General features: G+C 34.8%; 1 pseudogene; it reads right to left on the bottom strand.

The window, feature by feature from the left end:
* Positions 1–37,495: 37,495 nt before the first annotated feature.
* Positions 37,496–38,773, bottom strand: LOC101101314 (annotated as a pseudogene).
* Between the last annotated feature and the right edge of the window lie 33,316 nt (positions 38,774–72,089).

A 72,089-nucleotide genomic window follows, 5' to 3' on the forward strand; every position in this document is an offset into this window, starting at 1 on the left:
AAGAATTATTTATACTTTATAATACAATTAACTTAGGCATATAGTCAACAAAACATACATAATGCTTCTTCACTCATGAGGAGGCATGAGTGTAGCTGAATTGCTTTAGTATATGGATTAAAAACAGAAGCTTGATAAATATAAAAGGGATAGAGATTTTCCCTGTCTCTACTAATAATTGTCAATGAGATGCTTGGGTGTGTTACTTACTATCTCAAACGTTCCGTTTCCTAATTTATAAGGTATAGATAAAAGCAACCTCTTCATAGAAATGCAATGGGCAATCGATCAGATATGGTAAGCATAGAAATTAGTAGAGGGTCTGGAATAATTATTGTTCAATGCATTCCATTGATCCTTGGAATTTCATCTCTGCAGACACAATGTGAATTTGTCTTCTTCCAGGTTTTTGCTGGTTTTCTTCTGATTCCCACAGTGATCTATTAGTTGTATGCAAATATCTATTCCCCCAACTCTTATTAATTTTACTGGATTTCCAATCTCTATCTGAAACTGCTGAAAGCCCAAACTTTCAAGCAATCACCAACTGATGTCTAAGAGGTTTTTTTCCTCTCTAAAATACCCTGATAAAATTTTCTGTCTCCAGTTTTCCCTATAAAGTTAGTTTGGAGTCTTTAATGTGAGGCCCCTAAGGTCCTATCAGTCAGTCTCCATCAGAAAACTTGGGTCAGTGCCTTGCCCTTAACAGTTTCTTCTATGAGGTGGGGAGAAGAATAAAGAATCCTGTTTTTAATTGCTTATTTTTATTTTGTTCCATGTTAATATGGATTAAAAAATACTTCTATAGATGCATGGATTCCATATTTCTTATGAAACCTTACTAAGTCTTTTTTTCTGGCTATAATCAATGATATGACTTTGCCATTTTACAAAACCAGAAATGTCTTCAACAGGGACAATAATAGAACTACAGTTTTTTATACTTATGAATACCAAGTTTTTCCAATACAGTACCTATTAAAATGTACTCATTTTATTCTGTGTTCTTTTTCCCAAAATAGTCTAATGTACTCCATTAACTGTGACAAAACCTCATTCTGTGTTTTTAATGACATTTTAGTTACCATTCTAAAATCAGGTTGAAAATGACCTCTATTAAATTCAATTCAAAAATTTTATTGACAAATAATAATATGCCATTAAATAATAAATGAGGAAAATAGATTTCATTAATCATAGTTTGAAGCTAAAATTCTGACTGAAACCCTTGAGGACAGAAAGAAGAATACTTAAATCATTTAACTAAAAAATTGTAAGTATAATTATTTTGTAACATATTTGGTAAATATTATTTAATCTAAAAATAAAATGTGAAAATAAAGTTTTAGAGAGTATCAAGTAGTTACTTAAATTTCAGAATAAATTTTACATGGAAATTTGATTCTAATCATGTAAATAAAATTTATGCATTATGAATTTCTAATAATTATGACAATAACTGACATATGTATAATTTAAGCAAATGTCCATTATTTATTCAATAGACTCTTTTTAGAGAATATACATTAAAATATCCTGTGACTTAAATGTTGGTAAATATTTATTAGCCTTGGGATTTCTAAGAGGATAATAAGAGAAACCTGAAGGGATTGAATCTTTATGCATTGTTAATGTAAAACCTTTTCTTGACAGAAAAATATAATCCAAAAATATTATATCAGCTAGTATACCTTAGTAAATACAACACACTTTGGTCAGTGGGCTTCATAGTAAACATGAATTTTTGTCCTGAGGTGCTGGTTACTGTAACGTTGAACTTATGGCTCACTAAATACTAGCTCCAGGATATAGGCAGAGTTTGCTTTACTGAGAAAGTCTCTGATATCAAGTATTTGTTTCCATTTACCTCTTTCTTATTGAACTAAAATGAAGAATGTTCAGCTCCATGACCTCCTGGGCTCTGTGACACTTCTGTCTTTTTCAAAAATTAATTAGTGAATCAAAGGCTGAATCAGCCTTCTTCCAAGCAATTTTCTTGCTCTTCAGAAAGTTAACTTCTCTACTCTCATTATCAATGTCCTTTGCCTTGTCAGCAGCATTTAAAACATTATCCATTATTTCTGCATCACTAGCACAATGTCAATGGGAGGGGGCGAGACCCTTTTTGCGGAGCTCAGCCCAGTGGCAGGGTTAATCAGAGTGGCAGGATCAGGGGTGTCAAACAATCCAACAAGGAGAAAATCAGGGATCTTGTTTCAGTTATTGGGTGCTGTTGGTAACAAAGAGATGGAGAGCTGTCAGTAGAGCTGCAGCAAGCAGTGAACAACATCCGGGATATAGGATATGGGACCCACACTTCAAAAACTGTCTCTAAGATAAAGGAATGCATACCTAGTAAATTTATTAATAAAACAAATGGAAACCTATTTAAAGATCAAGATAGGGTCAGGACCTCAGTTCAGGTTCACAGAATAGAACAAAGTAGGATCATAGGGATGGCTTATCTGCTGGCAAAAGGGAGTCTGGTCTTTTCATTCAACCTAGGGACTCTCCTACATCAGGGGAGATGTCCTACATCTCCTACATGCTAGGGACTCTCCTACATCAGGATTCTCCTGACAGAATCATCTACCTTGCCCAGTCTCTTGTCCTTCTAAATGATACAGACCTGTTTTGTGCCACATCACACTGACTTTACCTCCAATACGGTATTTGTCACCAATTTATGTTCTTCACATTTTAGCTATTTTATTTCAAGATGTTTTAAAAGATGAAAATTTTTCCCTAACATTATTTTTCCCAGATAATTCCAGAAACTTTATAGTGACAAGTCTTAACTATTAAAAGAATCAATACAAAAAGACTTTAGATGTAAAAATATAAAAAATAATATGTTATATTTAATGAATACATAGAAAGTATAAATTTCTCTGAATATAAACAGTAACAAAATCTGGGTTGTGATTGCCTCATGGAAGAGAGAGGCATGAGACTAGGGAGCAAAACAGTGGTCTTTAACTCCATACAATATTTTTAAGAAGAAAAAATGTGAGACAAATACAAGAAAACATTACTATTTTAATTTTTGTTGGCAGACACATGGGTTTTTGTTTTGTCTTTCTTAGTAAGTTTCCTGAACTTTAAATTAGAGTATGTATAAGAAAAAATGAGAAATAGAAAAACAGGAAAAAAAAAATGATAACTCCTCCCTTCTTTAATTTTTTTCTTAAATTAATCAAATGCTATATTCTGTCTCTGAGAATTTGGTTTCAGTTTTCCATCTGTCCTGACTCTTGCCATCTGCCCACTACTGATTTTGGCTGCATTCTGCTATATTCTTTGAATCTCATCTCAACCTATTCCTGTGAATTATAGACAGGAAAGTGACCAAGAATCAGAAAACACACAACCATATGCCCAAGTATGGAAACCTTTAAAGAAGGGGCAGAGGCAGGATTAGGCCAAATGACAGTGATTTTGGTCTACTCGACCAGACTTTCTGAGAGATAGAGTGTAAGGCCATGATAAGGAGCCCACTGATCACCTAGTGTAATGATATCCTCAAAGTGAGATAAGAGTGAGGTTTATCTGGGGCAAATGCAGACAGGAGATTTGGAAAGGAATTAGAGGAGATGTTTCACATGATAACTACTTTGGGACAGGATGATAGGAAAAGGCATGAATGCAGATAATGATAGGAAGAAAAATAGAAAGATATACATATGCATTTTTGTACGTACTGATATTAAATGAGTGAATAAATGACAATAAATATATATGAAATCATTCTTAACTAGGTAAATCAAGTGAAAATTGAGCAGAGCAAGGCAAATCATATTTTTAAGTGAGTGAATGTTATTAAATAAGGCAAATTTAAATCATTCTTTAATACCCTCCCTCCAACACACACACACACACACACACACACACACACACACACACACACACACCCCTTTATGGGAGGGTATATAAAAATCTGGACAGGAAAGAAAATATGGAGTTTAAATATACTCTTCAGGTGGTTCTGGAGTGTGCCTTTTATCTTCACCACTGAGAATGGCTACTCTTAAACTCACTTGCATTTGCAAAACTCAAGATTTTATCTGATGGAATACTGCATGTAAGAGTAGTCAAACCAAACTTACTCCCTTAAAAATTAGTAAGACAACTCCTAAAAAAATGCTAAGTTAGAATATGGTAAGTATCCTAAATAGACCTATCTCACTGGCATTGTAAAACTATTCAGGGTCTAGATTGCATTCAGAAATGAGTTTTCTGAAAAGAGCACAAAATTATATTTCAGCTTCATGGTTTATTCATTCTTTTTGATGGACTATAGTAGCTTTCTAATATTGTATCTGTATTTAAAGTGACAAAATTGTAGTTGGGAAAAATCATGGTTTATTCAATTGCATTTGCTCATAAAAATATTTGAAAATTCCAATTAAGATTGGGACAGAGATGTTACAATTTCTAATCTCCTTCCTAAAACCAGTTTTAGAAAAGGGTTCTGAATGAGTCATAAACAGAGTATGACCTTCATTGGCAATTTTCAGTGCTTAAGAATTTTCAAAAAGATGAGATTTTTACATTCTAAGTTCTGTACTTATGGAAAAATCAGCATGATAATCCCTAAAAATCTTACTTTCACAAACTTCAAACCATGTGTGATTATCTCCAATTGCACTCCAAAACTTATTCCCTTTTTTGTCCTAACTTCTCTTTACTCATGATTGGCAGATATTTTTTTAAATACATGTGTGATAGATGCTGCTGTTTGTTTTCCAAGTGCTAGTCTCTTTTTCTATGGTAGTACACCTCCTCATTGTTAGCAGGGGGTATGGCCATCTTGAGAAAAATACTATGATGTCCAATCTGCATGACAGGCAGGGGAGGTGGAAGTAAGTTTTCGCCAATGGGTTGTGGAAACAAATGGCATATGCGACTTCTAGGAAACCTCTCTGAAAGGGATGGATGTATCTGATTCCTTCCCTTTTACTCCTTACTAATTGCAATTGCAGGCACGTTGACTGGAACTAAAAAGTCAAGTTTGAGTATGGTAAAGAAAAAGTTGGATAATAAGATGCACCTAATAACGATGCAGATCATACTAGTTCTGAAAATGCCGATCCGGACCTCGTGTAAGATGGAAATAAACCTTCATCTTGATTAAACCAGAGTTTGTTTCACTCATGGTTACACCAAATCCTAAACACATATTTCAGAACACATTATATTCCATTGCTAGCTCTATCTACTATTTCTGCTTAGGAGGTAGACCATAAAATAAAGATAGTGGATAAACATTTGATATTTATTGTTTGGCTGTATTACAGGAATGGCTGAACATTTAAAGACCTTACAGACTTCTTGGATATTTCATTTGGTCAATTTTGATACCTCCGAAGTCCCATTTTACTCCCTTTAATTCACATCACACGTCAATGGTTTTCTTCCTTGTCTCTTTACTTTTATTCTATTTTTTAAATATTGATTTATTTTTGAGAGAGAGAGAGAGAGAGAGAGAGAGAGAGAGAGAGAGAATAAGCGAGGGAGGGGCAGAGAGATAGGGAGACACAGAATCCAAAGCAGGCTCCAGGTCTAAGCCGTCAGTGCAGGGCCACATGTGGGGCTCAAACCCACAAACTGTGAGATCATGACCTGAGACAAAGTTGGACGCTTAACCAACTGAGCCACCCAGATGCCCCTCTTCTATTTTTTTATTGCTACTTTTCTTGGGCTTCCACCATATTTCTTGTTTGCTTGTTTGTCTTTGACATCATTCTTTCATAGTTAGAGTGGGTTTTTTGTTGTTTGTTTTTTGTTTTGTTTTGTTTTGTCTTTTTACAAAAGAACCAATAACATCTCTACATCTTCCCCAAGTTTTCCTGGTCTTGCCAGGTCTTGTCACAGTGACTGTGAAACTCTGACACTCTCTCTCTCTCTCTCTCTTTGTCATCTGCATTTATGTTATGCCCCCAAATTGAATGTGTTGAACATCTGAAAGAAAAATAATTTGTATGTCCAAGATATTTTAAGAGACTCTAAAAGTCATCAGGGATACTCAAGATTTTTAAAATATTTGAAGCTGGTTTAAAAAAAACCACCAGAATTATAAAACACACAGTTCTTTGGATATGTTCCTGAGGGACATTTTAAAAAGATAAGTTAAATCAAATTTTAATGTACTCTAAGAAGAAATTAATATTTAGGAAAGATAAGAACCAGTAGTAAAATGACCAATTCTTTGAAATTCAACTTGTTCCATAGCCTATATGTGGAACAGGTCTGAAATATAATACAGTATCCTGAAAATGCCAGTGATCAACCCAAAATCAAAATAGAGGTAGTACTGCTGCCAGCTATGGTCTTAACACATGATGCCATTTTCTTATTTCATGTATTTTTCCTGACAATTCTTCTAAGTTATTTCTCACGAGAAAAATTGAGTTAAGTCATCCTCAGACAAGTGAGTCATAGTAACTAAACACACAGGAGTATCATTCCATGGATGAATAAAAGAGAGCAGTTCTATTTCAAACATGCCAGATGCTATACATTTTCTGGAAAGATCAGGATATCAGGTCTTTAGTGAGACTTCCCGCTAAGCTGAACATCTGTTCATAATATATTGTGCACTTGCTAGTAAGCCTAAGAATGCTAAGGCGATTAGAACATCTTGATTGTGTTTTCTAATAGTATACAGACAAAAGGAGATGTGGAATTGGAGCATTGAGCAGGGAGAAAAACAACACTCAGCCACCATCCAAATATGTACCACCTTGTTTCTTCACTTGTTTCTCCATTAATCAGTTGATAGAAATTTTCACAAAAGTATTATTGACCTATTCGAGAAAATTATGTGACTTTCTCCTTGAAATGAATAAACAGCTAAAGAGAGGATAAATAGATGAAAAAAATCACATATGAAAAAGCACATCTACCCCTGTGTTTTAATTTCTTTGACCATTTTGTCTGAATTGTTTCTCTGTACCACTGAAATTGCAAACAATTAGCATAACCTTATAAGACATATAGAATAGATTGCTTCGTAAAATTGATCTTTCACTTAAATATTCCTCTTCATCTATTCCTTTATATCTGGTCATTTACTAAATTTTTCCTGACTTTTTCCTAGCAATGACCTTATATCTGTAAATACTGCTTTAAAAATTCATATATTCTCTTGAGAATCTCTAAGCAAGCACTAGAATGATCATGAAAAGCCATCAAATCACTGTACATTATTTGCAAATTAAAAATAAAAGTAAGATTTTAACTACTGAAACATAGCCCTTTATTAAACCCTCTAATAATAGGTGATATAGATTCAGAACAGTTATGCAAGAATGCAATTATTTCCTTAGGCAGTACCTGATTAAGTAAATTTGATTCAATTAATTGAATCTATATGTGAGGAAAATCTATAAAATCTATTATAAATCTATAAATCTGAATATCCTGAAAAATTATAACATTGTTTCACTTTATAAGGAAAAGATGGTTAAAATTATAGGTACAGGAAAGATAACAAGAGCATTTTTTCCAAGGACCATAATCATACTTAGGTCATTACTGTTTGATTTGCCATATTATTTTTGAAAATGTGTTTTATGTAATCATTTTGAGTTTAATTCAGACAAAGAACATGACACTTTGCTAAAACTAAGTGGTATAAATTAGTTTTCCCCCAATTGTTTTTTAAATAATAATGATCACCTACTTAGGGATCAAGAGCAATGCAATGCACACTGGGAAATAAGTTTGCCAAAAACATGGTGTGTGTTTAGCTTCTCAGAATCAGAAAATAAAATAGAGAGGTCTTTCAATAGTTCTGACCGTTTTAGATGTGTGAAACATTTGTCATAGGTTTTATATAATTGTAATATCTGATTTCTCAAGGGAAGAAGTAATTTTGTTGGCAAAACCTGCCCTCCATCTCAACATTCAGCATAATTTGGTAGATTATTCCAGCCCATGGATGATATGAAAACGAACAGAAATATGTAGTTAAAAAAAAAAACACAAAAACTCATGTTATGGGACATCTTATTCAAATTAATGATTCTCATAAAGTAAATTTAAGAAAACATAGCAGCTACACCGAATCACATGAGTTGGTAAAATGCATGTGTTTTGCATACATTTTCTCAAATGGTCCAATTTAGAGAATAATATCTCAGTAATTAGCAGTAACCAAAAGGGAAAAATCCAAAGTGGATTACCGAGCTTAATGTAATGTCTTCACTAGGGTGTTTTGTAACTAGACTGTATGTTCTATAACCCAAAGCGCTGTTGAGATACCTAATATATGGTCTGGGATAGATAGGTAGATAGATAGATAGATAGATAGATAGATAGATAAAGCATTTTATATACATATCTATATATGAAATATAAATACAATTTTGTTATCTTTCAAAGCTGATCTAGTCTTTTCTTATCAGTCTTACATGTTCCTAATAAATTGATTATTGATACCTGTACTTGAAAACTATAGATCCCAAATCCTGAAAGTTAGAAGTAGATAGCAATAAGTATGACTCTGCATTTTCTAAGTTCAGTTTTACTTTTTATTTCTTTAAGATTTCTTTATTATACTTCCTTCAATGATTATTTAGTTTTATATATTTTTTTAAAAAGATAGGTTGATTCAGTTATTTGGTATGTATTTTTAGCATATAGATTTAACTTTGAAAATAAGTAACGTTAAGGTAATTGTCAGCACTGAGGTGATTGCAAGAGAATTTAGCTCCAATGAATGAACTCATGCCTCTTTGCCAGTGATTCATATAGGAGAGTACACAGAAAATTACAGATAATTTGTTGACCTATGCCTATGTTCAGTATACATAAAGAATGGGAAAGAAGTCAGAATGTTGGAAACAGAAATGTCCCAATTGAAAAAAAAAAATGTTTCGCAAGAAATCACTGGTATGAGATAACATTTGCCTTCTTAGGGTTATTAGATTGTGAGAGGCCACTCACAGGCATTTCTGGACTTTTTTGCAAAACGTTTTTCCAAGCTTCTCGTAATAAACTTGCAGAAAAAAATGGAGAATGTGAGTTGGAAGAAAATACTCTTAAATAGATTAATAATTGATTAAAATCTAGGTTTATGCATACATCACACAAATCATAACACTATCTCTTCAAAGTTTTTATCAAGGACTTCACTGAGTCAGTAGTGGTATCCTTACATGTGTTCAGGTTGGCACAAAGCTGGAGTGGAGAACTGATATTGAGATAGCATTATAGTATGCAAACACACACACACACACACACACACACACACACACACATTTTTACAAGTTGGATTGGTGGTCACATCAAACAAGAAGAACTTTAGTAAAGATAATTGTCAGCCCCTACTTAGATGTAAAATTTCACTAAAAACCTAGAGGAAAGTGGAAATACAGTTCAAATTTTGTAAGGCCATCAGAGATGAGATAGAAAACTCTGGATGGGAGAATAAAGTAAATTGTTTCTCAGGTTTCTTCCACCTGTGAAGTTAAATAGTTATAATGTATATTTATTATATGATATAAATTTGAGAATTGCTTTGAAAGTATTTATGAGTAAAGCTCTTTATGTCTGTCTGGGCATCTGCATGAATACCAACTCATTGTTCATGAGAAGAGTATTTTGGTCTCTCTTTCAGAATGATCATGATATAACTAAGCTTAAAAGAAGGTTTCAAATTCTCCTGAACCTAGAACACTTTATCTATTGCAAGTAATCAATTCATTTTAATGTTGGAGAAAGAAATTGTCTGCTTTTACTTTTGTAGGAACTAGTCCTATTGAGATATTATTATAGAAGGTGTATTATGCTCCCTTTACTCAAATAGACAGAATAATTGGAATAATAACTTTAAATGCATATCAAATACAAGGGAATAGTCATAATTTTGGTACAAGACACCTTTTTCAGGTGTTTAAAAATCTAATTTTTAATAAAGCAAGTTTCATGTTGGCAATAAAATCAGTTGGAAATGGATTTATTACAAATGATATTTTTCAAATAAAATTAGTGCTTACCACTGGTGTGAAAAATCAAAAGAATTTTGACATGGCAATCATATTGATCTTACAAGAAAATTCCTCCCACTGATGTACTAAGTTTAAAGTTCTTAAATAACCCAATTAGGGACCTTTAAGAGAGAAAGAGGAAAAAAATCCTGGCCGAATGATGACTAATTAGAATGACAGGCGTTCTTCTGACTCATGGGGGAGTCACAGTACCTAAGCAGTAAAAATAGTGTCTCATTAGTCTTTTAAACATTATTCCCAGGTTTCTGTGAAATTGATATTTAATCACTTTCCCAGTGTACAGCAGGCACTTATTACACTGGGAAGACATGGGGAGTGAAAAGTTTATAAAATTTCTGTCAATCTCTTCTCAATTTGAAGAATGATTCATTATAATGGGCCACCAGTGGCAGAAGGACCCTGAATGGAAGCCTGTAATTAACTTCACTTCCTGCTTTATTGATGGCATTTGCTGGGTTCTGAGATTAGATGGTGTATCTGGTGGGATGTACCCTATGGATCATGCTGTACAGTATTCCAAACTACATCTAAATCATATCTGTGGTTATATTATTTAAAATTCTATATGTTGGTTGTCTGAAATTTGGGGCTATTTTAAAGTATTTGGAAACTAAGTTTGCTACTGAGAGTGTGTAGATAGAATTAGTGTCTAAAGGAAGAAAATACATATCTAAATTTGAGGGCAACTCTATAAAGAACAAAAATTGACATTAAGATTACATAGCTCAATAATTTCCTTTTAAAATTGTCAATATATTTGATATCCGATTTGTTTTTATGAAATATGGCTATTCTTTTAGAAGTATTCAATACTATTTTACTCTTATTAAATGCTTAAAAGATATGGTTATAAGAGCTATTTCATTTTTGTCACTAAGTCTACAATTAACTTTCACATGTTTATATGGAACTTTAGGAAAAATCAATCCAGTAACCACCCCTAACTCCAAAAAAGAATATTTTTTGAAACATAACCAAAGAAAATAGAAAAGGGTGAACATGAAGGTTTTTTTTTTTAATTCCATTACCTTTTTAACAAACAGCCTTTATTTCATGGACATAGCATGACAAAACTTGTGGTAGTTTTCTCACTCCGTAAGATGGTAGAATAGTCATTCTGTGTTTTATATTCTATCCTAATTTAAAAACTTCTCTATATTTTTTGTTTGAAAGAGAAATGTAATCAAGACATTTACCATACTTTATATTATTGAGTTCATCTATTTTTGATTTCCCATTTCCAGTCCACCCTGGGAAAACAGAAGGCAGTTCCTGTGAAACTAGTCCAGGGTTTTGTCCTCACAGAACTCATTTCCTAATGGGGGTATAGACATAAAAACTATTATAAAGCAGGGCACTGAGTACTTTTCTAGCACATACTACAACTTCATGAGCAAATGTTAGGAAGAGCATTCAGACCAACTCTTCATCTGAGTGAGGTTCAGAAATGAGCAGTGCCAATAAAATATTTTAAAGTAACTCAAGAATCTTTAAACTGTTATGCTAGTATGGTTCAGCAGAATGCATTATTCTGGAAAACAGGAAACAAGGTGTACTATAGTTACACTAAGAAAAATTGGGTAAATAATGACACAAATTTAATGTATGAAGTGGGAAATAGAAATAGATTTTTGCCCTGATTGAAAATTAAGAATTTATTAAAAAGTCTCTTTTAAACTCCCATTATTATTTAAAATCCCTCCCCATCACCAAATACTTTGCAATTAGTGTTCTTAGGCATTAAAAATTTAAGACAGGGGCGCTTGGGTGGCTTGGTTGAGCATCTGATTTTTGATTTTGGCTCAGGTCATGATCCCAGGGTCCTGGGACTGAGCTTTGTGCTGAATGTAGAGCCCACTTAAGATTCTCTTTCTCTCCCCCTCTCTCCCTTTCCCTTGTTTGTGCACTCTCTCTCTTTCTCTCTCTCTAAAAAATAACAAAAACAAAGACAAAACCAAAATTTAAGATAAGATATATAACATTCAGTATAACCATTTCAACATCTATGGCAAAACCATAGCATTATCAAAACCTTCTTTATACTGTCCTGTAGTCTTTACAAATCATGTGCTGAAAGCAAGACCTAAATTTCACAATGTGCATTCCAATTTTCTATTAAGTGAGAACCCTCTAAAGACCACAAAGGGGCCAAATTATCTAAAATATTAAAGGCTTATTATATTTCTACTAAATTATCAATTTTGTAAAACAATTAAACAGGGAAAGCCAATTAGTGTGAAAGTGGTCTTTAGAGTATAATCATTAGTTAGAAGCTCGTTTGATAAGGTTAGGTCCAAATCTAATAAGTTAAACCCCCAGCAGAACTGTAATAGAGCCTTAGTGGCGGTTTTTAAGAGTATCACTCTCTAAATAGAAATCTCAAGAAATTAAGGAAATTGAAAAAGAAGTTATTTTTGCTACAATCAACAAACCTCTGTAGAGCTATGTCAAGCAAGAATCAGGGTAGTTTCTTAATTATGATCACTAGAAATTTATTTGTACTATGAATCAAAATTATTATTCATTCCAGTTTCTTCCAATAGAGTAAAGGACCACAGGTAAAATAATTTTGAACAGAAGGGGCAAATAAATAAAATAAAGTAAATGCTTTCTAACCCTAGGGAGAATGAAAGAACATTTATACAGTGAAAGCACACAAATCTAATATATATGATCATCACTACACTACAGTATTGTCAGCTTCCGTTAACTTTGCCTCATTTATGTTTGGAAAATATCCCTTAAATAAATTTTTTTAAAAAGTTAAAGAAGTGATATGGTATATATGAATATATCTGTTTACATAAGCATGAACTCATCTAAATGTCAAAACAAAACTTCTAAGATACTACACTAGTTGTTTTACACACAGAATGGGACCATTTTCAGAAAAAGAAGATGCACCCTTGTAATTGATAATGTATTTGCTTCATTGAATAAAGAAAAAGCTACCCAATTGAGAATACAAGTTTTTTTAATATATAAAACTTGAAATAAGATTGTTTTAATTCATTTTGTTTCAGTTATATACATTGCCACTTAACTATTATATAAATAGACATGAATGAAAAATGAAATATTGTAGATCAGAAAAATCATGTTCTCTTTATCATTTCCTTCCATCTTTTCAAACTCTGTTTTTTTTTTTTAATTCTAAAGAAAGTAGATAATTGATGTGATCTGATTAACTACACAACAGTACATTCACATTCAAAAAAGGACAGATTGGTCATGAGGGAACATTGGCTAATTACAATGTTTTCTACATCACCCTACACAAATATGCTTTTCAAGTGTGTATATAAGCATTATCAACAGTTATTTGCCTTTTCTTATTCCTTTCATTTCTGTATTATTGAATGTGCATATATGTTATGGTTTCCTTTTAAATAATGCTAAAATTTAATAATTTATTTTGATATATTTATTTTGAAGTACCAATCTTTTTTTACACTGAAGTATTTTCAGTGGATATTTTGTTCTTTTCAGTAACAATGTTTAAAGCTACATCTTATTAAAATAGTTGCCAGATCCATTATGTAATTAAAAAATAAAATAAAAGGAGCATCTGTTTGTACAAATTCATAATGTGAGTGATAAAATACAGGTTAAAGGTTAACATAGAAAAAATTGGACATGCTGTATGAATACAAAATGAATTATTACATGGCTATGTAATTTTATTGCTACCACTTAGTTAATTATGCTGTATATCAAACTAATAGTTAAACAGGCAAGCTCCTACTTCAGTGTCCTAGTCATACAACTATAAATTACTCCATACATCTAGAAATGTTATTAGCCATAAATCTCACAGCAAGGTGTAATAACAAAAAAACAATTTGCCACACTACTTGAAAACTTCACAAATGTACTTTTAAAATGTATCTCAAAAGAAATCACATTAACTCTGGCAGTCATAGCTTAATTTAAATACCTCAATATAGACAGGAAAAAATGTTTTCCTTATCTATGGCTGCATAACAAATTTCCTCAAAACTTAGGGCTAAAACTACCTTTATTTGCTTGCAGTTCTGCAGTTTGGGCAGTGACAGCTCATCTGTGTTCTTCATGGTATCAACAGGCTGGCTTTCCTGGGACTGGACAATCTACTTCTTATTTTATTTTATTTAGTTTATTATTATTACTTTGTTAGAGACAGAGAGAGTGCCAGCAGGGGAGAGGGGTAGAGGGAAAGAAAGAGAATCTTAAGCAGGCTTCATGCTCAGGGCGGAGCCCAATGCATGGCTTGATCCCACAACCTTGGAATCATGACCCTGGGATCATGATCTGAACCAAAATCAAGAGTCAGAAGCTCAACCGACTGAATCACCTAGGCACCCTGGGACAATCCACTTCTTAAATGGCCTCTTTCACACTTCTGCAGAGTTAGTACAGTCTGCCAACTAAAAACTCAGCTGAGGCTGCTGTCTAGAGTCTTCAGTCATTCTTTATGTGGTCTCTGCAATTGGGTAAATTGGATTCCTCACACTATGGAGGAGGGAGCTTCAGGATAGTAAAACTTTTTATGGGTTGGCTGGTAGCAGGCATACCTTTGATTCTTCTGCATTCTGCTAGTTAAAGCAGGTCATGAGCCAACTCAGATTTAATGGGAGGGGACTTTACAGGTGTATGAACACTGAGACCCTAAAATAATATTCTACTGGAACAAATAATTTCTTATACAATTTCTAAAAGTGAAAAGCAGTAAGTATGCTTCTTGTTAATATCAATTTCATTTCAACTTAAATATAAATACACATACGTGCCAGAATTTTCCAAGAATTTATCAAGGTAGCTAACCTTAAATATCCTTTCCTAGGGCAAGAATCTATATATTTTATCTATATTCCCCATCTAATTAAATTTTTTTAGCTCTACTCATCACTGTGTAGAATTAGCCCAGTTGGCAGGAGAGGGAAGCTGATACTGCCCCCGGGGTCCTGTTACTTGAGGAGATGTAGTTATGTCTATGTCCTCTTTTTTATTAGTGGGGGGAGGGGCAGAGAGAGAGAAAGAATGCAGAATGGAGCCCAACATGGGGCTCAATCTCATGAGCCTGAGATCATGACCCGACCTGAAATCAAGAGTTGGATGCTTAATTGACTGAGCCATCCAGGCGCCCCTATATCCTCTTTATCAGATTATACATGCACTCATGTGGGTAATGTATCTCACATGTATCGTATAATATGCAATAGTTTTATGCCCATGAAAAGGAGTAATAATCTTGAGATAAATCCTTTCTTTAAAAGGTAATTCCTTATGATTTTATGCAGTAAAAAGGTAAATTTATGTATAAATACTCATATATTGTAATGTACTTGATGAAGTTAAAAATGTCCACCAGGTTTCAAGACTCAGAAACTTGAACAATAATAATAGCTGTCAGTTGCTACTCCAAAAAACACAGGTCACATTGAGGCAAAGTCATTGGCAAAACTGAACATTGCTTGAGTAGAAAGTGTTGCAAAACAGAGGGAACATGTCAGAAGATGTTGGGAGAGGTGAATGAGAGGTGAAGTGAGAGTTAATACCAAGAGAAAAGCTATAAAGAAATTTATAACATCTAACATTTATTTTTAATTTAATTTATTTTTAATTAATTTATTTCTTTTTTTTTAAAGTCTATTAATTTATTTTGAGAGAGAGAGAGAGAGAGAGAGAGGAGAAGGAGCAGAGAGAGGTAGAGAGAGACAATCCCAAGCAGGTTCTGTGCTATCGATGTCACATCTAACATTTATTAAGCACATATTAGTATCAAACACATTATTTATATCATTTGCCAACTTAAAATAACCAACCACCAGTTACAATACTTACACAGAGGAATGAAGAGAAAGAGATGAGTAGAGGCAATAACTGGCCAATTGGAAGAACAGTCTGAGTTAATCCCCATGAGTGAAGTCATTGCTTGAGGCTTAAGCCTCAGTGTTCCCTGAGTCATTACTAGCACATGGAACTAGAATGGATAAGAAAGTATAATTGGCAAAAACAGAGAAACTCAGGGAATATGGGAGCTAATTTGTGGGAGTAGGTAAAGGATTTGGATTAAGACACAATGAGTTTGGGTGACATAGTAGCTAGTGCTAATATAGATATATTAAATTGGTATAGAAATTGGGATTGAATAAATGACAAGAGATACTGATTAGAGAAAGATAAGCATACGGTTTCAAAAACAAAATAATTTCATAAAGGGAAGAAAGTAGAAGTAAAAGAACAAAATTGCAAAGGGTCCTCATTGAGGAAAACATAAATTACATGGAGAGAACGAGGAGGTGTGAGTGAAAAGAGGGATTCTAAAAATAGGAAAAGAACAAATAACACCAAGGACATACAGAAATGTGACCATTAGGTACAATTAGGACTGAGGCAGGATGACAAACATTGCCTGTTTAATTTTCATTTTACAGTAATAGCTTCTGAGTGATTCATTTGGATGTGTTTTTCTAATATGTCTTTATGCCAACATCTCAGTTAGATAATTTACTAATCCACTATATTTCTCAGGGAGTGGTTTCCATGATGTATTTCTCTAATGGCAGTACCATCCAATATACTGCAAATATCTTAGCAAATTTAATTTAATTACACAATTAAAACACTTCCTGACAATAACATATTGACTACACATAAAATAATCTGTATATTCTTATACTATATAAACAATAACCTGAATAACAGTATTACACAGTTAAAAACAAAGGCATAATGAAAAAATGGTCCATCATTTTTCCCTAAAAATTAACAGCTTCATGATCTTGATCTTTGATATCTATTAGGAAAAATTAGCCCCATAGAGTATTTGGCATAAGATAGCTTTCATTGAAAGTCTATTTGCATTTAAAAGCATAATTATTATTTAGGTATTATTCTATACTATTTAAAAATATTTGAAAATATATTTCTCAAAGAAATATTAAGCATGTACTGTAAATACCAGTCATAGTTCTAAGCTCTCTACATATATTATTTTAATCCTAGCAAAACTCCTATGAGGTAAATACCATTGTTATCCTCGTCTAATAAGGAAAGATTCTAAAGCTCAGGAATGTGAAGATTTGCTCAAGCATTCAGAACAATAAAGTGGTAGAATCAGTATTCAAATTCAGACTGCACGCAGCCAGAGATGATAATATCTCAAATGACAAAGTGAACTGGCCTTTTAATTGTCATGCCCGAAAGTTTAGGGGCAAGTATAGCCCTCAGTTAAGTCATGTGGTATGTCCAAAATACCTTCAAGAGCCTCTGGAGTATTTGCCTGACATACATTAGAGAGGTTCTTCAATACTCAGAGAAACTAGTAAGAAATTGTCTTAAAGATCTAGACACCAAAGACCTTATCAGGGAAGCTGCCATCCAGGGACACTGACCATAGAAATGGAGATCCTCTGCCCTTCCATACACTCTTGCCTGGTAGAACAGAATCCTGCAACCCTGTGAATGACCCACGCCTTCAGTCTGTTTGAACATTGACTTTAAGTACTTCTGAGAAGGCTGAAGAATTCACATAGGACTAAAGAATAAATCAATAAAATAAGTTCTCAGAAAATATTTATGGAAAACAATAAGCCTCATGCTTGCCCTTTATGACCATAACTAATCTCTACAAATCTCCAGTGCACAATGACCTCACCTAACCCCTAGTCCTCTATTTCATCCTTATCAGTGTCTTACTTCTTGATCCTGTGACCTACCCTGGTCTGGCCTCGAACAGGCAAGGAAGATCTGTAATAAAAATATGAATAAATTAAATAGATAATGCATAATATCTAACAACATTAAATGGCTTATGTATCTATGCCTTTTAGAATGGAAACTCATTTCTTTTATCTTCCAAGAGAAGTTATGTTTATTCATTGAAAATAAATTTACAAAGTTAAAAATCTTTGTAGGACTACTCTATGATTTGTCTCTTTAACTCCTAAAACAAATTAATTTTAGCACATATTTTTGGACTTATAAAAATACACACATAGGCACACACATGCATTTGAGTGCTTATTTAACTCAATGCATACGCATATCTTAAATGGTTGCATAGTTTACTATGGTCTTCATTTGCTCTATTTTTAAAGCAATTGAATATACACTGAAGGCATACATTATTTGAGCAATGGTAAGAGATTTTATAAGTATTTTTTAACTGTTAAGTAATTATATGTAAATTAGAAATGTATGTTTCTAATATCCTCTTATTTAATATTTTACACATATTGTTAACCTGTTCTTTTAATTTCGCATAATTCACCTTTCCATTAGCATTGTTTTCAAAGGAGCCTATACTCACACCTGTGCAGACAATGGACATTAATCATCTTTTTCAATGCTTCAATATTCTTTTGTTCATTTCAGTGGGATTTTGAAAGTGATAAGAAGTAAAGAAATGGAACAACTGACATCCCAAATGAGAAGTCAGGAGAATTTTTTACACTTATTTGATATACGTCTACAATTCTAATTCATCTTTTCTTTAAAAATATCAAATTAAGAAATTTTGTTTTTCAAATAGAAAGTGTATTTTATCTGAGAGTTCTGTTAAAGGACTCAAATCTTCTAAATACTTTCTCACTGTAAAAAGGACACAGGATTTTCCTATATTTATACCTTTTTTAAAGTTTATCAGGCTTTTATAAATACTTATAGTATGTGGACAATCAAAGCATCCACATCCTTGACATAAAGATATTCTAAATGTATATCTTTATTTACAGGAAAACCTCAGCATCCTGGATCTGTACAAATGAAATCAGGATGATAAAGTTTTTGCCCTGCAACAAGGAAGTGCTGGTACAGGAATGTCTAGGGTAGAAGCCTGTTAACTAAAGGCAGACACAAGCATGCTCCAACTTCAGTAGCAGATATTATAGCAACTTCTCCCCTGAGTGTAGCTATTATTGTTCCAAAGCAAATACTAATGAAAACTTCCAAGAACAGAATTGCTGAGTGGAAAAAGAAAAGAGCCAAAAAACAAAGCAAAAGACATGGTGGTCCTGTGCGATGTCTTGGATAGCCTTCAATCATTTGTTCCTTTTGACTACTACTAGGAAGGAGCCCAAAACAGTCACTGCCTTGAACAAATCTGCAAGACTTTATGGCATTAACAACTGCTTCTGAAGCACCTATCCACTTTCCTGTAAAAAGCCCACTGCTATTACTGAATAATATATTATATATATATATATACATATATATATATGTTATGTGTATATATATATATATATATACCTTATCTGTACTCACGTTAATTTTCATATACACGAAATATAAGTACACATGAGCACAGATAACATATACATAAACACTTGTAAATATATAATATAAATACATATATACACAAAAGTATATATCTATAAATATATGTATTTATGTAACAGTATATATTTTCTAATTTTCTTGAGGAATAGTTGACAGATATAATTTATGTATTTAAAGTATACAATGCAATTATTTGATATACATATACATTATTGTAGAATAATTATCAAGTTCAAGATAATTAACACATCCATCACCTCACATAATTCTTTTTTTTGTAGTGAGAATGTTTAAAGTCTACCCTAAGCAAATTTCAAGTATGTAATACTATATTATTAACTATAATCACAATACTGAATATTAGATCTTCAGAACTTATTCATCTCATAACTAAAAAAGTGTACCCTTTGACCTACATCCCCATATACCCTTTACCCCAAGCCCCTCGCAACTGCCATACTATTATTTCTATAAAATTGTTTGGCTGGTTGGTTTCTAGACTTTACATGTAAGTGTTACCATATGGTATTTGTCTTTCTCTGTCTGGTTTATTTCACTTAGTACAATGCCCTCTAGTATCATTTATGTTGTCGCAAATAACAGGATTTCCTTCCTTTTATTTTTACTTCCTTCTATTTTGGCTGAATAATATTCCATTGTGGTGCAGTTTCTTTAGCCATCTATCAAATGACACTTAAGTAGTTTTCATGTTTTGGTTATTGTGAATAATGTGGCAAATAAATATCTCTTCGAGATATTGGTCTCAATTCCTTCAGATATGTACTCAAGAGTAGGATTGTTGGATCATATGGTAGTTTGAGTTTTAATTTGGTGAGGAACTGCCCTACTGTTTTCCCTAATGGCTGTACCAATTTACATCCCCACCAACAGTGAAAAAAGAGTTCTCTTTATTCTACATCCTCACCAACATTTTTAAACACTTGTCTTTTTTATAATAGTCATCATAACAAATGTGAGGTTATGTTTCATTATGGTTTTGATTACATTTCTCTAGATCAGTTACATGGAGCATTTGTTCATGTACCTATTGGCCATATGTATGTCTTTGGGAAAATGTCTATTCAGGACCTTTGCCTGAATAGTTTTGCTTTTTAATTAGTTTTAGATTAAATTAGTTTTGCTTTTTTTGTTATTGATGTGCAGATGGCATTATTTTATATACAGAAAACCCCAAAGATTCAACCAAGAAAACTGTTAGGACAATAAATGAATTCAATAAAGCTACAGGATAAAAGGCAACACGTAAAATTAGTTGTATTTCCATACACTAATTAAAAACTATTTGAAAGAGAAAATAAGAAAGCAATCCCATTTGCAGTAGCATCATAAATAAAACACTTTAGTATAAATTTAACAGTAGAGATGTACCCTGAAAACTATAAGACATTGGTGAAAGAAATTAAAGACAAATCTATAGAGAGATAGCCCATGCTTTTGGATCAGAATAATTAATATTGTTAAAATGATTGTATTATCCAAAGTAACCTATAGATTCAATGCAATCCCCATCAAAATTCCCTATCTTGGGGCACCTGGGTGGCTCAGTTGGTTAAGCATCCGACTTTGGCTCAGGTCATGATGTCACGGTCGGTAAGTTTGAGCCCCGTGTCAGGTTCTGTGCTGACAGCTCAGAGCCTGGGGCCTGTTTCAGATTCTGTGTATCCCTCTCTCTCTGACCCTCCCCCGTTCATGCTCTGTCTCTCTCTGTCTCAAAAATAAATAAACGCTAAAAAAAATTCCCTATCTTTGACAGAAATAGAAAAAAAAATCCTATAATTTGTTGTGAAGCCATAAATGATCCTGAATAGCCAAAACAATCTTAAAAATAAGAACAGGGGCGCCTGGGTGGCGCAGTCGGTTAAGCGTCCGACTTCAGCCAGGTCACGATCTCGCGGTCTGTGAGTTCGAGCCCCGCGTCAGGCTCTGGGCTGATGGCTCGGAACCTGGAGCCTGTTTCCGATTCTGTGTCTCCCTCTCTCTCTGCCCCTCCCCCGTTCATGCTCTGTCTCTCTCTGTCCCAAAAATAAATAAACGTTGAAAAAAAAAATTTTAAAAATAAGAACAAAGCTGGAGGCTTCACACCTCTTGATTTCAAACTATATTATAAAGCTATAGTAATCAAAACAGTATGGTACTGGGATTAAAAGAGGCAGACAGATCAGTAGAACAGAAAGAGAACCCAAAAGAACTCATACACATACTGCCAATTAATTTTTGATAAAGGTGACAAGAATATATAATGGGGAAAAATTAGTCTCTCTAATAAATGGTGTTGGGAAAACCTTATTTCACATGCAAAAGAATAAAATTGGACTTTTACACCACTCACAAAACTTAACTCAAAATGGATTTTTCTAAATAGTTTATCTATTCATTTTGAGAGGGGGTAGAGGGGCATACAGAAAGAGGGGGGAGAGAGAGCGAGAATCCCAAGTGGGCTTCACGCTGTCAGCATGGAGCCTGATATGGGGCTTGAACTCATGAAAGATCACAACCTGAGCTGAAATCAAGAGTCATTGGCTTAACTGACTGTTCCACCCAGTCTCCCCAACCCAAAATGGGTTAAAGAATTAAATGTAACACCTGACACTCCTAGGAGAAGACATAGGGGAGAAGGCCCTTGAGATTGGCCTTGGCAATGGTTTTTTTTCGACAAGACACCAAAAGCATAGGCAATAAAAGTTAAAATAAACACATGGGACTATATCAAACTAAAAGGTTTCTGCATAGCACAAGAAACAATCAATAAATTGAAAAGGCAGCCTACATAATAGGAGAAAATCTTGGTAAACTATGTATCTGATGAGGAATTAATATCCAAAATATGTGTATATGTATATGTATAATACATATACATATCTGTATTTATGTGTATTTGTAATTTTGTATATATTTTTAAATATATGATCTATACAACTATATGTATGTTATATTTCAATAAAAAATTACCTCGAAATAAGAATAAATCCAGGATTTTATCTAAAATATAATGACCATTATATTTTTATTTAAAAAAATAAAGACTTCAATGTCTTGAGGAAGAGAAGAGGGAATGAATACTGCTCTTCTCCAGTAGTATTAGGATAGCTATCATCTGACATAGCTCATAGCCACTCTGCCTGTCTATCAAAGAAGTGCAGATTGCTTCTATGAGATTAAAACAAACAAAAAAACAATACAATTGCACATTTCATAAATTTGCTTTTTGGCAACATGATACAAATATACACTAAATCTATCCATAATTGCAATATAAATATATTAAGCTTAAGTATTTGAAAACAGTACTATATCTTAGCACAAATGCACTTATCTAGTAATCTTTTTTTTAATGTTTATTTATTTTTGAGACAGACAGAGCATGAACCGGGGAGGGTCAGAGAGAGGGAGACACTGAATCTGAAACAGGCTACAGGCTCAGAGCTGTCAGCACAGAGCCCGATGTGGGGCTCGAACTCACAGACTGTGAGATCATGACCTGAGCCGAAGTCTGATGCTTAACCGACTGAGCCACCCAGGCACCCCTGCACTTATCTAGTAATTTTCAAACCATTCTTTGATTTAACTTAACCATGCGTCTTCACTCTCTTGCAAACAGCTTGCAATAAATAAATAAAAATTGAATCTTCCAACTTGGCCATCCTCGCTTTTCTGGTTTAGCACTTAAAAAGCAAGAAGATGAGGATTATTTCTGTCTCCTTTTTTTGTCAGATATTGCTCTTTGGTCAGATATTGCTCTTTCAGAGTAGCGTATCTTCCTCTCCTTACCTAGATCATTAAAGGAATGCATACTTTTTTTTTTCTGAAAATGTATTGAAGTTTCTTAAAATTTTACCACATCCTAAAATGGCTTCAATAGTTACTACTGGTAACATTTTAAAGAGGTTTCAGAAAATTGAAAATATATACCTTCAAATTTGTAAGTTTAATCTTCTACCAGTTTTTTCAGCCAAATCACCTTATTGCAACCAAGTTCCCTCCTTAGGCCAGTCAGGATGCAGCGAAGAGATGCCAGAACTGTTATGGTCAGTGAGTGGACAGTAAACAGAGAGTAAGCAGGATGTTTGTCATAAGTACCTATATATACCATAGGCATAATGTCTGCTAATTAAAAGCAATTCTGATAGCAACACAATTTGATCAAAACTTTCCTTCTTGCATATAATGTGTATATTCCAAAAGCACTGGGCAGATTAGAGTTGGAACATGCCAGCAAATGTAATCATTCTAAAGTGGCCATGAATCCTAAACACAGTATGAGAAATTATAACTCTGTAATAATTGTTTCAATAATATATTATACTCATTTCACCACTTAAAATACCAAAGGAAACTCATATACATAAATAAGGTAAAAAAAAAGGTAGGAATATGGTTAGTACTGTTTCCCTATTAACTTTATGTTGCATAATACTTATATAATACTGTGAAAATGCTCACTTACAATGAAGGGTAATGACTACAATAACACTTTATTCAGTGCTTTAATTTGTCCCATGAATCATCCTGGCCAATGTAATTGCATTGTTAATATGACACTATTGAATAAACAGGTCATGAACAAATGGGATGGGTCCTTCTTAACTGGGCCATGTTAAGCACTTCTATGAAAGGATCTTCTGGATAGTTTTACCTGAATGTATCTTATTACCAGCTCTCTGAGAGAAATGCACAATGAATTTTGTAAATGTGTAGGTTAAAAACTATAGGACTGAATATCCTATAAAACTAAAGGGGAATTGAGGAAGGTTTGCTGGGTTTAAAAGTGTTGTGTTGATTCCAATAAAATGTTTATTCTTGTTGCATTGGTAGTTTCATGCTAAGATATGAGACATGATTAAATAATAAAATGTGAGTTATATTTAGTTATATAACAAGTTAATAACAGATTTCATACAGATCAGTGGCTGCATAGAAAAGTTTCTGAATGATCACTGGGGATTGTAATGATTATGAGATATACTTTAACAACCATGGGATGAGACAATATTGATTTGCACTACAGAGAAAGACAAAGCAATTATGAATAATAACATGAAAACCTTTTGAAAAACATATAAAAAGGATTTATTGCCTTTAAAATGCAATTAAATGACAGGATAAAATATACCCTATCTGAATTTTTGTGAAAAATTTAGAAAATTTCCAAAAACAAATCTATAGCAAGAGGATAAGATAAATGAAACTTCTCTAGACTCTTGTAAGACATTAAAGCATAGATTTCTCCAACAGGTAAGGGGTAAAAATAAACACTTTTCTTTCGCAGCTTCAAATGCCTGATCCTTTCAAGTTACAAAGATTCCTGTGAGCACGGTAATAACCATAGGACTAGAGCCAAAGATGACTGCACACCTAGAACCTCTCCAGGCAAACTACAAATTGAAATAAGGAAGTGAGGGAGTAAAGTATAGCATATGCATTTTATGTGGTAATATGCAACCATTAAAAATGAAGATGCTGAAGACCTCAAGATAACTTAGGAAGTATTTCTGCTATAATGTTCTGTTAAAAAATCACAACACTCGGGGCGCCTGGGTGGCTCAGTTGGTTAGGCTGTGCCAACTCTTGATCTCAGCTCAGGTCATGGTCTCTCGGTTCGTGATATCTAGCCCCACAATGGGCACCCCATTGCCAGCACGGAGTCTGCTAGGAATTCCCTCTCTCTCCTTCTCTTTGTACCCCCACCTTTCTGTCTCTCTCAAAATAAATAAACTTAAAAAAAAATCACAGCCCCAAATAGATATCAAATAGTAACCAGAACAGAAGAACTAATGGAAGGAGACACACAAAGAGGTTAACAATGAATGGCTTTGGGTCATGGAGGAACAGGAGAATTTTTTTCTTTATTAGTAACTTTTTTCTATATTTAGAAATTATTTAATAAATATTTTTAAACTAAAGTTTCTTAACGTGGCTTCTAAAAATGCATCTGGCTGCATAGATAGGCTACAATAATGGGAAGGGACAGGAAGGGATAGGGTACCGTCAGCAATGATGGTAGAACATATTAGAGTTTGAATCAGGTGAAGATTGAATTAGGTGAATTTATTAGAGATATCTAAGCCCCAATCTGGAAAATAGTCATCTTATTAATAGTTCAATTACCATAATTATGCTGAAAGATTCAATGTTTAATGGAAGTCATACTTTTCTAGTTAAGTCTAGTCTTACAATGGTATGGGGGAAAGGGGAAAAAATAGAACAAGGAGACGGGAATCAGAATGCAAGGGTTGTGGAGACTAGAGGGGTAGAAGGCACAGGAGCAAATAAATTTGTCAGGCCTCAAAGAAAGGGTGAGAGTTGAGCAAAGCTCTAAAAGGGGATAAAGGGGCTAGTCAAGTGGATATATGGCAGAAACTGTTTTAAATAAATTGACATATTGCTTTCTTTTTGAAAGCTTCTGGAATTCTAAGTGACACTAACACAAACAACTGCTTGACTTCTCTGGAACATTTACACAAATGACCTTGTAGCTCTCATAATAAAAGTTAGTTTCTATTCTAGGTTGCTGGCTGAAATTATTATTCTATTAGGATTTTATTCTATATTAATATGTTATTAGTCCTTTGGGAGTTACCAAGAGAAACTGCTCAATGATAACAGCCTCATTAATACCTCCTAGTGAAACACTTAAAAAGTTTTTTATTGATCTTGGTTCCAAATACATCAAAATGCTGTATTACATTTTTGTTGAACTATTCACCCTACTGGCATTTTCAGGTGAATAAGCTCATTCCCAGTTCAAAAGTCCTTGTCCTTGAGCTCCAAGTAGAGTGAAGAAATAAAACTGACCCACCTGGAAGATATAGGATAACTTTTTTCAAGCTTCTTACTCTCTTTTTAATATTTAATTCCATTTTCTATATTATGAATATGCTACTGGTCATTTATATATCTTTAAAATATGAAAATTATGCACAGACATTGAGAGTGAGAAAACCTCAAGAATAAAAATTTCGATGAATATAAAGTCTACTGTTTTAAAGCCCTAGATCTACATTCGCTAGTCTAGGACTAGTTCAAATCACAACTAAATAAATGACTTTCCACATTGGCTCTCAGGTTTTGATTCTGAGATCTTTAAAAAATTTTTTTTAAATGTTTATTTATTTTTGAGAGAGATAGAGACAGAGTGTGAGCGGGGCTGGGGCAGAGAGAGAGGAGACAGAATCCAAAGTAGGCTCCAGGCTCTGAGCTGTCAGGGTAGAGCCCCACATGGGGCTCAAACTCACTAACCATGAGATCATGACCTGAGCTGAAGTCGGATGCTTAACCGACTGAGCCACCCAGGCACCTCTGATTCTGAGATCTTGAATGAGTTTTATTCTAGCCCCAGTGAAGATCTATTTAAATCATAGTTCCTGGCATGGAATATGTATCTACTTTCTCCATGCTATTGAAATGAAAGCATGCTAATTGGTAAATAATTACTTTATGTTTATTTGGGAGGCTGCATGATATGCAACCAACTGGTTGTGACCCAAAGAGTGTATCATCACTGTCGTATATGCAGTCATCCATAAATAAGGCTTCCATTTGCCATGTCACTATCAAGGGCCATATGGTGAGTTATAATATTCTAGCTTATTTCCCAGAAAATGACTGAAATCACTAATATCAAGTTAATAGCCGAAATGATTATTTAAAAGTCTTATTTCTATCTGTATAGTTTTCTGACTTCTAAGAAAATCCACAGCGAATGGACTGGAAGGTAGACAGCATTAAATGATTTACAATGGTGTGCATAAATGGTACCATGCTAGTGCTTTATGATACATGATTAGGGCAGGGAGGCAAATAAATCTTTAATAAAATATTTCGCATCATGTATTATTCAGACAATTGGTTAAAATTACTGAATTTAACTGACTCTTGCTTTATTTTCTTTCAAACATAGATATAAACTCAAACTTTTAAGGTTATCCTCTGTTTAAGAATAGAGACTTATGTTTTATATTTAACACAAAAAAGTATTACAACAGCATCACAGCATGTTATTTGAAACACCAGAAAGTGCCATACAGTTTACTATGAGCCTGTGACTAAGGTCATTCCCTCATCCCTCCTTTTATATGAAATAACTTATCAGAGTAAAATAAGATTTAAGTAACTAAAATAACTATGTTATATTAGATTTGGCAGAAAGGTAGAGAACTTCAATTCTTTAGCATTTATGATTCCAAATTTTATCACAATTGAAATCAGGAAGGCATATAAAAATCCCAAATTAAAAAAATAATAATAACTATTTTCTTATTACCCATGCAGTTAGATCTACCATATGTCGAACAGATTTTTATACTTTTACCTAAAAAATTTTTCTTCAGCTGTTATTCTTTGAAGGTTGTTCCACTGACCTGTCTAAAATTTGTGAGATGAAAATAGACTTATATTTTTAAAAGCTAATCTAATTAGCCAGGCTTCAATATTTTTTGCCAATATTTATTTTGGCAAAAGTAAATAAGCCTGTATTATGCTGTTATGTTATGAATTATATTGAAAACAGTCTATAACACACTAATAGTTTTTACAAATCCACTCTTCACCCTTCTAAAACACCAACAAAATTCAATTAAAATTTTACTTTGGGAGACAGATCTGTGGATGAGGAAAAAAAAGTGTTCATGAGCTAAGAATATGCTCCTCCTTTTAACTGATTACACTCAAGCCTGTTAAAAAAAATGTACAGTAAATGAGCTGCACATATTTCATTGTATTGCTATAAAAGGGATTCATTGGAGGTGACTAGATTCTTATTATTAGTGTTCAAAGGTCATAGAAAAAAATTGGAGCTAAATTAAAAAATTCTTTTTCCCAAAAGTCTCTCTTATAAAATAGTAAAAATTCTCACTAACAACAGAAAGTTTAAATTTTACCATATTCTCAGAGCTCACATAGGATCTTCAGTTTTTGTGCCAAACACTTCCATTTCTAAAAAAGCTCTTTCATTTTCTCTTCTATATGAAAACAAAGTATTTTGATAATATAGCTAGAATTGAAAAAGGCATAGATGTTTACAATGCTGGGGTTTTTTCCTTGTGAATTTTCTTGTTAATTTCTTGTGAAATTACAAAGCCTAGTGCTTTACTGGCCTCTATTGTTGTAATCTGGGTATAACACTTCTGCACAGGATGTAGTATAAGTCACCTTGATATTTTTCAGTGAAGAAATTATAGGTAGTCCAAAGTTTTAAAGATGCCATAGAAGAAGAATCTGGTTGCTTTCAGATTATACAAAGAAAATTAAGTAATTCATTTAAAATAATATATAACATATGCGACTGCCACACAGTAAACATGTATTTATGTCAGAAAAAAAAGTCACCTTTTACAAGTTGAGTTTGCAAATAAATTAGATGTTTCTTCTTGTCCCAGATCACATATGTTCCTTGAAAATAAACTAAACATGGTCTGGCAGAAATCCTTGGTGTATTTTGCCGGATGTGCTGTTCATATCAATCTGCAACGATGAAGAGAGATTGTGTGAAGCAGTCAATATATACTTCACTGAAAAACACGTGCAGGCCATAATTACTTTAGACTCCAAAATCAAGTCCAGAAATCAAGTCTCTTATCTTCTCTGTGTAGGGATGTTAACAATTTAAACATCAACTCTACCAAATGCTAGTCAGGTAACATAATTCAGTTTTATGCTCGATGAAATACCAAGGCACACCATATTACTAGAGATCTGTTCTCATGATATATTAACTCTTTCCTTAAACTTCATTTGCATGGTTAGAGACAATATAAATAACAAAAAGATGCTTTCTAGAGTGTCAGAGTAAAGGGTGGTTGTGAACCGGAGGAATTGTCTTTAAAATGTCATTAAGTATGAGCTAATCATCTTGGTCTTGCTGTAAAAGTCATCATCTTTGCTGAAACTAACCCTTGGTAGGTCACACCATTGACTTTACAGGCAGGCCTTTGCTGTCCAGCTATTGTCTAGATCAGTTCTGTCCAAATGAAATGTAATATAAACCACATATGTAATTTTTTAAGTAAAAGAAGCCAGTGAATTTAATTTTAATAACATTTATTTGACCCAGTGCACTCCAAATATTATCATTTCATATCTTATATAATCAATATGAGGTGATATGCCTTCTTTTTTAATGCTAAATTTTGAAATCCAGGATGTCATTTACATTTATCCACATCTCAATTCAGAACAGATATACTTCAAGTTATCAGGAGCTACATGTGGTTAATGGCTCCTGTATTGACGCGTAGCTCTAGATCTTTGGTGAGTACAGTGATTTTCCCTCTCTAGTGACCAATGCCCTGGAGAATCACACATTGTACACAGAAGAAGACAGTGCAATAACAGCTTATGCTGCCAGAAGCTGCAGGGCACACCACCTGGATGAGGCAGGATAACCTATCCAATAAGTAGTTGAATACCTGTTATGTCAGTCTTCATCAGTGAACAAAGTAAAGTGGAAATTATGAGCATGGACTGGGGTTACAATCTGCCTAGATTTGAATCTCAGCTCCAAACCTGATAAACTCTAGGATCTGGAATATTTTAGTTAACCTCAGTGTCTCCATTTTTTTATCTAGAAAATGGACGAGATAATAGTACTCATTATAAAAGGCAGCGATGAAGGTTAAATGGGTATACTTGAAAAGAAAAGGGAAGGGAAGAGAAGAGAAGGAAGGATAGAAGGGAGGAAAGAACACCTCTTCTCAAGGATCCCAAATTCCTGACTTTGAAGGAGATGATAAAATAATCAGTATGCATGAAAGTGTTAAATGCTAGGGATAAAAACCTTAAAAAGGAAGTGAGGTAACTGTTTTGAAGCCTGGGGGCATGTATGCAAATCTTACAAGATTGTTTAAAGAGGATCTTATAGAGATAGTGATATTTGAGCAAACACTTGAAAGTGTCAAGGAAGTGAGCTATGTGTATAAATAGTTTTCTAGGCAGAGAGAATTGCAAATGAAGGTTCCTTAACTCAGGTGTATACCTTGAGTATACAAGCAAGAGTCAGGAGACATATGAGACTTGGAATGAGCAACTAGAAGAACAGGAGATATGGGCAGAGAGGAATTAAGTGACCAGATTATAGAAGTTCTTGTAGACCACTACAAATCATTGAGCTGTTAATATATGAAGTAGAAAGACTATGAAATACAATCTTATACAGTCTTATGAAGGATTGTACGTGGCTGTTAGGCTGAGAAAACACTGTGCAAAGCAAATGAAGAAGTGTAAAAATTAGAAAATGTTTTTTTTTCTTTCTAGGAAGGTGGTATTGATACTATAGTCACGTTCCAAGTATAGTTTGAAGATGGAGCCAACAGAATTTGCTGACAGATTAATTATAAGGTATGAAAGAAGGAGAAGAATTAAAGATCATGTTAAGATTTGCTTGTGTAATTGGAAGAATAAAGTTGCCACAGGTTACTTTGGAAAAGTATTGACAGAGGAGCAGGTTTAGAAGTGAAAAGAAGGAATTCTGTTTTGAATTGTTACTTTTAAGATATTTATTTAAGTATCTTATAAACGGGAGCCCTGTAAAGTAAAAATTAAAAAAAGAGAGAGAGAGAGAGAAAAGCAACTTGTTTTTTTACAAGCCAGGTGAAAGCCATGTTCCAAGAAAGAGGAAACAAACCATTGTATTAAGTGTTGCTAATGAGTCAAATAAGTGAAAACTGAGATTTAACTATTGCATTAAATACCAGAATCGAGAGAAACTTGCTTTTGAAATTGGAGACATAAGACTGGATGTGAAGAACCCAGCAGAATGGAGAAAAATACGATTTGGGGGAAAAAAGAGAAAATTGCTGGAATGATGGGGTTAGGTAGGTAAAATAGGATGGATTCTAGTTACACAAGCAGAGGTCATGACCATGGCTAGGCTCACTGAGAATTCATCCAGAGGAACAGGAGGAAAGACAGAATATTTGCACAGATATAATTGTAGATTATAGATATGATGGGGAACATGGAGAATTTTTCCTCCAATTGCATCTATTTTATCAGTGAGTAAGGGTAAGCGTGGATCAATAGTCCTTGAAGAGAGGAGATAGCAGGAACTAGTCACATGGAACAGTGAATTGTAAAGAGTAGCATGATTGCTGGGTTGCACAAAGAACTGAATTGAGATTTAGGACTATAAGAACAAACCAGGATCCTTGGACAAATCTCTTCCTGGGGTCATGACCTCTCCATCTTAGAGAGTTCACATGAAATACTCTGTCTCTCTAGTTGGAACATTGTATGAGACTGTGGTAAAAATGTGTGGCTCTGTCTCACCTCGGTTGACTTCCAGTCCAGATAAAACATGTTGTGATTGGAAATTTTTCAGTGATTTTTAAATGTATTTAAATATATTCCCTTCTGGTATTAGTCTATCTCTTATCTAAGAACAATTGGAATTCATGCTCATGAGAGTATCCCAAAGGGGAATTGTCACTTCTTTGGTTACAGAAGATTTTCTGGAAAAGTTGTCTGTGCTTCCAAAACTTTAGTGATTTGCAAAGTACTTCAAGATTTTGTTCTTATCTGATTGTGTTGAATGGAATGAAGCCAATCTGACTGTTCATCAATTGTTGAGTACTTTACGTAAATATTGGTAGCCTCTGCTGTTAGAGGTTAGTAGGAGCTCTGTATATTCTCTCCCATCATCTCATTGCCAGCTGGTGTGCTACAATAACTGTAAATCTTATTCCAATTCTGACAAACATACAAGCATTGGCTAGAAATCCAACTCAAAAAGCCAAGCCATGTGTTCATATAGGTTTAATGAAAATCTCACTCTCTGTCCTGATACATTCTAGGGAGCACCTTGATAGGATGCTTCATTCAGAGGTAGAGGTAACAATATTCTGATGGTAGGAACAGCCAAAACTTTAGTCAGGCTGGTTGGAAGACTCCATTTAGTGAAGACTCCCATGTATGAGAACGTTAGACTTGCTAATTTCTTACAAGTTACTCATGCAAGGGTGGGGAACCGGTAAAATCTTTCTAGTCTTACCATGTCTTTTAACACCACTCATCTCATTGATGAAAAATATTGCTAATATCTCTCATAACAATTCTTAACCCCTGCCCATATATATTCCAATAACAGTATTGGAGTATTGGAGCATTCTGAAGTGTTGATTCCTGATTCAGATAATGTGAATGCTAACCAAACACACCTTGGTTATAGTTAACGGTTAACTAAAACAGACAAACTCACACTCATACAATATTTAGTTTACGTGGCGCCATTGCTCTTCACTATTCAATATCACAATTCAATAACATTGCATCACACACCACTACCCTTAATTCGTGCTATTTGCGTATATGTATATATAATCTAACTTAACTTCTTCCCGGTCAATATATATGTGAAATAATAAATTTGATGACTAGTTAGATTTGATTATAATAATGCACTTTTAATACATGCATGACTCTTTAAAATGTTCTTCTGTAGACAACCTAAATGAGGATACACTTTGAAAATTTAATGACTTTTTTAGTATTCATCAAGGTAAATATAGTTTTCAATATGAAAATTATTGTTTTTGGAATAGCATAAATCTATCAAGTATTAATTAATATAGAGTACAAAGCACAAGATGAGCCAAATTATCTCTCTTTGGTAGCCTACTGGAGCATATTTTATACCAAAAACATATCTTTTTAAAAAATTGTAATTACATTATTCATTTTCTATAATTCCATTGCACCAAATCTGTCTTAATACTCCTTTGACAAAATGTCTGAAAATAGAGTAATTATATTTCCCTTGCTTGAATTATTTTTAATTAACATATTGCTTCTCTAATAATTAGTGGTAAAACAAACTTCATTGAAATAAACTTAAGATATCAGTGGAAAACTCTTATTATGCCAAATGGAAGAAAATTTTTCTTTTACTCTTAGGAGTTTCAGATTTATTAATTCTGTAGAGAAATAAATAGGGCATTTTTCATGATAATACTTATTCCTATTGTATGGTCTTCATTTTCCTGTGTAAGTCAAAGTATTCTATGAAGATTTATTTTCTAGTTACCTTTCCCTGCTCTACACTGTTCCAGTATAAATACAAATGCTCCTCTTCAACCATTCATATGATCACAAACAGCATTCTAAGCTTTTATTTAATAATTATTAACTTAATAGGCCTACAAAATATTTGATACAAAATAAAACACAGGCCAAAAGACAGAAGTTTAAAATATGAGGCAGTATGAACAAAGGAGAGAAAAAGAGGAAAAACAATGGTAATAAAAGGGGAGGATAGAGATGAAAGGAGCGGAAAAACAGAAAAAGATGGAGGTAGAGACAGATCCATGTATGAGATTATGCTCTCCAGTTAAGTTCGTTCCAAAACTCTGGAATTCAAAAATTAAATACAACAAAAATTAATTCAAAATGGACCATACACTTAAATGTAAAATCCAAAGTTTTAAAACTCCTAGAAGATAATACAAAAGAAACCTAGGTACCCTTGGGTATGATGATGCCTTTTCAGGTATAACACCTAAAAGATGATCCATGAATAAAATAATTGATAATCTAGACCTCATTAAAATTAAAAACTTTTGCATTGTGAGAGACAATGTCAAGAGAATCAGAGGGAAAAAAAGGGTCATAGAATGGAATAAAATTTTTGCAAAAGATACACATCTGATAAATGATAGTTATCAAAAATATATAGAAATACTTTAAACTTAGCAATAAGAAATCAATCTGATTAAAAAGTGGGCCAAATGCCTTGACAGACACCTCACCAAAGAACATAATGCACATGGCAAATAAATATATGAGAAAGTCATCATATGTCATCAGGAAAATGCAAATTAAAACAAGATACCACTACACATCTATTACAATGGCCAAAATCCAAAACACTGACAGCACCAAATGTTGGTGTAGGATGTAGAACAGCAGAAATTCTCATACATTGCTAGTGGAAAAGCAAAATGGTACAACCACTTTGGAGGATTGTTTGGCAGGTTTTTTACAAACATACTTCAACCATAAAATCCAGCATTCATGCTCCTTGGTATTTATGCAAAGGGGTTGAAAATTTGTGTCCACATAAACACCTGCACACTTTGCTTTGTTTGTAGCAGCTTTACTCATAATTGCCATAGCTCGGGAGCAACCAAGGCATCCTTCCGTAAGTGATGGTGAATAAACTGACGTAATTCAGACAATGGAATATTATTTATCACTAAAAAGAAATTACCTATCACAACCAGAAAACCATAAAAAAAAACCATGGATGAACTTTAAATGAATGTTACTAAATGAAAAAGCGCCAATGTGAGAAGGCTACATATAATTCCAACTATGTGACATTCTGGAAAAGGCAAAAGTATGGACAAAATAATAAAGGCCAGTGTTTTCCAGGGGTGGCAGATAACATTGGCAAAGAGATAAATAGGCAAAGAAAGAAACAAACAGGCAAGCACAGAGGACTTTTAAGGCTGTGAAAATACTCTGATGCTCTCATGGTAGATGTATGTCATTGTATACTTGTCCAAACCCATGGAATGTGTAACACCAAGAGTGAACCTAAAGGTAAATTATGGACTTTGAGTGAGTATGATTCATCGATTTAAGTTCATCCTTGGTAAAAATGTACCACTTTGATGAGTGATGTTGATAATGGTGGAAGCATGTGTGGAAGAAGGAAGTGTGTGGAAAATCTCTGTGTCTTCTTAATTTCATTGTAAACCCAAAACTGCTCTAAACAGAGTTTATAAAAACTGCAACATTCACAAGGGAGATTTTAAGATTAGAAAAACCTCAAGGGGAAAATAATATGAGAGTGTTATATCTAAGGAGACCTGCTTCCCCCTCAATATCTCTGTTCCTGACGCTCACTCTCATCTGCTGACTTTATTTCTTCTTCACCAAGAAAATTGAAGCAATCAGGAAAAAAAAAAACTTTTATAGATTACCCGTACTATATCTATCAACTTTCTACATCTCTGCCCGTGTACTTTCTCCTTGTTTCTACAGATAGGCTGAAAATGCTCCTGGCTAAAGCTATTTCTTCAATTGTGCAACCGCCCCAATGCCTTCTTGCCTATTTAAAAATACTGTTCTAGCAATACTCTCCTTATTTCCATGATTGACAGTTTTATCATTTATAAGTGATGATTCTATCAGAACAAGTATATACTATTTCTCTCATCATTAAAAAGTAAATTGCCTTTTGACCTCACTTTACCTTCCAGGACAGCCCTATTTCTCTCCTCCTATTACAGCAAAATTCCTTGAGAGATTTCTCTATACTTGCAATCTTTAATTTCTCCTTTCCCATTTTTTTATGTACCCACTAGTTTAGGATTTCATCTCACTCCCTCTACAGCTTTCTTAATAGCACCAGTAACTGACTCTTTACTAAATCTTCAGGACACTACATAGTTGGGCTTTTCTCCTGCCTCTCAAGACCCTTTATCACTCTCTTTTTCACAGGTCTTACTTATCAGGTCTTCAACTTCTAAGTGTTGGTATACCTTAAGGCTCATTCCTCAGATGGTTTCTCTAATCTTTCTTCCTGCTTCAGAATCACATCTAACAGTTTATCTATATGCCCAAGTTTATATTTCCAGCCAGACTTTTCCCTTGAACACTAATATATCTATTAGTTTTGTATTATTGCTATAACAAATTACCACAAAAAAAGTTTAAAACAATGCAAATTTATTCTCATACAGTTCTGAAGGTCACCAGTCTAACATCACAGTATCAATAGAGAACTTTGCTTTTGGAGATTTGGGGAAAGAATGCATTTGTTCCTTGGATTTTCAGCTTCTAGAATTTTTCTGCATTCCTTATCTCATGGCCATATGTTTGTATTATTCCAACCTTTTGCTTCCACTATCACATCTCCTGCTACTGACTCTGATCTCCTCTCTCCATTTTATAAGAACCTTTATGCTTACATGGGCTCATATGGATAATCCAGGATAATCCCTCCATCTCAAAATTCCTAATCACATCTGTAAAGCCCTTTTTTGCAGCATAAAGGATCATTTACAGGTCCTAAGGATTAGAACATGAACATTTTTGAGGGGTCATTATTCAGTCTGCTACAATATCCAGTGCCAACTAAAGCCTCTATTTGAATGCCATCTCAAACATAAAATGGCCAAAACTGAGCTTTTGAAATTCCATCACAAACCACCACCTCTGTTAATTGCAACTCCATTCTTAAAATTTCTTGGTCAAAATGTTTGAAACCATCTTTGATATATCTATTTCTGTAAAAGTCCCAAACATAATTCTTTAATAAGCAAACCTTATTGGATATGTCTTCAAAATTCAGAATGTTATCACTTTTTACCACTTCCAGTCTCACTAACCTGGACCATGCCACCATTCCTCCTATCTATATTATAGCAATAATTTTGCTTCTGGTGCCTTGTAATCTATTCTCAACACAATAGGCAAAAATAAATATTAAAACTGATATCAAATCATGTTGCTTTTCTGCTTAGATGTGTTACCACCCAATTTTTAGCAAAAAATAAACTTAACAAGGGATTGCCTAAATGTTAAACATACATGATAAATCCATGAACACCCTTAAATACTTTAAGATTTTATTTTTGACTCTGGATTTTTGTAGACTTGCTCTTAACTAAAGTTGGCTATGATACAATTGGTTTATATTGAAAGATGATACCAATAACCCCAGGAATTTGTATTTTACTCTACAGATAATATTGACCATATCACGTTGTGTTCTATATAATCAATACAAACTGTAGATTAAATGCCTTATGTTACCTGAATCAAGATAAATTATACTTCTGAGAAACTGATTTTTCCTTTTGAATATTTAACCTCTTAACTAGTTATATCCTCCCTTGCATTAGATACTAGGAAGAATGGAGTCAAATGAATGTCTTCTGATTTACAAATATGTCCTTATGAGCATGTGTTTTGTCTATTGATAATATACCTGACCTTTCTTGTTTTTTCTACCATCTTTCCTTGGATTGACCATTTTTGCTTACTTATTTATTTATTTTGGGGGGGCTGGGTACAGTATACTTTATGGTACAAAACAAGGTACAGCTCCCCAAACGCCTCCCCTTCTTAAGGAGTTATGTGATAGAAACTGTGTAGAGTTCGGGAGATTCTCAGTGTGTTGGAGGATGAGTTGGGGCAAGTATTCCCCAGCAGTTAAGGGCCTCTCTCTTCCTCTTTCACTGTGGTGGTAGTCCAGGGGACTCTTACTCCTTGGACACCATGTAGACCATGAGGTCAACCACCTGGTTGCTGTAGCCAAATTTATTGTCATACCAGAAAATGAGTTTGAAAAAGTGGTCATTGAAGGCAATGATCCTCAATTCTGGCCCCAGCATCAAAGGTGGAAGAGCGAGTGTTACTGTTAATGTTGCAGGAGACACTGAGGCGCCTGTATAGCTCAGTCAGTTGAGTGCTTAACTCTTGATTTTGCCTCAGATCATGATCCCAGGGTCGTGGGATTGAGCTCTGCATCAGGCTCTGCACTGAGCATGGAGCCTGCTTGGTATTCTCTTTCTCTCTCCCTCTCTCTCTCTCTGTATCTCTCTCTGTCTCTCTCTCTCTCTCTCCCTCTCTCCCTCTAACCCTTTTCCTGCTCTTGTGTTCTCTCTCTTTCTCTCTGTCTCCCTCTTTCTTAAAAAAATAGTTGCAAGAAACAACCTGGTCCTCAGTGTAGCCTAGGATGCCCTTGAGTATGGCCCTCTGATGCCTGCTTCACCACCTTCTTGATATTATCATATTTGGCAGCTTTCTCCAAGAAGCAGGTCAGATCCATGACTGACACATTGAGAATGGGGACGCCAAAAGCTATGCCAGTGAGCTTCCCATTCAACTCAGAGGTGACCTTGCCTACAGCCTTGGTAGTGCCAGTAGAAGCAGGGAGAGTGTTCAGGGCAGCCTCTTGGGCAACATGCCACCGTTTCTTAGAAGGCCTGTCCATGGTCTTCTGGATGACAGTGATAGCATGGACTGTGGTCATGAGTCCCTCCACGATGCCAAAGTTGTCATAGATGACATTGGTCAGAAGGGCCAAGCAGTTGGTGGTGCAGGAGGCATTGCTGACGATCTTGAGAGAGTTGTCATACTTCTGGTTCACACCCATCACAACCATGGCATGAACAGGCATGGCAGAGATGTTGATCCTCTTGGCTTCACCCTTTAAGTGAGTCCAGACTTCTCCATGGTGGTGAAGACTCCAGTGGACTCCACAACATACTCAGCACCAGCATTACTCCATTTGATGTAGGCAGGATCTTGTTCCTGGAAGTGGAGATATGCTTTCCATCTATGACAGGCATTCCATTAACCTTGACTGTGCTGTGGACTTTGCCATGGGTGGAATCATACTGGAACACACAGACCCTATAGTTGAGGTCAGTGAAGGGGTCATTGATGGCAACAATATTCACTTTGCCAGAGTTAAAAGCAGCCCTGATGACCAGGTGCCCAATACTGCCAAATCTGTTTACTCTGACATTCACCATTGTGTCTTGGGGATGCAGCTGTCACTGCACCAGAATATGTGGCTGTCTCTCAAATGGGGAGGAGCAGAGAGCACTTTTGTTTACTTCTAATGTTGTCATATAGCAAGCCTTTTAAAAGTCATCTTAAATCCTTTTTGGAACAACATGAAGTATATAAAAAACGTTAGTAAGGTGTTTAGTGACCAGTGCTTATTAAACCCTCCTTCCCATTGTAGGGCGATAGAATTCCCCATCACCTACAGGTTTAAATTCAGACTCCTAAGCAAGGATAAAAGCCCTCGTGATATGGCCTTGCTCTGTTTCTAGGATTAGTTTTCACCTTTCTATATTCCGGGCACTTAGGATTCCCTGCCTTGATAAGACCACACACTTGCTTTTAGCCTTCCTCCACAATTATAAATACTAAATATAAGCACTTAGTAAGGCTTTTTGTTGGCAGTTATCCAAAATAACCAATGTGTCCATTTATAAACTTTTGAGAGGAGTGTGTTAGAAACCATGCTCTCATGCTTGTAGTCAAGAAAATTATATCATCTCAGTGGGAAGTAAGGTGTATTCAGACGTCTACTAAGAGGCAGTCACAGACATGTCTATGTGTCAAGGAGATCTTTCATGTACATGCCCTTTCTTAGCTGTGGGTAAATAAAGAGTCTTTGGTTTATGACTGCAGCTACTACTGTTAAATACCTAATACTTTGCAGCTCTCCCTCTCATTATGAACTGCAAATGGTTGACTTTAAAAAACCACCTAATTTTGAGCTTTATATTGTTGTAGTTTTTGGGGGGTTGTAAGGTGTTTTACAATCACTCTCTCATTTGATCCTCCCCAAATCCTACGAATTAGAAAAGATAGGTCTCTCTCTAAATTTTCATATGAGAAAACTGAGGCTTACCATTTATCTAAGTTGAAGGTGAAAGAATCAGAACCAGCTTTAAGATGAAGTCAGTTCTCTTTTCACTATACCATACTCCACAAGTTGTCCCTGTGTATATATGGTTGCTTCGCAATGATTTATAGTTATGCCTCTTTCCATGACATCTGTTATCTCTCTCCCTAAGTATTATGTTTTAACTGAAAAAGAGAAATCAACTTCTGGAATATCTTGAAACCATTTGAGCATCTATTTTTTAATAACCCTATGACAGTAAATTTTCAAAACTGTATTTTTGGGGCTTTTTACTAGCATTTTATGTTTTTGCGGCTATTAGGGATTATCATAATTTTGCAGTTAGATGTAATGTCTGTGCAGATACATGAAAATCACACATTAATATTCCTGACTTTATATTGATCTTTGAGAGCAGAACTTTGTATCATAAACTTTTGTTTTTTATATACCTAGTAGAGCTATACGCACCACAATAAGTATGTCAAACAAGACACCCTTGAACAGAGAATTATGACAAAAGAAAGTAAAACTGACTTACCGTCATGTAATTTTGCTGTATCTTTCCTGAAAACATTCTAACTATAATAGTTTGGAAATCATTCATTTATTCATCCAATGTCTATTTAAGTACTTCCTATGTGCCTGGCATATAATCTAGAACTGGTATTGATAAACTAGGGCCCACTGGCCAAATTCTTTTGGCCACCTCTTTTTGTAAATAAAAGTTTAATTAAAAAATATGATAGTAAATCATGTTGTGTTTCTGCTTCAAGTCCTCAAAGGTCTTCCTGTATAATTTTTGAAAAAACCAAACAAACAAAACAAAGTTCTCATTATCTATATGCCCTGCTCCTCCAACCATGCCCCTAGTCTCTCTCTAGCCTCGTATCCAGATTCTCTTTACCTTGCTCACCTGGCTCTAGTCACATTGGCTCTCTGCTATCTCCTGAACTTACCAGGCTCTGTTCTTCTCATACCTCTGCACTAGCTCCTCTTCCTGCAAGAATGTTTTTCTTGCTGATATCTTTATAATTTTTTCCTTTACTTCCTTCAGGGTTTTACACAAATGCTACTTCTCAGTAAGACCTTCTGTGGCCTTCTTATATGAAATATGAACCTCTTTAATAGCCGACACTCTTGCTTTACTTTTTCTCTTTCATAATTATTACCATTAATTCGCTAGATATTTCATTTGTTACTTACACCTCCCTCGTCCACAAAAAATATAAAATTTATAAGAGCAGAAAGTTTTGAGTAATATGGTCCACTACCGTATGTCCAATGCTGAAACAGTGCTTGAATCATAAGCACTGTTATCATAACTAACAAATTAAAAGTACAAAGTTGTTATTCAGAACTTTTTTTCTGTGTGTTGTATTCAATGACAAAGGTTTAGATACCTACTCATTATAATCTGTTCAGTCTTCTACAAAGACCATATATAAAGAAGTGACACAATACTTCTGACTTTGAGAGCAATAGTTTGAGATTTCTTTCATTATTGTGTTTCTAAACGTCTTGAAAAATTTCTGTCCCGCATCAAGTGCCATTGGATGCCATATAAAGATACTTCTCCAACAATTAAATTATGTTTAAAAAACCCTATATATAAGATTTTTTTTAGTATATGGGACACATTATTCTTATCACATAAAATGCAACACAAGATTTACTGGTGTAATTACTATTATTCCAAGGGTTGGCCTGGGATGAGGTAATTGGGACAGTTATTGATTTTTCCTTTCAGCTCAGTCTCCAATAAGGCTTAACACTAAGTCTGCACTTTTTAAAAAAATTAGATGCTTTATTCATAAGTTTTTACATTACTTTTTATTTCTTAAATATTGTATTAAATATTTACCTTAATTACTGAATATTTTTTGGTGACCCTTTAGAAGTTTGCCCAAGGCAAGTGCCTCACTTTCCTTTCTGTCTACCCAGCTCTGTTTCATAGAAGCTCTAATGCAAGAATAGATAAATATAAAGAATACCTTTCATATACTCTTATTTGCTTAGCATATTCCACCTAGCGAAACTAGAACTATCTAGCATACCGACCAAGATGTTTTCTGCTCTCACCACAAAATTTGGACTCATATTTAGCACAAATATGAGGGGAGGGTGGTCATTGTGATCATTGGTAAAAGTTTCAGCTTAAAAATCATAATAACCCTTAACAAAATCCATTTCAATCCTGAATTTAATTAATGAGAAAATCTGTATACAGAACAAATATTAAGTATGAGATTGCATATGGAAATTCAGAATCCCCCTGGACACCCAAGAGAGTACACTGAAAGCTATTAGAATTATTAAAAGGGTTCATTATATAGCCATATGAAAAATACAGAAACTAACAACCTTTCTTCAGACCCACACAAAGAAGTTAAGTTTTTTAATGTTTATTCATTTTGAGAGAGAGAGAGCGTGTGCCTGCATGTGCATGAATTGGGGAGGGGCAGAGAGAGAGAGAGAGAGAGAGGAGACACAGAATCAGAAGCAGGCTCCAGGCTCTGAGCTGTCAGCACAGAGCCTGATGCAGGGCTTGAACTCACAAACCATGAGATCATGACATCAGCCAAAGTCGAACGCTTAACTGACTGAGGCACCCAGGAGCCCCATGAGAATGCTACAAATTTAAATTGTTACATTAACTCATAGGTTTAGGGTAATGCCAAATAAGGACCAGTCATACTTTTAGAACTTGAAGAAATTTGACTTTCAGAATGGCAGGGTAAGACCTCTGAAGATCCACTTCTCCATTAAAGCAACCAGAAGAACACTGACAAAAATGTCAAAACTATTTTTTCTGGAAAAAAAAAAGCCATGATTTTTTTTAATAACATTAAAAATCCTGTCTTGCTATATAATAGCTGTTAAAACCAGCAGTTTGAGGCAGAATGAGTTAGGAGTGCCCATAAAGTCCCATTCCCAGAGATTTGTCACTAATTTACCTGTCTGGCAGCTTGCTAAAAAGCATGATTCTCAGGATTTATCTTTATTTGGTCTTAGTCAAAACTCTCCCTTTGAATGAGGGACCCTATCCTCAGGGTATTTGTCTAAAACAACCAGTAGCAATTGTTTAACTTCACATTTGTCTCAGGTGGCATTACTTGTTGGGGTTAGCAAAAGGCTGACCAAAATGCTTAAAAGGGAAAATTTGGAAACTAAGATGTTTGTAAGGAGCTTGAAAAGCTAAGGCGTATTCCAGAAATCTTATAAGAAATCTAAAAACCCATGTTCAGGTCTATGTACATGTCCAGAAAAGAGATGGTAGGGCCCTAATATCTCAGCTAGGCCTGACCTTGAGACTCTGCAAGCAGAAAGTGAAAGCTAATGCAAAGGAGTAAACTGATCCAGTAATATTGAAATTAAGCCACAACACACACATTCAGCAAGGAAAGAGAGACCTATTTGATCTAAGCATTAAATCTCAGTCCGTTCATTAGTTGACCACTAAAGAAATAAAGCATAGATTTCAGTGGCTACACATGACAAACAATGCAGACTGTACATAATTAATCCAGGAAAATCACTAAATGAACAGCAACATTAACAACAGCAAAGAAAACAAAAAACAAAAACAAAACAAAACAAAAAAATAACAAACCTGGGGAAGAGGAATCTGATTTCTAGAATTGCCATGTAAATGATTGATTGATTTTTAACAGCCATTTGAGGTGTAATTGATGCACAAAATGCCACACATATTTAATGTACAAAATGTTGTGAGTTTGAGCATAGGCATGCACCCATGAAACCATCATCACAATTAAGATAATAAATATATCAATCATCTTTAAAAGTTTCTTCACACCCCTTTGGTTTTTTGTTTTGTTTTGTGGTAAAAACATTTAAGAGATCTATCCTCCCAACAAAATTTTTACCTGCACAATACGGTGTTGTTAATTATAGTCACCATATTGTACCACAGATCTAGAAAAATATTGGTCTTGCATAACTAAAACTTTATACCCATGAACAACTCCCCATTTCCCCCTTCCCCTAACCCTGCCAACCACCATTCTACTTTCTGCTTCTATGAGTGTGCCTCTTTTAGATACCTCATGGAAGTAGAATCATGCAATATTTGCCCTTCTGTGACTAGCTTGTTTCATGTAGTGTAATTTTGCTGTTTAGGTAGATGCAGTATTTCTCTCTGAATTATAGCTACATAAATTTGATAATATAAAACATAAACTAAACAGACAAAAATTGCTTATAATAGTTTCTGTAGAGTAAATATAGGTAATTTACTTAGGTTTTATTCTAAAACTACTTTCAGAAACCCCTTTAGGGGCCAAGACTTCATTTATTTATTACTTGCTAGATTAGTCATGTAACTCCAAGGAAAATACAGGTTTATTAACAGATAGCATTATTCTAAACACAGGGTCAGAAAAATGATTGTTCCTTCCTAAAAAGTCATTTTATATGTGCTTCAAAAAAGAAAAGGAACATAAAAATTTTTTAAATCTCCTATGAGAACACTATTTCAAAGAAACTGAGTCCATAAGTGCAACAGAAACAAATTTGGATAATAAATCAATGTGCTTAATGTACCTTGAAACTTCAAACTACTACTTTATTTTTAAAGCACTTCATTTTTTAAACAAATATAATTAAGCCAGATTTTAATATATACATTACAATTCTATGTAATTATTATGTAGGCAACTTAAAAAATATGGTGACTTGAGCCTTAAAAGTTTAGAAAAATAGACTCAATCTTATTAATAGAGATTTCTTCATCATTTGATCCAATACCTGGTCATATATGACACCATCAATGACTTCCTATTCATTGTTAATAACCACAGTATTAGTAGAGCTATTAACAAGTAAAGTGGAGAGTGAAACATAAAATTCTGTTGTAATTTAACTTGTAATATTCCATGTTCATTTAAAATACATTTGGTTACAAAAAACTTATTAGTGGCATCTACAATAGAGATACTTTGCTAATATACATTTCAAAGGAGCTGATGCATTTTGTTCATAATATTTATATTTTTAGCATACTTCTTTTCCTGAAAGAAAATAAAAAGATAAATCCTTATTGAATATTAACATCTTCCATTAGTGTAGATGGTTTCCCCTAAATTTATAACTAGCCTGGAACCACTAGAGGGCAAGCTTTACATTATAATGAAACGAATTCACTCTCACATTCATTGTAATAGTACACATTTAAAATGTTTAAAAATGACTGTTTTAAGAGTAGAAATTTGTTCCAATATAACTAACTTCTTTTTCTTTGAGAGCTAAATTAAACTAAATCTTATCTTACATATATTCGCTAATTTAGCACTCAAGTGCAGTAATTTTTAAATTTTTGACATGACCATTTCTTTCAGAACCAGTGTTAGAGGAAACATATGCAAAACCACATCTTCGTAAAATTACGTTCAATACCAACTAAATACTGCTTCCAAATGGTTAGTTCACAAACAAATTAGTGGTTGAACTAATCTGTGTGCTCCCTTGGTACTTTCCTCTCTAGTAGGTGAAGGGAGTTCAGCATGAAACTTTAGTAGCCGGGTTAAGTCAAAATCTTTGCACCTGGCACAGAGTTCCTCAGTCATCAAAGAAAACCTAACTTTGAAGGCACAACTTATTCATAGGTCACACCACAAAATGTGTGTGCAGTGTGTATGGCATGACATTCCTGTTTCACTGTCAAGATCTTGTGGTTAGCTGAATTGAAAGTCAATATAATTTTTGCACCAGTATGTATATGCTAATCTATATTAACATATGACCTATAATTCCTTCTCAGTTTTTTGGGTGGGCTCTGCTGTTAGGAGACATGGATCATTGGACACTCACACTGTATATACTCTATTTGACGATTGGTAGTAGATATTGTGTGCTTAGGATTTTAAACTGTGTGAGTTGCCCAAAGGCACGTGGGTGAATGGGTAAGCCGAGGTTATGACTGACGGTTGACACCTTTCAAAAGAGATTTTTTTTCTTTTCAAGTAAATGTCCAGGGCCCCAATACTAACAAAGAACAAAGTGCAAGGTATTTGAGTCATTAGATTGTGGTTTGAAGACGGATGACCTCAGTCTGAGAAGTGGCCTCACTACGACCCAGTTAAAATTTGAACTCTTAAGTAACCACCACCTATAACCCCCTGGGTAACTTGAGACGTAGCAGCTATGCCTATCTAAGTCTAAGTATCTTTTAACATAACCATTATGGTGCAGGAGTTAAGCAGATACAAATTCAAGATCATTAATCTGTTTTGTGAAAATTATTATATATTTTTTTATTAAACTTAAATACTGGTGACCTGCTCTGGTAGACTGATTGCCTCAAAGATCCTAGTTAGTGGCTTCTCTGAATCCATGTCATGGACAACTTAACTCTGCTAGTGTCATGTAAGCATGACAATGCCGGCCTTGTGCATGCAGGTTTGTGATAGACTCCCTAAGGATGAGACACTTGGAAGAAGGCCAGCGATAAACTCCAGAAGCAGAGCTATCTGACTTTCAACCCACTGAGAACCATGAGGGTGTTTAACTGTGCTCAGCTGTGGTAGGCAGAATAATGATCCCCTAAGATATGCATGTTGTAGTTCCTGGAACCTGTAAAGAGGTAAATAACACCTAAATGACAAAAGAGACATAGCGGATGTAATTAAATTGTGAATCTTAAAATAGGAAGATTATCCCAGATTATCTGGGTGGGTCCTATGTAATCATGAGGGTTCTTAGAAGAGAGAGGCAGGGGGGTCAGGAAAGGAGATCAGAGACAAAGAGAGATTTAATGATACTACATGCTGCTTTTAAGATAGAAGAGGGGGCCATGGACCTAACAATATGCATGACCTATAGAAACTGGAGAAGGGAATGAGATGGATTTTCCTCTGGAGCTTCCAGGTGGAAGAGAGCCCTGCTGGTAACTTCATTTAGCCCTGTTAGATCCATTTCTGACTCCTAACCACCAAAACTGTAAAATAATAAATTTTGTTGTTTTAAGCCATTAAATTTGTGGTAATTTGTTATAGCAGCAGTAGGGAACTAGTACACCAGCCTAAAGCATTGCCTCTAGATTCATGAGTTAAATAAGTAGTTGTTTCGATTTCAGTTCTAAGTAGTGAAGGGTTTTATTACCCCATTGCTAACTGACATGCTCTTTGAAGCAGAGATTTTGTTTTCTTTGGATGAAAACACCCAACTATTTAAAAAAGTAAGACATATGCTAGGAACCAAATCCTGACAAAATGTGAAGAACAAGCCAACAAGTAACACAAGAAAGAGAACTATATTACCAGAATTTATCTTTGTCAAAATTCTTTTTCAAGATGTATACCCCATTTAATTCATAAACAACCATACAGAGTGAATAATCTTAATGTTACACTTTCAAAAGAACTAAAACACAAAAATGATTGAAGTTCTACAGCTAGAAATGAGAGCTTACAACCAGGTACAAGTCCTATTGATAATGAAGTTTATAACCTTCTGAACCATAGTAGTAAGAAAAAACATAATAATATGACTTTTATATTATAAAACTAAGACATTTTATAGTCAGTGTACAGTGTTATATAAAATCTGTGACTGAGAAGATTTATATGAAATTCTATCCTTCAACAGAATGTGGTTTCAGATGAAAGCTTGCCTCTGTCAGAAATAATGTAATTATCATGCAGTAGCAGAAACAGAAAAATATTGTATTAGTTTTGCTTTGAACATGTATATGTAAATAGTGTTTGAAATGAGTGTTTGAAAATTTTGATGTTATAATAAAAATTCTGATTTAATTTTTTTAAACTTTATTTATTTTGAGAGAGAGAGAGAGAGAGAGAGAGAGAGAGAGAGAGAGAGAGAGAAACATAAGCAGGGGAAGAGCAGAGAAAGAGAGAGAGAATTCCAAGCAGGCTCTTCTTTGTCAGCGCAGAGCTCTAAGCGAGGCTTAATCACAGGAACCATGAGATCATGATCTGAGCCGAAACCAAGAGTCAGAGGCTTAACTAACTGAGCCACCTAAGTACCCCCCACCCCAGAATTCTGATTTCAGTAACTTTGCTGAGGACTTTAGGGCTAATGATGTCTTTCAAATTTTTTCTAAAGCTGTTTTCATAAGAAATATTGATTCCAATCATGAAAGGACCAATACCAAGGTATAGAGTAGAGTACCATAAGAGAATTCCATCCAGTTCTTACTGTTGACTATATGTGGCCTCTCAATTGAGGTGATGACATTTCATAAATGAGCATTGCAAAACACAAGCAATGGTGAATTCCTCATCCTTGCACAAAGGACTTGCCTCTTTAATAGATGTTATTCTAAAAAACACTTAACTTTATACTGATATTTAACCATCTACAGCAGTGCTATTCAATAGGAAAAAATAAAAATAAATGTATGAAATTAATTTTAAGAATTGAGGTTAATGAAATTAATTTATTTTAAATTAATTAATTTAAATAATACATTTTATTTAATATAACACATCTAAAATATTATTTCAAAAGGCAGCTAACAAAAACTTGTTATTTTACGTTCCTTTTTTATGCTATGTCTTTAAAATCTAATGTATATTTTACATTTATTTCATATCTCAATTCAGACTATCCACATTTAAATGCTCAATAACCACATGTTGTTCCGTAGCTACCATATTGGATATCCCAGCTCTAAAGAGAAGTTGTGAAAAAGAAAGTAGATTATTGACATCACTTTGTACAAAGGGGATTGAAAAATAATTGGGGGAGTATTCTATAATTGCTTCTAGGAATGCATTACAGAACTCCTGAATTAAAAATCTGCAATAGTAGATTGGAATTTATAACTGGAAATTACAATTTCATTTATTTTTAATTTTTTTAATGTTTATTTACTTATTTTGAGAAAGAAAGCGAGAGAGAACAGAATGTAACTGCAAACATGGAGAGGAACATAGAGTAAGTGGAGAGAGAATCCCAAGCAGGCTCCACACTGTCAGTGCAGAGCTGGATGTGGGGCTCAAACTTACAAACCATGAGATCATGACCTAGGCCGAAGTCAAGAGTTGGATGCCGAACCAACTAAATCTTCTCTAGGTTTTGGGAACTACTGACATGTTAAAGTGGCTGTAAATAGTGACTAGTTGACAAAGTAGCAAAGGTTCTAGGGTCAGAACATTCAGATTATAGAGTCCCAGAGACTTTGATTTAAAATCAGACACTGACTTATTGCCAGTGGAACATGACCAAGTTGCTTTACCTTTCTTTCTCAGCCTTGGCCTTTGCTGAGGTAAAGTACATATACCTCATAAAATCATTAATGAATTAAATAAAACAATTTCTATGTATAAAGAATCTTGCAAAGTCCCAAATAATTAGTAACATGTTTTACTAATTATAATATGATGCTAATGAGCCCAAAGTGTGGAGTTTTATCATTAAATGGGCCTTAGTTCTATAATCCCTCCACGACTCTGAGTGGCATTTCTAATTTTCATTATCTCTCTTGAAATTCTGCCCTGTGCTAGTTGGCTTAGAGTACCCTAATCAAATACTACAGATTAAGTGATTTAAACAACAGAAATTTATTTTTTTCACAATTCTGGAGAATAGAAGTTCAAGATCAAGGTTCTGTCAGGGCTGGTTTCTGGTAAGACATCTCATCCTGGCTTTTAAACAGCTGTTTGTTTGTTTGTTTGTTTTAATTGTGTCTTCATAAAGCTTCTTTTCTGTGCAAGTGCAGAAAGATGGAATATTCTGGGATCTCTTCATCTTCGTATAAAAACACCAGCCCTATTGGTTTAGGGTTCCACCCTGATGACATAATTTTACCTTAAGGCCCTCTCTCCAAATACAGTCGCATTGAGATTGAAGGCTTCAACACATAAATTTGAGGGACACAATTCAGTCCTTAACAGTGCCATTGGTTAGTATCACTATGTACTTATTGCCCAAACACACAGCTGCAACCTTCCTGCCCAGGAAAGTTATGTCTTCTTGAACCTTGAAACTTCCTCCTTGCACCATCCCAAAGCAAATCAAGAATAGAATCTATCTGAAAATCATAAATATGTTAGGCATCAGCTTCCACAATTGTTCAACAAAGCATGCCAACTCACAAACAAAAGAAATACCAGGATTAGACTATAAACAAATAAATAAAACTGACTCACCAGGAAGAGATCTTTTCTTTGATAACAGCTGTATTTTACCATGAAGTTAATTATTTGGGGTTATAATCTTTTGGAAGAAACTGACTTCTCAATTCTTGACTGTGTACTGTTGTGATAATCATCAAGAAATGTGTTTTGGACAATTTCATACATAATGTAGGGCTGCTAACATAAGAAAATGGCCAAATTATAGTTTAATGAGAAAAGTATCTTGAATTTGTCTCTAATCTTTCATTCCAACTTTCTTTACATATATAGAGCTCATCATATCTTTGTTCTTCTATTTTTCTCATCTACTTTTTGAACCTAGGCCTATCCCTCTCACTTTCCTTCCCTACTATAACTTACATTCTCTACTGTATTATAATGTTCCCTCCCAACCCAGTGGCAGCCACCCTCCACCTCCCTATTTATTACTTGCCAAATGTCATTGATGACTTCCTTCTCTGGCCCAAGTATGAGAATCAATTGTTGTAAAATAAGTGATGAGGCAAATACACCAGGTCAAAATGTGATCCCAGAAACACACCAAATTGGTACTCTTCTTACCTGTATTCTCTACTACATACCTAAATTCTCTACTTATTTTAGATAGCACCACACCGATTTCAGTTCTTTATTTTAGTCTTTTTTTTCATAGGCTTAAACCTAACTGAAATCCACTTCTATTTTTAGAGCAAACACCAACTCTTTTTTTTTTTTCCTTCAGCTCCTTTGTCTATAATTAGATGTTACTTCAAAGGAAGGAGAGGTCTTGGCCCTTTCATAGCTCTCTTTGGCAGCAATATGAATGACAGTAATGATATACACTCATAACTGTCTTAATGTAGTTTGATGGGGTTAAATGCACAGTTAGTTCTCTCTTGTGACATTACATTTCAAAGACCAATTTTAAAATACATTTTTTTCTCAGAACTGATAAACATTGCAAGTTCCTCTTGTTCTGAAATGTGAAATTTATCGGGCTGAAGATGATACCCAGAATTTAATTTAACTTATTTAAAAATTATATTTAATACAATAAAAGATACGATCAAAATGTGCTATTCCTGTAATTATACCAAGAAAGAGGGAGAAACATTTACATGCACCTTAAATGTTAAGGACGCTTGTGACATTTAAGGATTTCCTGGAAAATCCTGCCATTTTTGTCTGACACAGCGATTCTCTGATGAGGTACCAGAAGACAGATGTGCTTGGTTTTTGTCTCAACCAACCTCAGGGACTGAACTAAATAGTAACTCAGACTTGACTGTTGATGGTGGGTGTTATTGTCCCCAACTTTAACACTGTCTATAGCTGCTTCTGCTTATTCATTGATGAAATATCTCATGTAGTTTTAAAGACGATTAGCAAGGGATTAACATTTTATTTTCATGACAATTAATAATGCAATTAGTATATTGCTATACTAGCCATGTTACTATTTTTTTGATAAAGTTTATTTATTTTGAGAAAGAGATAGTGTGCATGCATGAGTTGTGGAGGGGCAGAGAGAGAGAGAGAGAGAGAGAGAGAGAGAGAGAGAATCCCAAGCAGGCTCCACACTCTCAGTGCAGAGGCCAACACAGGACTCAAACTCACACACCATGAGATCATGACCTGAGCCAAAATCAAGAGTTGAACACTTCCCTGACCGAGCCCCCCAGGCACTCCACTATGTTTTTTTTTATTTCAAGTATAATTAACATAGAATGTTATATTAGTTTAGAGTGTACAATATAGTGACTCAACAATTCTATACATTACTCAGTGCTCATCACAATAAGTGTACTCTTAATCCCCTTCTTCTATTTTACTTACCACCCCCCCCCCACCAGCAACCACCGATTTGTTCTCTATAGTTAAGACTGTTTTGTTGTTGTTGTTATTTCTTTTCTTATTTGTTTAGTTTGTTTCTTAATTTCCACATATGAGTAAAATCAAATGGTGTTTGTCTTTTTCTGACAGACTTATTACACTTAGCATTATACCCTCTAAATTCATCTATGTTGTTGTAAATGGCAAGATTTCATTTGTTTTTATGGTTGAGTAGTATTGCATTACATGTATATTCCACACATTCTTTATCCATTCATCTATCAAAAAAGACACTTGGGTCACTTCAAATCTTGGCTATTATAAATAATGCTGCAATAAACATAGAGATGCATATGTCTTTTCAAATTAGTGTCTGTGTTTTCTTTTAAATACCCAGCAGTGGAATTATTGGATCATATGGTAATTCTATTTTTAATTTTTTGAGGAACTTCCATACTGCTTTCCACACTGGCTGCACCAGCTTGTATTCTCACCAACAGTGTATGAGGGTCCCTTTCTCTCCTCATCCTCACCAACACTTCTTATTTTTCATATTTTTACATTCGGCCATTTTGAAAGGTGTGAAATGATATCTCATTGTGGTTTTCATTTGCATCTCCCTTAGCAGTGATATTGGGCATCTTTTCCTGTGTACATTGGCCATCTCTAAATCTTTGGAAAAATGTCTATTCATGTTCTGTGCCCATTTTTTAGTTGGATTATTTGTTTTTTTTGGGGGGGGGACATTTTGAGTTGTATAAGATCTTTATATATTTTGGATATTAACCCCTTATCAGATATATCATTTGTGAATATCCTCTCCCATTCAATAGGTTGTCTTTTTGCTTTGTTGATTGCTTCCTTTGCTGTACAAAATACTTTTATTTTGATATAGTCCCAAAAGTTTAATTTTGCTTTTATTTCCCTTGCCAAAAGAGACAAATCTGGAAAAAAAAAAGTTTCTGTGGCTGATGTCAAAGCTATATTACTGCCTACATTTTTTTTCTAGGAACTTTATACTTTCAAGTCTCACATGTAGGTCTTCAATCCATTTTGAAGTTATTTCTGTTTTTTGTAAGGAAGTGGTCCAATTTCATTCTTTTGCATTTCCTTTGTCAAAGATTAATTAACCGTATATTTGTGGGTTTATTTCTGGGCTATCCGTTCTATTCCATTGATTTATGCATCTATTTTAGTGCCACTACTATACTGTTTTGATCACTACAGCTTTGTAGTGTATGTTGAAATCTGGGATTGTGATACCTCCAGCTTTGCCCTTCTTTTTCAAGATCAGTTTGGTTAGTAGAGGTCTTCTGTGGTTCCATTTTAGGATTATTTGCTTTAGTTCTGTGAAATTTTAAGATAGTTTGCTTTGGTTCTGTGAAAAAAATACTGTTGGTATTTTGATAGGGATTACATTAAATCTGTAGATTGTTTTGGGTAGTATAGACATTTTAACAATATTTGTTATTTCAATCCATGAGCATGGAGTATCCTTCCATTTATTTGTGCTGTCTTTAATTTCTGTCATCAGTGTTTTTTAGTTTTCAGAGTACATTTATTTCACTCCCTTGGTTAATATTATTCATAGATTTTTGTTCTTGGTACAATTGCAAATGGGAATGCTTTCTTAATTTCTCTTTCTGCTACTTCGTTATTAGTGTATAGAAAGCATAACAGAATTCTATATATTAGTTTTGTATTCTGTGACTTTACTGAATTAATTTATCAGTTTTAGTAGTTTTGGGTGGAGCCTTTAAAAACATTTTTTTATGGTAATTCATGACACAATTAGTGTAATGCTATGCCAGCTTTGTTACTATGTTATTTTGGACCTTTTTTGTCATTTTTATACATGAAATTTGCCATTTTTGATACACATGAGTAAAGTCACTTATTATGGCAATTTGATCATATATCTTTTAATTATTTAATAAACACTCCCTCGCTGAAAAAATAAATATTGTAAATAAATGAGAACTTCATCCCCAATAAACCACATGAATAAATAAGTCATTTTCTAAAGATAGTGCACAAATATTTACTTTAAGAAGTTGTCAAGATGTGAAAAGTTACAATTTTGCTATTCATGGTAAGGCTATGAAACCAGAAATACATCAGAAATTTAACAGGTGAAAAAACTAGTACACTAAAATATTTTTATTCATAGCATAATTTTGTTCATAACATTATATTCAGGTGCATAATATCTTGAAAGAGATGAAGTGCATTGGTTGCTGCCAGCTACAGAGAGTTCTTGTTGTTGCTGTTGGCTTTTCCTTTTTATTCTTGATATGAGATTAGTAACTTGAGAAAGTAGTTAAGTTATAGCTCCATGTAAAAAGGTACAAGAGAGAGAACACAGAAAAAAAATCTATAATTAAGTTGTGGTAGCTTTAAAATAAATATGTTTGACCATAATCATTATTTTAGATTTATTGAAGCAACATGAATACAATCAACAGCATTTTGAGTTAGGAAATAGTACTTTAAGGGATCTGGAACATTACACAGACAAGTCTGTCTGTCTTTGATGAACCTCTGAATTAACAAACTTCACAAATGATATAAATGATATTTAAGGGTTAATTAGACAAGATCATTGGTTATTATTGTCAATATTCTTCAGAAGCAAGTTAGTTAGTATTAGTTTCTATCACTAAGAACAGAGTAGGTAAGCTGATAACTGATTATGTCAATTAACTATAATTGTTAGAATATTATTCTTCATGGAATTTATATTTATTTCATCAATACAAAATATATTTCTCTCTTTTTATTAGTAGTTTTTATGGTGATGATTAGAGATCTCTTTCTAAAAAGGGACTGGTTAAAAATCAAGTGAAAATTGACTCATTAAAATTAATTCATCTTCCTAGTTTGGCAGTGCTTTCACAGAAATGTCTAAAAGACATACAGGGATTTTTTAAACAAATGAACAAATTACTTGTATATCATCAAAAAATCAGTACATGGCTTAAATAACATATATTCCTTTTAACCTTTATAGTAAAGGAATCACAGAGCTAACCATAAAGTACTGTGGAACTATCATGGATATCAATATTGATTGCAAATAGATTGCATATAGATTGCAAAATGTTTATTGATAAAGTAAACTTGAGTGTAGTAAATATCATAAGAATTTTCTATATTGATTATCACTGAAACTTTATAATAAAAAGAACATTTCCTTTTTGGAATTAAAAAAAATTAATGAGAAAAAGATCTGTTGTTTTCCATGAAGATAATTTCTAAGAAACATATAACATTTATAGTATATGTTTCCTTGTAGAGTCTCTCTTTTCTCTTTTTGGGAAAGGAGGGAGGGAACTCTGGGAATTTCATAGTCCTAACACGGTATTTATTTTTCCCTTAAATATCACATGCCTTTTATACACTTAGCTGATAAACGTCACTTAATATAAAAATGTTCATGAGAATATAAATCAGATGAATCCTTTTTTCCTTTAATATTTGCTTAACATTCAATACGCATTTGTTGACCCTTTACTTTGTGGTAGGCACTATTTCAGGATAGCATCTGTTGAAAGGAGAATAAATATTGAATTGCTTACATTTTTGTTTATCTATATTCCTTTTCTTTATTTACTCAGTCTTTGAGTTATGGTTCAAAAGAAGTCAAGATGATCCTAACACAATCTATTTTTAAGCCCCATGGTTCTGATATGATAATGGCAGCCATGTAAATCTAAATTTATCTACATATTCTCCATAAGAATATGTATCATAGAAGTAAATACCTTTTCAACCAACTCCTATCAAATAACTAGAAGTCAAAGAATGCTAACAAGTTATATGCAAGTAGGATATCAGCTAAAGCACAGACCCAGACTGCAGTAAATGTAGAAGCCAGGAGGATCCTAGCAGTTGATAGAACACACAAAGACCGAGCAAACAAAAAAGAGAGTATCACTTCACATGGAGAAATACTGAGAAGAGGTCTGAGACTTGATGAGTTAGTGTAGTGGAAACCAAAAACAGGTTGGCACAAAGTGCATACGATCAGGAAGACAGTTTGTTTTTTAAAATATATTCATTTAAATTCAAGTTAGTTAATATACGGTGTGGTATTGGCTTCAGGAGTAGAACCCAGTGTTTCATATCTTACATATGCCACCCAGTGCTCATCCCAACAAGTGTCCTCCTTAATACCCGTAACCCATTTAGTCCAACCCCCCACCCACCTTCCCCTCCAGCAACCCTCAGTTTGTTCTCTATATTTAAAAGTCTCTTATGGTTTGCCTCCCTCTCCATTTTTATCTTATTTTTTTTCCCTTCCCCCCATGTTCATCTGTTTTGTTTCTTAAATTTCACAAGGAGTGAAGTCATATGATACTTGTCTTCCTCTGACTTATTTTGCTTAGCATAATACACTCTAGTTCCATCCATGTTGTTGCAAATGGTGAGATTTCATTCTTTTTGATCACTGAGTAATAGTCCATTGTATATATATCCCACAACTTCTTCATTCATCCATCCATCAGTTGATGGATATTTCGGCTCTTTCCATAGTTTAGCTATTATTGACAGTGCTAAATTTAAAAGAAAGATTTAAATTTCCTTTGATCTTCATTGACAAAGTACTTTAGGTAGCTTTACCAACCAATGCAAAACTATTTTGCTAGCTCCTGTTCAGATGTATTGTGGGCTAGACTCTTTATGTAATAGTTACCCAAAAGAAAATATTAATTGATGTGCATTAAGCATTGTGAATCTGCAACTGAGTTACTTTAGGAGTCACTAATGGAAGCTTTTAATGATCAAGCCATTTGTACTGTATAAAAAAAATGATCTTTGATGTTTCTCATTGTCCAAAAAAGATTGTATCTTTCTCTCTTTGATTAATAACTCAGGAGAAATTATATTTGCTAAGAATCAAAGCACTTCAATATACCTGGATTACTTAAATTACATTCTCTGTGAATGTAGACTGTATTCTAATTTTTTTCTGCCTTTATAAAGCCCTTTCAACTTTATGTGTGAGAATATGTCATATACACATTTAAAAAACAATTTCTTTAAGATTTTCTTAAAAAAATTTGTGTTTATTTATTTTTGAGAGAGAGAGAGACAGAGTACGAGCAGGGAAGGAACAGAGAGAGAGGGAGACACAGAATCTGAAGCAGGCTCCAGGCTCAGAGCTGTCAGCCTGTCAGCACAGAGCCTGACATGGGGCTTGAACCCATAAACTGAGAGATCATGACCTGAGCTGAAGCTGGACGCTTAACCGACTGAGCCACCCAGGCACCCCTTAAAAAGCAATTTCTTTTTTTCAAAAACAAAAACTAATAAATTTGCAGTCCTATACCTGAATTCATTTGCAAATTCTTTGTCTATCTTGAAGACCTCCTATTATAAGTTTCCAGGATCCAGCTTTGACTAACAAAACTGAATAAGAAATGTTTGCCCTTTATTCTCTTAAGTATCATAAGTCACTCTATTTGAGGCATGCCCAGCAACACACCCACCTTCTTGCTTTCTATTGGAGGCCTTCTACTCTGTGGTTCTGTAAAATTTATTAGGATTGATACAAAGCTGATAGCTGCTGGCAGAATGATTGATGAAAGACAAAAGCATATTTCTTCAGCTTAAAATTTAACTTCAGTGAGAAATCTATACCTATTTCTACCTAGATATTTATTTTTAAAGATTATCAAAGAAAAGAGTTTCTATATTTTTACATTCCAACTAGAAAGATCTTGAAATTATAGTAATATCAATTGATCTTTATCAAATTCAGTTTTGTTGGGCCAGCCAAATTATTTTCTTTAGATTCTTTATAGTAGAAATATGAGCTTATCTTTTGTATAAATAAATTCTCTTCAGACCAAAAGTTTCAATAGCAATTTTTAGGGGTATGGAAAAGAAAAATGGTCTGGGTTCCCTTTGCAACTTGAAAATTACATTTAAAGTTAAATCTAAATAACAACATGACATTCAGGCAACAGAATAGCAGCTGCCTCCTGACAAGCATAATTTGCTTTTATGGTTCTGAAATTAATACTGGAACAATAGGGCAGCAGGGAAAAATGTATCTCTTATAAAAAGCCCTTGGCAAAATATAAGGTTTTTAAGTCCTGATTTCTGATGAACCGATTATAAAAATAATTACCTATTGTGTAATGTTAAGTTTTCTAATTCTGAGAAAATTTTATGGAGTATAGTACTCACTGCATGTAATATCTTGATAGGACAAATAACCCTGAAAATTGTTAATGATAAGTACAGATATGCTTTTTCTTCAGTGTACACCTGAAAGCCAAACAGAATATGCATTTCAATTACCAATGCCCTTCAACCAAAGACCATGAGAAAATACCTGTAATTGAATGCATTTGTACTGATTGACTTATTGCCATGACAGAGAAAGCACACTATGGGAGCTGTGGGGTGTCTCAATAAGAGGGTGTTAGGAGGACTTGTTATAGGATTGGGACTTGTGTAAGATGATTTTGGGGAGAATTCTTGTCGCTAGTGGGCTTTGCTCTGGAATGGATGCTTTCAGAAAGCAGGGGTAAGAATTCTGTTCTATAAGTTACAAAGAACAGGGGCACCTGGGTGGCTCAGTTGGTTAAGCATCTGACTTCAGCTCAGGTCATGATCTCATGGGTCGTGAGTTTGGGCCTCGCTTTGGGCTCTGGGCTGACAGCCCAGAGCCTGGAGCCTGCTTCAGATTCTGTGTCTCCCCCTCTCTGCCCCTCCCCTGCTCATATTCTGTCTTTCCCTCTCTCTCTCAAAAATAAACCATTAAAAAAAATTAGAAGTTGAGAAGAACAGAATGAGCTTCCTGCTGTGATTGGTAAAGGGGCAGAAGTTACTAATATTAGCCAGGACAGGGAGATCTACGGTCATTTTCATGGCTTCTCTGGTGTTTCAGTTTTCTTTGTGTTCATATATACTTACACATTGATTATGTGTTTGCCTTGATTTATCATGGTAAAATGGTGGTTCTCTTTGTGAAATTGTTAACGTTAAACGAGAACAAGCCTCCACCCACCTGTGAGTGCCAGGCAGGGTCCCTTCTGGCAAGATTTGCTTTTTCCCTTTCTCATAAAAAAAATGCTTTATTGAAAAGAGTCTTAAACTCTCCAGGTGATATGTTTGGGCAATTAAAGATGTTGTCAAAATAATCACTTAACATTTTTCAATTATCTGGTATGCTTTTCAAACTCTTCTGCAACAATTTTCTTTGCATGATTTATATAACATAAATATTTACAAACATTAATTACAAGTTTCACTAATAAGCATTTGCCAGGTATAGAAAGTGCTAACACCTTTATTGAGGTATAATTGGCATAAAATAAATGGTACATCTTTAAATGTATCATTGTATAAGTTTTGACATAGGTATATACTTGTAAAATAATCTCCACTAATAATATAATATACTCATTATGCCCATAAGTACAACAAAAATTTTTAAATATTTCCTAATAAGAAATTATTTAAATTATTTTTAATGTTTACTTATTTTTGAGAAGTAGAGATAGTGCATGAGCAGGGGAGGGGCAGAGAGAGAGGGAGACACAGAATCTGAAGCAGGCTCCAGGCTCTGAGCTGTTAACACAGAGCCTGACATGGGGCTCAAACCCATGAACCATTAGATCATGACCTGAGCCAAAGTTGGATGCTCAACTGACTGAGCCACCCAGGCGCCTCAACAAAAAAATTACTTAGCTAATAACTATTACTGTATCAATTTTATTTCTTCTATCTTTTATTTCTGTCATTCTTGGGCTTAATACCCTGCCCCAACAAGATGTTCTAGAAGAAATGTAGCCTGAATATGAAAATCACTGGAGGGAGAAGTCAGCCACATGAGCTGATAGTAGAAATTTACACAGCCAGACAGAATACAGTGCTCCAGTTTATCTTCTTAGTGGCAAGTGTCAAAATTGTCTTTGGCTGATATACACAAAATAGGATTTTGGATAGTTCACAGAATCACCTGGAATGCTGGACAATTAAAGATGTTGGACTCAAAATTGGTTTGGACCAACAAGGCAGAACAGTAGCCAAGGGGGTCTGGTGAGGACGTGATGCCACAGCTGCTGCAGCTTGGATGCTGAGCACATCTGGTTCCACAGTCATCACTTCTGAACACTTAAAGCTCCACTGGAAAATCAGAAACTGTTGATCCTAGAGATTCAGTGTTGCCAGTGGCTTAGCCATCACCTACCACCACCTTGCTTCTTTCCATCAAAGTTCAGAGCAGCTGCATCTGAGTAGCCAAGCCTGGTTGTTGTTGTTATTGTGCTCTGGTTTCAAAGAGGCACTGAGAAAAGTGAGCATTCAGTGTTTTCAGCCTTGAGTGTGGGTAGCAAGTTTCGCCTTCCACCAAGACATAAGGTGATTTCATCCATAATAGAAACGGGAAATATGCAGCAAGTGATGGACAGCAAATAATAAAAGGCAATTTTCCACTGGAGTCCAAAATGAGGTAGTTTACATATTGATTGCAAAACAGCCATTTTAGAAGGGAAAACAAGCAGCAGTCTGTCTTTAGTCTGTGATTTCTTAGCAAATCCTCACCACTCAGGGACAAACGACTAACAAGAGTAAGCCAGGATTTCAGTCTCTGCAAGAGGACAAGATAAAAACCTAGCAGGGCACATTTACAAATCTGGTGATAACACTCAAAGTAGTTGCTAAATAGAATTTTTGCCTCCGGATGATCTACAATATACTCAGGTAAAGAGAAAAACAGACCAGGATCTAAATAGTGACTGTGGCTCATCCCATTCCCCATGCCAGCTCAAGAAGGACTCAATGTTCTCCACTTTGTCTCCCATCACTTTGGCACCATGATAATGTCCTCTACCTACCCACCCCTTTATTCCTGGCTCACAGGGACCCTCTGTAGACCATAAATACCAAGGCAGTGTATCCACAACATCAACTTAATTTCTCTACTGCTTCCAAGCTCTATTATAACAACTGGGAAAAGCCTGCCTCTCAGAAACCATGACACATCAATCTATGCTAAGACTCTGTATCTGACTTCAAAAAGAGAGAAAGAGAGGCTTAAATCTTAAGTGCCCCAATTCCATCATACCTAAAGATACTGGTTTTTTTCTCCTTATCGATTATCCAGTGAATTTGAGCATGCTTGAATCTATACATAAGATAAACAGTGGGCCCACCTATGAGGACTTGAGAGGGCAAGATAGTTTTAAGAGAATGCTGAATATAACAAAACATTCCATACTCTAAAGGAGTCACCAGCATTTGAGATCAGCACTCTCCACTGGATCTATTGAGAGATGCCAAAATTCATGTCCACCATGACTGCAACCTTGTGAGGAATGCATTGTTGGCGGACCAAGGCCCTTTTCTTTCTTCTACAAGGAGCAGGAGACAGAATATTCCCCTTCTCCTACTCAAAAAGTATTTGGAAAGAGGTTGAGAGAAAACACAAACACTCATAGAACTGGGATTTTCTTCAAGAGGGAAGAGTGAGAATTTCCTTCCTTATTGGGATGCCTGCTTAGGCAGAAGTGCTGAAGTCTTGTCACATGCAGCACAGAAGAAAAGAGAATTGGAATCAGCTGGCCTGGTGGACCACTGCCAGATGTAAAGAGAGTTAGAACCACACTTAAATTCCCAGCTCCTAAGGAATAGAGCTGGAATGCAATGTAGGTCCATTATGTCTCCATAGAGGATGGAAGAAAATGAAGTGCCAAGTCTACACTGCATGACAAACAAGGAGATGTTGTGATGGAATGCAGTAGAGTTGTAGCCAGTCTCCTCAGGACTCCTAGGAGACTTGCATGGGAACAAACCACTCACCAGAGGGGCACATTGGAGACATCTTCCATTTCAGGTCCAAACAAAATGAACTTCAACAGTTGTTAAAGTCAACCAAGAAGAGATGTTTATAATTTTCTCATTCTACCTCCCGAAACAAAACACAGGGGAAGCTAGTCCCAGAGAGACAATGCAATCTAAGAAATGGATGAGGAACATGGAGGCAGTTTACAGGAAGTTGTGTCCTAAGAGCAGAATCAAAGTTTTTGAAGAGAATGCAGAATAAAGTAATATCCAAGGAGCTAGAATTGAGACCACTAGGGTGGGCCACACTGGTTACACTACCAGAGGGCCTTTAATGAGCCCAAAGCCTGAATGCACACTCTTGGCCCTCAGTGCAGCATAGATGCCACCTTGGCAGTCTTTATAATCTCTAATCATCCATCTTCTCCAGTTTTCCTCTACAAGACCTGTAAGTTAGAGATTTTCTATTCTTTTTTAAAATTCTCAATCTTTTAAAACTTTTTTGGGTATTTTCAATCCCTTTGTAGTTATGATAATTGTTCTAAAACCTTTGTTTAGATAAAGGTGTCTACCCACAAACACATTTTTGGATGCGCTTTGGATGTAGTTCACAGACCCCTTGAAGACCATTGTAAGATACTTATGAATTCTCAGATCCCAGCTCATGAAGATCAGATCTATTTCATGTCTTGGATGCTCTGATTTTATGCTGTTATTTTCTGTCCCTAGCAGGAGAAATAGGAACATGATTCAACTGCTGTGTATATGTATATAAAGATCTGCACAAAGGCAGTCCCTCTGTCTAGAACACTTTTCCCAACTCTCCATACCTACCTACCTCCTACTAATTTCTCAGGATTCTGCTCAGCATCCCTATTCCAGAAGCCTTCCAAAATCTCTCTGAATTAGCTGCCCTTCTTATTTGAACTCAGAGCCACTTGGGCAGACACGCATTAGGGTACTTTTTACAATGTAATTGTAGGTTCCCTAGACTATAACCGTCAAGAGGTCAGGATCCTGTCTACTTTATATCTGTGTTTTCTGAAGCAGCATGAGACCTGGTTCACAGTAAATAAATACACAATGAAAACCTATGAAATAGGTGACTGAAGAGATGAGTAAAGACATCTGTCATCCGGTATAATTTAACTTACATTCTTTAGTACATACCAGTCCTTGCCTCCATTAGTAAATTTTAATGTTCTGTTTATTAATAAGTGAAAGCTTTGCAGAGTCTCTTCTCCTTTGGCATTGATCTTTTTCAGTCCCCTGAGGTCGGGGAGCTCAGATCTGGATTTGGGATTCTCCTATTCTCCCAGATCTGTGGCTACTGCTGTGTTCTGCTTTAGCTGTTCTATGCCTCTCCGGCCTTGGTTCTAGTGATCCGTGTTCTCACTATTCTCTGCCTGTTTAATTACTACCTATGTTGCCACAGGAGCTCTTATATCCTGCATATTCCTTCTTCTGTGACCTGGCCATGCTTCATCTTCTCACCCAAATTCATACAATTGGATCCAAATTCTTTAAACTAACTTCACTTTGGGAAAACAATGCACACATATGGTGCTACACATTTGCTCTACATCATTTCCCTCTTTATATTACTGAGTATCTGTGATCATTCTTTGAGAAGTTATCTCTCTCCTATTATCAGGAGTGCATTTGGGGTGGGATTTTCCTTTTCCTGGATTAAAAGTGGACCTCTACTGATTTAGGCCAATTTTGCACATCTCATTCCTTTCGGCCAGATGGTCACCTGACTTGGTGTGGGGAAAAACATAAAAAGGAACACCATGCCTTTTTTTTTTTTAATTTTAATTATAGTATAGTTAACATACAGTATTAAATTAGTTTCCGGTGTACAATATGGTGATTCAACCATTCTATATGTTACTAAGTGCTCATCAAGATAAGTGTACTCTTAATTCCCTTCACCTATTTCACCCATCCCCCCATCCACCTCCTCTCTGGTAACCATCTGTTTGTTCTCTACAGTTAAGAGTCTGTTTTTTGGTTTGTCTCTCTCTTTTTTTATTATCTGTTTGTTTTGTTTCCTAAATTTCATATATGAGTGAAATCATATAGTACTTGTTTTTTTCTGACTGGCTTATTTCACTTAGCATTATGCTCTCTAGCTCCATCCACATTGTTGCAAATGGCAAATGTTCATTTTTTCTGGCTGAGTAATAGTCCATTGTGTATATACACCATCTTCTTTATTCTTCTATTGATGAACTTTTGGGTTGCTTATGTAATTTGGCTAATTGGTAAATAATGCTTCAATAAACATAGAGGTGTATATATCATTTTGAATTAGTATTTTTGTATTCGTTGAGTAAATATTCAGCAGTGGAATTACTGGAGCATATAGTAATTCTATTTTTAATTTTTGAGAAAGCTCCATACTGTTTTTCACAGGGGCTGCACCAGGTTACCTTCTCACCAACAGTGCACGAGGGTCCCATGCCTTTTTCAGAAGCTACGGGAAATGATTCTGTTTTCCTTTAGGTGAAATACTGTGTTGTAGAAATGCTGAAATTGCTGCAGTTAATTTGCTACCTCCTTCAAAGAAACTAGAGCTTTTGGGGGCTACCAAAGAAGAGGCTTAAAATAGAACTAGATCTGGTTTCCTCAGAAATAATGCTGTTTTTTTGCCCATGTTTGAAAAGCATTTTTATTTTATTTAATCCCATTTGAGGTTTGTATTATTTCCATATCACTTTTGTCTTTCATCATCAAAAGAATTATTTAATCCCATTTGAGGTTTTTATTATTTAATCCCATTTGAAGTTTTTATTATTTCTGTATTACTCTTGTCTTTTATCATCGAAAGTATCCAAACCCAGACTCGCATCAAACTGGAGATTTTAATTTTTTTTTAACTTTTAACTTATTTTTGAGAGAGAGAGAGAGAGACAGACAGACAGACAGATAGACAGAGTGCAAATGGAGGAGGTACAGAGAGAGATGGAGACAGAATCCGAAGCCAGCTCCTGGCTCTAAACTGTAAGATCATGACCTGAGCTCAAGCTCAAATTGGAGATTTTATGTCCCAGGTAACTAATAAGTCTTTAGGGTTCACATCTCAAAGGAAAAGATGCAAAGTAGGGAAAAAAAAGTAATAGATAATCAGAGAGGGAAATGAGAAAAATAGTGATAAAAATAGGCTTCACTACATCTGGTCTATATTTGAATAAGGCATGAAAATCAAGAATAGTTCATCAATATGATCGCCAGTGTAGAAAAGCTGAGTATATGAGAAATCAGAAATGATTCAAGTCTTATGACTTTAAGAAATGGAATAACTGCTACTATATTCGTATCGCCTTGTTAACTTGTGCATTTGTTAGGATCTCAGTGGAACTAATGTGTGCTAAGAAGCTTTAACACAAGAAGGGGATTTATTTCATGGACCCTGTAGTCTCAAGAGAACCCAAGAACAGATATGCAGGCCTCAGGAACAAACCAAAGGCAGGAACCTATTAGGATTTTGCTGTATGTATGTATTTTGCCTTTCCTTCTCTCTATTCTCTTCCTCTCTTTCTCTCTACAATATAGTATCCTCTGCCTCTCCTTGTTCCTAATTCCAAGTCCTCAGAAAAGGGATTTGAGGTGACTCAGCTCAGGCCTGAGGCTCCATCTGGACCAATTAATTGATGCCAAGGAATAGAGTCATGCTTCATGAATACACACTGGAAATTTAAGGAGCTGCTGTCATCGTACTTTCCTGAAAGAGGGAATCAATTCAACCCTAGTGGTGTCCATGACAGTTGGATAAAAACAGTCTAGTAAGGGAGCTATGGAATAGACTTTACTATACTATACTATACTATACTATACTATACTATACTACACTACACTACACTATACTATACTATACTATACCATACTATAGTACTACATTGTTAGGGAGTTGTTTTTCTGTCTCTTTTTATATTCTGATATCTAATTATGGGCTTTCACTTCTCCCAGTGTAAGCTTTCCCCTCTGGTCACTCTAGTGAGAGAAATAAAAATACACAAAGGCTGGGTTTTTGTTTTGTTTTGTTTGTCTTTTGTAATTTTATCTGTGTGTTTTTCTGGTTTAATGCTGGCATATAAGCTCAGAGTCCACACTCTGAGATGGCATGTAAACATCTATGTAGTTTATTGACCACCACTACAGAGGAGCACAAATCTCCTTATTCCTAGAAAAAATAAGATGGCAGATGTTAATATATCCCATTTTTATATAACCCATTTCCCAAAAGCTTAACACTACACGTCACACCATAGCATTATTCTATCAAATAAGGGATACCTTATCAAATATATATCGCATATAACAACAAGGCTTTGAAAAAGGATGATATTTTTTCATTTCCAATTGACTTTTCTTCCTGATTGCAAACTCAACTTCTTATGTACTCCTGTGTATAACCACATAATTGGAACATCTAGTACACAATCCACATGAGAACCTAAGCTGGAGATTTCCCCCTCCCTTCCTTTAACAAGGTGAAGTCCTAACTTAGTTGACTCGATTCCATCCTTCCATAGAACTTTGCTATTCATTCATTCTACTGGTCAGAAAGGAAAACGGTACAATTTGCTGCTGAACTCAATCTTCACAAACTGTTTTTTTTTTAAGCCCCAGCAATTCTTAATGGTAAAATCATAAACATCAGAAAAGAAGAGCTTAAAATAGAAATGCTGACAAGTCTTTAACTACAGCACATTGAGTGATGCTGCCATAATGCACTATATTAGATGTACTCCTTAGAGCTTATTGCCAGTAGTAAGTCTATAAATTCCTGAATTAAACCTGAACTGCTCACAGCTTACACTTTTAAATTAAATTTCTTATTTCATACTCTCCTTAGAGAAATCTGAGCTGTAGCAGCTGGTATACATAGGCAAATAAAAATAGGATAAACTTAACTACCTATATCAGGTCTGAAATATATTTCTATCGTGTTGCTACTGCAGAAAATGGTGTGTTCAGCTCCCCAGATATGTCTTTGGACACTTTGGATTAAATAGTGCGGCCATTCCTAAGAAATAGAGAACAGTGGGAGGGCCGCTGAATAGTGTTCTGTGAAATTGAAGCTACATGACTTATAAGGATTGGAAAGTACCTGTTTGTTTTAAAATGTATTTTTTTTAATTTTATAATATATTCTGATTTTTCTCACTATTAAATACTGGCAATTTTCTCCTATAAATGTATCAGAATCAATTTGGCTGTAGAATTAACACAACTCATTGTTAAGACAGAGACATTTGGAGAATTTGACTTTTATTTAGTTGGTCTTGACAGGTTAATAGGTAACCTTTGTTTAATCAAATGAAGGTGGTTAGTTCGTATTATTGCTTAGGGATTCTGCATGTGATGACTGGAGAGTACGAACAGCATGATAAATGTTCTTCCTGGAGTCTTTAAACAAGATTTATTGAGTTTTCGATTTTTATATGTTTTATAACTTCAACTAGAATTTCATCTTGAAACTCATCTACTATTGGACTTCAGAAAAATCAAGAATGAACTGCATGGAAAATCTTCATTAACTTACTCCTATAAATCTCTCAGAGACACATACTTTTTTTTCACTTTCATCTGTGGTCTTAAGCAAGTAGTCAAAAATCAAAACAAACCTTCATGTTGGACACATCAAGATGCATAGATAAAAGCATAATGCTTGAGTATTTCAGGGAAAGGATTTAAATACTTTATGGTCAGAATTTTTAGAAAAATAAAAACAAAAATGGCTGGCTCAAGTCATGCCAGCTTTTTCCATATCAATAAAATGGCTAAAGTATTTCTAACCCATCTCAGTTACTTTCAAGTATTATAGGTTTTTAAATAAAAGTCTTTCAAATGAAACACATTCAAATAAGACACTTTTAAATAAAAACTAAATATGAAATGGTGATGAAACTAATTGAGTAGGAAATCACCAAATCAGATAACAATTTTGGTTCTTTAAACTGCCTTTTTTTATCTGGCACTTGGACTCTACGATAATTTTTGTTAACTTGCTTTGGTAAATTTTTTTGAATCAGAGTAATATTTATGTAGGAACAGATGTCCAAATGGATATGTATTATTGAGAAGCAACATTCTCAGTCAGGATGTGCCAATGAGAGCTAAAGTTTATGAACAAATATTAAATCTGTGAGGGCCTGAAGCCAAAATGCCATCCTCAAGGGTGCCCTCTGGTGAACATATCACAGAGTTAGGGAAGGCATCTCTCTTGAGCTATTCATTCATTGAATTTAATAGAAGGGTTGTAGAGACAGTATTAGATGCAGCCATTAAAGCAACAGCCATGTGTTGGAATAGTTAGTTCAGTTGCTTGGAATTCTGCAAATTTCCTTTTGCAATTTAAACTTCTGTCTTCCAGGCTGGGAATAATAGGATTAAACTGGAGTCTAAAGAGGTAAATTTAAAATATTATCACACAAACCAGTTTGTTTATCATTTCACTTCTTCAGTAAAGCTTAAGATACACAGTACAATGTCAAACTATATCACCGGTCTTTTATATATTTTTATTAGAACAATGGAGATATTATGACAGTTTGAGAACTTATGCCCATAGGTTTTTGACTAGTAAACCCCTACTTTCTTAGCTTTGGGCTTAGTTATAGGAAATCTCTAGAATTTTACCTTTGTGAATTTCCTCTTATGGCTAAGAAATGCTCAGAATCTTTAGGAAGGCTGAATGATGAAAACAGTTGGATTTCCTGCCCCTGCTTCTATTTCCTTGATACAAAGAAAACCAAACTTGGAAATGATGAAAGGATTCATTTTGATCTCTACTATCCTTTTAGTAGAATGCGATGATGATCCTGTTATTCTCTAGATAAAGGGGAAGCACTAATGATATCCCAAAGATGAAAGAAAAAAATCCTTATTCGTAGATATTCCTCATACATAGACTCAGGCCCATTCAGTTTTCTTTCCAAATTTTATTCCTAATCCAGCCCATCTATCCCTCTAGTCCAGAGTTCAGCAAAGATTTTCTGTTAGGAGCCAGATAACAAATTTACAGATTTCCTGAGCCATGTGGTTTCTGTCACAACTACTCAACTCTACTATGGTAGTATGATAACAGTCACTAGAGATACTTAAAGGGATGGATGTAGTTGCATTCCAGTGAAATTTTCTTTACAAAAACAAGTGAGAGAGTGTTGCAGTTGGCTGATCCCTGTTCTAGTTCATAGCTTTAGCCGTCATTTCTTCAAATATATATCTGTGGCCCTGACTTGTTTTTCCTCACCTCTAGCCCCACATTTCAGTCACAGTAAACATTACACTGGGATGCCAGATATTACAATGTACTCCATATATGTTATCCTATTTGATCCTAATCCTCAGTAGTGTTTATTATTCCCTTTTATAGAGACACTTCCAGCTTGCCCCATCCTGTAAGTAACTAGAAAGTACAAAAATTTATTTGAACACAGATTTAGCTAACTCCAAATATCGTTGTTTGATTACCTCACTATATACAGAATGAAGTTCAAATTCCTTAGCCTGGCACTCCCTTTACTCAACAGTCTTGTTTAGAACTCATAGAACTCTTCTATTTAATCTGGAATGGCATCTAGGTTGATCTATAGAAGTAATCCATTCAACCAAAAGTAATTTCAGAATAGTTCAAATGTGGCAGGACAAGAGCACAACTCCAAAAATCTTCACAAAATATGGTTTATTTGCCAGAAAACTATAGCGGTGGTTAATAAAAAAAATAAAAATAAAAAAAACACAGGGTCATGGCATGATCCAGTTTTCCCACGAAAGCTATTTCTTTCCAAAAAAGTTCCCAGAGTGAGCCATACAGCAGAAGCATCATCAGGGGAACACGTTTCAATGTTCCGAGCTTTACCAGCTAAAAGCATATCAATGCAAATTATGTCATATGGTCAGGATGACATATATACTGACTCATCTCTGCATAGACCTTTATAACGTTTTCACTACTGGGTAATCCCACACTTGTACCTTGCCACTACTTCTTATCACCATCTGCTCCTCTCAAATCCATAAAAACATCCTCTGACCTTGAGACTTTTACTCCTAATCTCTCTTCACATCACTCTACTTTTTATTATAAAATCACCTTTTTTTCAGTCTGAGGAGGACTCACTTTAGAATTCCTGAAACAGAACAAAAATTTGTGTGATGCCAGAGGCATCTGGGCAATGGAAGGGGAAAGTTTGCAAACATTCACATATTAGTGATGTTCAGCCAGGTTCCTTTGCCTCAGCACAATTTCCTGTTTGTCCCATATGCCTCTATGTGGGAGAAGTCACACCTGACTATGGCTATTCCCCAAACAGGAGACGTCACTTCAGCCTTTCATGCTTCCTTACTCCATCTGGAATGATTTTTATCATCTGCTCCACTCACCATCTCTAAGTATAGAAACCCTCTAATTTTATTAGGATGTAAATTACATGAGGATCTTAACCTGTCATGTTCACTCCTCTATCTGTCATGCCAAAATCAGTGTCTGGCATCTATCATGTGCATAACTATAATTCCATAAAAAGTTATGAAAATAAATTCAAATAAATAAGGACAATAATTATAAGTGTTAAGGATTAACAGTGTTCCAAGGCTCTTTCTAAACATTTTATAAATGAGTCATTTAATCCTCTTAATAATTATGTAAGGTAGGTGTTATAATCCCGATGTCATAAAGGATGAAGTCTAAGGAAATGAGTTAATTTTCAAATAGCAACTACATAGTAGAGAGAGTATTTGAAGCCTACAAGCCCACACCAGGCCTGTATTCTTCTTAAGATATCTCTGGCTACTTACACATAACTCATCATTTCTATATCTTTATTCCCAGGGTAGGATTTCCCTCCATTATTAGAGCAACAATTTCTTCTTTGGTAAATTTGTTATTAATCAGAATTCTTTGTTACAAATATAAGAAGCCCTACTCTGATTAATATAAGGTGAAAATAAATTATTTCAAGGATGGCAGTCTTTCACAGAGTCACTCAAAGACTGAAAGTCCAGACTGGGTAAACTAGAAAGAACTGAAATTGTCTGGGCCCCAGAACTACAGCCAAAATCATCCAAAAGGAATAGCAGAAAATCACCAAGCTGCCCTTCTGACACCTGCACAATGGCTGGTATTGACATGAACATACCACTGTCATAGCCATCCGGGTACCAGATACTGCTTTTGTTCTCTCCAGAATGAATTGTGAGCTCTGTCACACTTCGCACCACTGGTCCTGGATTCAAAACCTTAGACAGGAATATCCAGGCATTTTGGTTATCTCCATGCTCTGGCTCCCCAAAACTGGGGGAGTGAACATTGGTAGGGGCCTGTTTTCCAGCTGTCCTAGAAGTCCCCTGAAATGGGCAGGGTATCTAGAAACCAGCCAGTAAACATGACAAATGACCACTTTTAGGGCCAGTCCTCCACTAATGTTAGTCTCCCAGAGGATAGGTACAGATATTTCCAAGCCTATATCCTCCTTGTCATGTTGCTGACTCTGAAGCACTCAGCCTACTATTCTTTTCTTTCTACAGCTATTTGCTTTCTTCCCGATTTGGGGATGTTACTTTCCTCCATGGATTAACTATGGAGAAACGTAAAAAATGCCCTCCCAGCCACTGAATCATTTTTAAGTTCTTTCTTGTTTTAGTAGTTTGAAGATCCTCAATCTGCAGAAATGAAGAATAACACACATAAGGAAATAGGGAATTTAAAATGGACCAAGAAGTCTTATAAAGTTATTGTTGGAATGCTTTCCAAGTCTGGAATACCAGATTTCCTTACCAGATATATCCAGAAGCCTCATTGTGTGATGCAAAAAGACAATCGGGTGCCTTGTTGTGCTTTGACAGAATATATCCCCACTTCTAAATCCAGCATGAGCATCGGTCCCCGCCTGTATCAGTATCCCAATTTTGCCTTAGGTTAGGTCTCGTCTCCTCTCCTGTCACCACATATTCTTGAATAAAGAATCCTTAGTCTGCTTCATTTATTTCTACGTTTCCATTTCTTTGCACTAAATATTCAGATATCTCGTTCATGTCTTTTGAGTCTTCTCTGCCAGCCCCTGGAATCCAAGACCCTCTACCTCTGCTCACACCCCACTGAGAAGAATTTCCTCTTATCCGGGCCCCCTCTGCTTCAGTCCTTCTTCCATTGGTCTGTTATAGTTTCCATCACACTGTTGGGAAAACACCTGGTTTCAAACTCTTTAAGTCATACTTTTCTCTTCACTTTGTGTGTGTGTGTGTGTGTGTGTGTGTGTGTGTGTGTGTGTTTCTTTATGTCCTTTACATTTCAGTTGTTGTATACCATTAGCTTTCACTGCATATTGGCATTTTTATGTCTAAGGTTTTCAATCTTTCTGTACCAATGGCTATGTAGACTATTAAAAGGCTGGGTGCTCTGTTTTCTCCTTAGCAGAGTTTCCAGACAGTGCCTTTTTAATTCAGAGATCCTCATTTCCTATATGCCTATCATCCAGTTTCTGTTTCCTGTTAAAATTATTTTAGCTCACAGTTTTCAAGGTGGAAATAATTAGTACACCATGTGAGAAAGAGCCTTCCCTAGGTCATTCACTAACTTGCTCTGTACCCCAGGGTTCTCTGAAATGGCTCTCATTTGGATGTCTCGTTTGCCTACTACAACCCATGCTTCAATTTTGTTTTGTTTTTGTTTTTGTTTTTTTTAATTTG

Source organism: Felis catus, chromosome B2, assembly GCF_018350175.1.
Source record: "Felis catus isolate Fca126 chromosome B2, F.catus_Fca126_mat1.0, whole genome shotgun sequence".
NCBI classification, from domain to species: Eukaryota; Metazoa; Chordata; class Mammalia; order Carnivora; family Felidae; genus Felis; species Felis catus.